General features: G+C 38.3%; 1 protein-coding gene, 2 long non-coding RNA genes and 2 pseudogenes across 3 annotated transcripts in view; 2 read left to right on the top strand and 3 right to left on the bottom strand.

The window, feature by feature from the left end:
* Positions 1 to 11,354: 11,354 nt before the first annotated feature.
* LOC144576480 (uncharacterized) lies at positions 11,355 to 13,827 on the bottom strand. Its single transcript, XR_013528372.1, has 2 exons — positions 13,621 to 13,827; positions 11,355 to 12,190 (listed from the first exon to the last, which is right to left on the bottom strand). It is a non-coding gene; the product is annotated as an uncharacterized LOC144576480 (long non-coding RNA).
* An 8,222-nt stretch (positions 13,828 to 22,049) lies between these two features.
* Positions 22,050 to 23,016, top strand: LOC144580006 (olfactory receptor 3A3-like; annotated as a pseudogene).
* Positions 23,017 to 30,746: 7,730 nt separating this feature from the next.
* LOC144579947 (olfactory receptor 1E5-like) lies at positions 30,747 to 33,210 on the bottom strand (annotated as a pseudogene).
* A 5,606-nt stretch (positions 33,211 to 38,816) lies between these two features.
* LOC144580053 (spermatogenesis-associated protein 22-like) lies at positions 38,817 to 66,619 on the bottom strand. Its single transcript, XM_078355016.1, has 11 exons — positions 66,392 to 66,619; positions 65,951 to 66,130; positions 65,611 to 65,908; positions 63,691 to 63,762; positions 61,869 to 61,994; positions 59,615 to 59,675; positions 59,391 to 59,486; positions 48,303 to 48,651; positions 45,675 to 45,804; positions 42,338 to 42,435; positions 38,817 to 39,064 (listed from the first exon to the last, which is right to left on the bottom strand). Exons 1-11 carry the CDS (start codon positions 66,617 to 66,619, stop codon positions 38,873 to 38,875), a joined length of 1,830 nt encoding a protein of 609 aa, XP_078211142.1. The 3' UTR covers positions 38,817 to 38,872.
* Positions 66,620 to 70,651: 4,032 nt separating this feature from the next.
* LOC144579866 (uncharacterized) overlaps positions 70,652 to 72,089 on the top strand; it is a 20,127-nt gene continuing 18,689 nt past the window's right edge. The window contains exon 1 of the long non-coding RNA XR_013528370.1: positions 70,652 to 70,877. This is a non-coding gene — a long non-coding RNA (uncharacterized LOC144579866). The remainder of the gene's footprint in view (positions 70,878 to 72,089) is intronic.

Raw genomic sequence — 72,089 nt, 5'->3', positions numbered from 1 at the left:
TATAACCAAGAGCTTCTAAGCCAACTACTTCCTTTGTGAAGACAGAGGAACAAAGTTATGCATAAGGTTGTTCCAGACGAACTGTTTCTGAACTACTCCGTCATTTCTCACATGCATAAAATTGGTCACGTTTCAACATTTCTCTAACCCTCAGCTTCCCCATACATAAAAGTTATTAAGTTGCCAATGTGAAAACACATCACGTGCATTAAGTATGTAGCCTGGTCATGCTTGATAAATATTAGGCTATACAGTCCTATTATATGTGTAATAAACTGAACAAGTGATGGGAAAGCAGAAAGCACAAAAGCATGCAATAAGTATGAGCTAAATGAATAAATGAAGAAAGCCAGGATGAGTGAGGGACAACGGAACAGCACAATGTCTTCAAGTTCTTCCAACTTGGTGTTCTCTTTTTAAAGGTTTTATGCCTTTTTAGCTTCTACCAGTGAAAGGGGGTGTCGTTTAGACAATGGGGGGCAGGGAGGCACTAATGAATAAAAAATAGAAACAATCAGTTTATAATTTTTTAAAGGAAAGAATTGTCTAATGGAGTTTTTTCTCTTATATTCAGAGAACTGTTGACACTACATTTATATTTGAATCCTTTCTCTGAAGCTGGCTCTGTGTTTGGCCTTTAGAAAAAAAAAAAGAGGTATCCTGAATGCCCCTTCCCCATCTGTTCATAGAGACAATGGTCAGTAACTCCCTGGGTCGTGCACTAAGGTTGGCTACACAGTGGACGATGCACTAGACCTCTGAAAAGAAGATGCTTTATAAATGCTGAGCAGCAGTTTTACAATCAGCAACTTCCTTCCAATTTAAAGGAGACACTGTGCTAGTTATATTTTATTCTGCAATGCCTTTGGTTTGGAAGGTACCAAATGGTTTGACACTGTTCTCGTGCCTCTAAAAGTATGTGGAAAGGGTCCAGTTAGAGATGGGAGTAAAAATGAAATAAATAGTAATCTGTGGCTATAGTATTTAATCTGAAAACCTTATATATCTGATGCATTGGCAAATTAAACAGTGAACTTCATGTCTCCAATATTGTCAATACTTTTTCTACAAACTAGAGTCTCGCTTGTGGAAAGAGGGAACAGTAAGAGTGAATGAGGTTGGTTCTCTGAGTCCTGAATTTGAAGTTTGAATGTAATGTGGGTTAAGGTGAAAAAGATTAGGGTGTCTCCTGCCAATCACACGCTTATAATAGAACCCACTTTTCCATAGAGCAAGAAAGTCCTTTGTGGAGGTAAATGAAACTGAAGGAAGGTAAAGTGGTGGGGAGGATGCCAGGGCTAACTGAAAATATGCTTCCTGACTCTCCTAGACTTGCTGCTGTAGAGCTCTACCTGTGTGTTTGATCCCATCTCAGAGCCTTCCAGATATAAGCCCTGAAGGCTGACAGCTCTGGATGAGCAGCAAATCCAAATTAATTCACAAGACTATGATGAAAAGTGTCACTATTTCACTGGTTGAGTCAGTTCTGTCATTGGACATAAAGCTGTAGCCAAAACTAAGAATGATGGCTTTAGTAGGAAGGACTGAGGAAGGGGACAGAGAACAAGGTTTTCTTTTATCTCTTTATTATTGCATAAAGCATAATGCTCTGTGGTGTGATCAGAGTGTCATAAAACACATGAGTTTTGGTCTTGGGCTCTTCAGGGTCAAGTCCTGATTCTAATAGTTACCAACCTAGTGAACTTATCCATATTTCATAAATGTTCTGACCTTAATGTCTTCATCTGAAAAATGAGAACAATTATATCTATTCCACAGAGTTAAGTCAGGTAATATGCTTAAAAACTTAGTACAGCACCTGGCACATCAGTAAGTATTCAATAAATGCTAGCAATTCAGTGACTATTATATTATTCAGAATCAGGAAAGAGAATATTAATGGAATCCTTCTAATGTTGAAGTACTTTTCTTTTCTTTCTTTCTTTTTTAGAGATGGCATCTAGCTCAGTCTCCCAGGCTAGAGTGCAGTGGCATGATCATAACTCATTGCAGCTTTAAACTCCTGGGCTCAAGTGATCCTCCCATGCAGTATCACAAGCAGCTAGAACTAGAGTCATGCACACCACACCCTGTTAACTTTAAATTTTGTGTACAAATCGTGTCTGGCTATGTTGCCCAGGCTGGTCTTAAACTCCTGGTCTGAAGCCATGCTCCTGTCTTGGTCTACCAAAATACTGGGATTACAGGGCTGAGCTACTGTGCATGGACTTTTCAAGTCAGATTTATTGAAATACAATTTTCATGGTGTAATATTTGCCCTTTTTATGTGTATAGTTCTTTGAATTTTGACAGATGCTTACAATCATGCAGTCACTCCAATAATCAAGATATAAGACATTTCTAAAACCTCAAATAGCTGTATCGTGACCTTTATTTTTATTATAATGTGGTTATTACTAAAGTCTGTAATTTATTCAGCTTTCTTTAGTTTTCATCCTAGTGTCTTTTCTGTGATTCAGAATCCCATCCAAGATGCCACATTGCATTCACTCATCATATCTTCTTAGGCTCCTTTTGGCTGTGACAGTTTCTCAGACTTGTTTAATGAACTGGACAGTTTTGAGTATTAATCGGGTATTTTACAAAGTGTCCTCCATTAGGATTTGTCTGATATTTTCTTCATGACTAGACTGGGATCATAGTTTTTTAGCAGAAAGACTATAGAGGTCAAGTGGTTCTCATTACTTTGTATCAGGAGTACCTTCAACCCGTATGATTTATCAGTTACCTTAATCACATGGATGACGCAGTGTTTGTCAGCTTTCTTCACTGTACAGTCCTTCTGCGCCTGCCCTTTCCATGCTGTGCTCTTGGATGAAAGTCACACTTAAGCCGTAGGGAGCAATGCTCCACTTTCTTAAAAGAGGAATATCTAAGTAAGTTATTTGGAATTCTTTTACATGAAAGATTTATCTTCTCCTTCCTATTTATTTACTTATTCAATGATTTATTTATATCTGTATGAACTCATGGATATTTATTTTATTCTTTGTGTTATCTTCTAATACCGTTTTATCTATATGATTGCCCAAATTGTTCCAGTTTAGGCCATTGAGAACTCTTCAGTTGGCTCTTGTGTCCCTTTGACATATGTCCATCATTGTGGATTTTTCCTTTGAGCACTGCTTTCTGCAGTCAAATGCTCTACCCCTGAGCTATAACCCCTACTATCCTCCTATTTTCTGTCATTACAAGATGCTACAGGTTCATCCTGTATATCTCCCTTCCTGGTTCAAAAATCAGCCAATTCTCCAAGAAGCCTTGGTATATTTCACTGTAGAATGGTATTAGAAACCACAATCAAGTGGATTATCATGCCTGGCTAATTTTCTGTATTTTTAGTAGAGATGAGGTTTTGCCATGTTGGCCAAGCTGGTCTTGAACTTCTGGCCTCAAGTGATCCTCCCCATTTGGAACAAAGAACAATTTTGTATGATTTACCTAAATCCTTTTTGTTTTTTTCCTGAACCATTTGAAAATAAGTTATAGACATCATGACATTTTATCCCTAAGTACTTTGGATATGATATTGGTCAAATGGTACAGTTTGAGGTATACAGGATGAATAAGTTGTGGATATCAAGCGTACAGCATAGTGACTATAGTTAATAACGCCGTATTCTATACTTGAAATTTGCTAACAGAATAGATCTTAATTGTTCTCACCACACACACACATACACACATATACACACACATACACACAGAGTATGTGAGGTGATGAGTAAATTAATTTCATAATATATACATACATCAAAACATCATGTTATACAGACTATAGTTAATTATGATGCATTTGAAAACTACCAGTAGATTCTAAGTGTTCTCACCACAAAAAAAATGATAAATTTGTGAGGTGACACATATGTTAATTAGCTTAATTTAGCCATCCCACAATGTATACATATTTTAAAATATGTACATCATAAATATATATGTTTTTAAATTCACCAATTAAACATCAATTTTAAAAATCTCATTGCGTATCTTAAATATATACAAATTTTATTTTGTCAATTATACCTCAAGAAGGGGAAAAGAAAAAAACCCAGGTTCTAATCAATATTTATGCATTTTCTAGGCCAGACACGGTGTCTCTCTCCTGTAATCCCAACACTTTGGGAGGCCGAGGTGGGTGGATCTCTTGAACCCAGGTGTTTGAGGCCAGCCTGGGCAACATGGCAAACCCTCTCTACTAAAAATACAAAACATTAGTTGGGCATGGTGGCATGCACCTGTAATCCCAGCTAACCAGGAGGCTAAGGCAAAAGAATCACTTGAATCTGGGGGCAGAGGTTGCAGTGAGCTGAGATCATGCCACTGCCCTCCAGCCTGGGTGACACAGCAAGACTCTGCCTCAAAATAAAAATAAAAATAATTATGCATTTTCTTGATTGTTTTTTGTATTTAATCCCCTAATTTTCATTTTTCCCCCCAAATATTGAGTTTTCTTTCCAAGTACAGGTCAGTTGCCTCATAGATACCCCACATTCTGGATTTATCTTGCAATTATCTTGAGGCTAAGTAAGGTTTTTCTTGACCTCAGCATTATTGACATTTTGGACTATGTAATCCTTTGTCGTGGGGAAGTGGTCCTGTGCATCGTAGAATATTTAGCAGCATCCTCAACATCTGTCCACCAGATGCAAGTAACAACTTCCCAGTAATGACAATCAAAACTGTCTGAAACATCAACAAGTGTCGCATGGGGAATAATCGCCTCCAGTTGAAAATCAGTGATCTAGACACTTTTGTCAAGAATATGAGGTGAAGCCTGGGTATGGTGGCTCATACCTCTAATCCTGGTACTTTGGGAGGCCAAGGTGGGAGGATTGCTTAAGGCCAGGAGTTTGAGACTAGCCTGGGTAACATAGCTAGACCCCATCTCTACAGAAAATAAGTTGGCCCAGGCTAATGGTACATGCCTGTAGTCCCAGGAGCTTGGGAGTCTGCAATGGGAGGACCACCTGAGCCTAGGAGGTTGAGGCTGTAGTGAGCTGTGATCAAGCCACTGCACTTAAACCTGGATGATAGGGAGACCCTGTCTCAAAACAAAACAAAATAAAACAAAAAGAATATGAGGTGATGTTATGTACTTGTTAAAGTATCACATCAGGAGGCATGTAATGTCAGGTTTATGGAACTGATAATAGTGATGCTATGTAAAATAACGCTTCAGTTAGTAACCAGCAAACCTCTTCATTGTGATGAACTATTCATTGTGGTTGTACTCTGAGTCTGCATGCTTATCTTGTTCCGTAGCAATTTTCCACTCAATGTGTTTAAATCCACTTATGATTTGATGATTCTCCCTTGGGTCCATATACTAGGAGATGCAAAATTATGACGTCCTAATTCTTTCCTCAAATACATGACAGCTGAAATTTTTCTGTAAAGAAGAGTTTTACCTTTAATTCTATTCCTTTCTCTTCCTTTTTCTTCACTATGGATGCATAGATTTAAAATATTAATTGAGTTGGAATTCTTTATCATCCATTTTTTAAAAATGCTCTAATTGTCCTAAATTTGGCTAGCAGAAGTCCATTCACATGACATATTATGTCATTTGTTATGAATATGTAAAATATTTATCTGGTTCAAATCAAAACTAAAAAGATATAGCTAGAGGCTGGATGCGGTGGATTATGCCTGTAATCCTAGGACTTTGTGAGGCCAAGATGGGAGGATTGTTTGAGGCCAGGAGTTCAAGACCAGCCTGGTCAACATAGTTCGACCCCATCTCTTAAAAAAATTCTTTTAAAAAAGATTAAAAAATAAAAAAATATAGCTAGAGAAGTCCTGCCCATCTCCTTTACCTTTCTCTATAGGTAACCATTTTTATTAGCTTCTTGGTTATCTTTTGTGTTTCTTTTTGCAAAAGTAAGTAAAATTGTAAATCAACTACACATTTTATCTCGCCATTTTCTGACCACCAAGGTAGCATATGATGTGCACTTTTTGCCCCTTGCCTTCCATGTAACAGTGTATCATGAAATCACCATCAGTTCATGCAGATCATCTTTGCTCTTCTGGTAGCTGCAGAGTGCTCCATTGTGTATATGTACCCCATTCATTCAACCAGTCTTCCATGAACAGGCATTTGGGTTGTTTCCAATAGTTTACTACCACAAATAATACCGCAATGAATAGCATGGTGAGTCTGCTGTTTTGAATCTGTGGATGTATGTCCCCAGGGTAAATTCCTAGAAGGGGTGTTGTGAGGTCAAAGGGTAAATGCATATGGAGTTTTGTTATCCTGCCAAATTTGCTTCAACAGCCGTTATACCATTCTGTCTTCCCACCAGGAGGCAATAACTGTGGTGTTCGCTTTCCTACAACCTTACCTGTAGAACTTGCAAACTTTTGAATTTTTGCCAATCTGTTAGATGAGAGATGGTATCTCACAGTAGGTTTAATTTGGATTTCCCATATAATGAACAAGCATCTTTTCTTATGCTTGTGGGCCATTTGTTTCATGTGATTTTTAAAAACACACCTCTCTGTTCTCATAATTTCCTGGCTAGCACCTTAGATTTGACTGCTTTATTTTATATCTGGATTTCTGAAATAGTCCTCTAGCTGGTTTAAATAATCCTGAACACAGTAAACACAATAACCAAAAATCTCTTAAAACACCCTTCAAGACACACACTCTCCCACTTCTGTTTTTTAAAAAACCTTCAATGATTCCCTTTTAACTACAGAATACTTTTAACCTCATTAGTCTGGAATTCAAGATTTTGTTTTCAACCACTTCTCCAAACTTCTCTGCCTATTTCCTTATTCCTTCTGCAAAATTAGTATACTCAGTGTCTTAAAATCCACAGCAGAAATTCATCCGTCCAAGCCTTTTTTTCTGCTATTGTCCAAATACAAAGACCCCCTATAGTGCAGTTCTCTCTTATCTGTGTAAATTCTATTTAAACTCTAATTTTCACCTCAGCTCCCATCTTCTTGAAAGCCTTTCTTGAATACGTCAGTGCCTAGAGGTTCTCTTTTTTAAAAAAATTCTTTTGGTGCCTATATTTGTCCCCTTATTTGGCACTGAATTTATATAGTCTTTCTCCTTTTTTTGCAATTCCTTAAAATGTAAAATTTGCACATGTTTTATCCCAAGGGTGGAGACTAAGCCATTTCAATGGGCAAATACTAATAAATTTTCATTATCTCTTTCTAAGTCAAAACAAGGGCACATGAAACACTATATTTATTGATGAGGTAGAAAAGTAAGAAGATCTTATGTAATTTGATGAAAATCAATCATCAGGTCAGTGGTGAGGTCAATATGGGCTCTGGAGTTTAGGTTACAGTTAAGTGTCATAGCTATTGGTACCATCCCTAAATTAAACAAACAAACAAAAGCTGCCTCAAAACATTGGGTAAAAGTTACTCCATTCACTTCTATGCTCACTTAGTGAAGAAATATAATTTTAAGCTCTTAGATTTATCTTAGTTGAAATTTCCATTCAAGATACTGGTTAGAAAGAGAATTGACATCAAATATTCTTGGGAAAAAATGGTTTTATATAAAATGTTATCTATTTGTTTACAACTTGATAAAGAAGAGAAATCAAATCTCATAATAAAAAAATCCTTATTTTATCTCAAAATATCTAATTCAATATTTTCCTCCAGACAAAATAATTGTTTTTGGTCATGAGTTTAGTTTTCTGCCCACTTTTTGGAAATCTTTCCTTGGAATGACAGATGGCTAGCTCCACCCATAAACCAGATGAGATTCCAGAAACCTCTGGAATTTGAGGGTTTTTTTTATTAGGTATAAGAGACAGATATTAATATTCACTAAATAGCTGGAAAGGAATACAAAACCAAAAAAAAAAAAAAAACAGGATTTTCAACAGCTGATTATTATATAATGTAGATAAAATGTCTCACAATGACTGATTTCACTTTTCTCGGACTCCCCTAGAGATCATCTAGATCTGCCCCAGAGATGAATCTACTTTATTAAAATGGAATAAAGTTAAATTCTCTCCAAAGGATGATGTTTCTTCTCTCTGGAAGAATCTTAGGGAAAGCTATAGCACATTATTCAGGCTTTTCAAGTTTGTATTTATGTTTTTAAAATTATAAAATGTAATAAACCATGGTCTGTTCAAAGCCTCCTTATAGTTCTAATAGTTCATGAAAAATCATTTATTTATTTATTTTGAGAAAGGGTCTTGCTCCATTGCCCAGGTTGGAGTGCAGTGGCATGAATACAGTTCACTGCAGCCTTGACCTCCCAGGCTCAGGTGATTCTCCCACCTTAGCCTCCTGAGTAGCTGGGACCACAGGCACATGCCACCACAATTGGCTAGTTTTTTGTATTTTGTAGTAGAGACAGGGTTTCACCATGTTTCCCAGACTGATCTCAAACTCCTGGGCTCAAGTGATCTGCCCACCTTGGCCTTCCAAAGTGCTAGAATTATAGTTGTGAGCTATTGCACCTGGCCAAAATAATTTATTTTTGTATTGTAGGATTTCTTTTTTTCTTCTTGGCTGAAAAGTTTGATTAGAGAAAACAAGAAAATCTGAGTCCCTGTGTATCCTAAGCCATTCATCTCTGCCATGAATTTGGTCAATTCTCAAATTCAGTTCAACAAACATTCATACATTAATTGTGCATTTATTATGTCCAGGCATTCTGCTAGTTCAGAGCATGTCAGTCAAAGAGCATGTTCTCAGGTAGTTCAGTGTCCAGGCAGAAAGGCGTGTACATACCAAGTATTACACTAGTCACCTGTGAAAGGTGTCATCACTGGCCTAACAAATAAAGGGAAACTAGACAAGGGAGAATTTTTTCTACTGGAGAGAGCAACAAAGGGTTCAGAAATAAGGTGATAATTGAGTTCAGCCAAGTCAATCCAAGAATACATGAGGCCCGATACATAGAGATATTATAAATTAAGGGAAATTTTAGAATTTAAAATGAGCATTTAGAGCTATTTAGAGTGCTCTTGTCACCCTTTCTGATGGTGTCACTGCACTTAGACCTGTGTCTACTCTGGCAGGTTGCCATTTACAAGATTTCATTCTAGGTATTTCACTTGGGACAGATCCTGGTATCTGTTATAGCAAGATCACAGCCATATCACCTTTGAAATTCTCACCACCAAGGTGAGCACTCGGCATACTGTAGACAACGTTTCTTAAGTAATGAATGGACTGAAGAGCTTAATAGCGCTTTGTAAAGTAAATAAAACTTTCTAATCTATCTCTTTTCACAAGTTGAATCTTTTGAATTTTGAGTCCCCAGAGGGTGAGTGTCTGCTGTGGACTCCATTTCCAGTGGCTTCCCCCTGGTCTCATCTTTAGCTGGGTCAACTAAGTGGAGGATGAGCCCAGTGCAGCCCCTAGTGATCACGGTTGCCTTGTCACTATTCCCACCTCCATGCCAAGATCCTCACTGATCCTGAGAAAGTTCACACATATTCGTACATTCCATCTCAAGGTGTCTTGAAGCTTGAAGGAACTTCCCAGGGAAGGAACTTGAACCTGGAAGTTCCTTCCCTGGGTGGACTTGCCCCACTGTCATCACTGAGCAGAGCCAAGACAGCGCAATCCTCAGGTTTTAGATTACACACAACCCCACTCCAAGATGCACAAAGATGCTAGTATGGGTACATAACACACAACAGCAAAGATGCCAGAGAAGACCACAGAAATTAGCTAGGATGTGAAACAATGGGAAAATACATCTGAAATGGGCAAACAGTGAAATCAAGATAGTCAAAACATTCATCATTGCACTGTACAAAATCACCTTCTATGACTTCATGAGACAGAAACTGGAATTTGCTTATAGTTTTTTACTTCGGTACTTTTATTATTCATGCCTAGGCTTAATTTTTGCTTCCCATGTAATTAGCATTTTAACCTTAAATATCTGACTCTAAATTTATCTTATTAAGTGTTTATTAACTTTACTATGAGATTTGATCATCCAGTAATATAAGCATCATTTTATAGTGGAAGATAATGGGGGAATGGTATTTAAGCTTCCAGAAACTGTGTTTCGTAGTTACAGATACTATAGAAAGTGCATGTTTTCCATTTAAGGCAGAGAGTGGTGGTGATAGCCACAATATAAATTATAATTCATGTATAATATTTAAGTATTAATTTTAAATTAGTGCAACTAATGTAATTCATGTCTAATATTTAAGTATTAATTTCAAATTAGTGCAACTAATGTAACTCATGTATAATATTTAAGTATTAATTTTAAATTAGTGCAACTAATGTAATTCATGTATAATATTTAAGTATTAATTTCAAATTAGTGCAACTAATGTAATTCATGTATAATATTTAAGTATTAATTTCAAATTAGTGCAACTAATGTAATTCATGTATAATATTTAAGTATTAATTTCATATTAGCTCAACTATCCTCAGTGAAGAAATATAATTTAAAACCCCTAGATTTATCTTAGTAGTTAAAATTACTGGTTAGAAAGAGAAATAATTGACATCAAATATTCTTGGAACAAAATGATATAATAATTCATGTATAATATTTAAGTATTAATTTCAAATTAGCTCCAAGAGAAGATTTAAAATAATCCTAGCACAAAGAAATGATAAATCTATGAGGTGATATCAGTTACCCTGACTTGATCATCACATATCATATGCATATATCAAAGTATCACATGTATCCCATACATATGTAAAACTATTATGTATCAGTAAAAAATTTTAAGAAAATCCATTGGTTAAGACAAATAAAAAGTCTACTTCATTCTGGCACAATCTTACCCCTAGCAACTTCATGAGTATTCTATAGAACAGAATTGGCCTCACTAGGCAGCTTGTCAGAAACACAAATTCTCAGGCTCATTTTACACCGGTGAATCAGAATCTGCATTTCAACAAATTCCCCAGGTGATTTGTGCCCATACTGAAGTGTTAGAAGCATTAGTCAACCAATCCCAGGGCTTCCTGGAAGTTCCATGAAGATAAATTATTCCATGAACTTTTTAGTTGAGTTTCCTTTCAAAGATCCCACATACTAATTATTTTCTATATGTTGCCTAAATGGACAATAACAAGCAATCCTGGAATTCAGTAACCTCCCTACTTTTCACCTTATAGTCAATGTAATGGTGCCATGTGTTACGAACTGTCTCCACTATCTCTGCCAAGCATGTGAGAAGGGAAGAAAGAAGGAGCTACTGACTTGAATTAAGGAGTTTTATGTGAGAGTGACAAGTGCTTTGCATTGCATGGTGGAGATTTCAATTCCGTTGTCACCATGATGTGAGGACATACTTGCTTTTGAAGTATTTTATTCTCTAAGAGTTGTCTTAGGCTCCAAGCAACAGTCATTTTTATTTTTATTTTTGAGATGGAGTCTGGCTCTGTTACCTAGGCTGGACTGTGGTGGTGCGATCTTGGTTCACTGCAAACTCCACCTCCCAGGTTCAAGTGGCTCTTCTGCCTCAGCCTCCCAAGTAGTTGTGATTAGAGGCACGTGCCACCATGCCCAACTAATTTTTGTATTTTTAATAGAGACAGTGTTTCTATGTTGGATAGGCTGATCTTGAACCTTTGACCTCAGGTGACCCACCTCAGCCTCCCAAAGTGCTGGGATTACAGGCATGAGCCACCATGCCTGGCCCAACAGAGTCATTTTTATAAAGGAAAACCCCATCCCTCTACCCACAAAATTTTGTGTTTTGCACTCCAAGTGAGTTAGAGGAATTAGGCATATCTTTGCTTGAGTTTATTCACTGTTGATCTTCCAAATTTGTTACCTTGAGAAGCTAAGGAGAGGCTGAGTCTTAGGCACCTGAAATGTGGTTGCTGGTCAGCCCCCACCAACTCACTGACAACCAGAGGAAAAGGCGCCATAGCCTCCTTTTCTAAACTTGAGTTTTATAAAGACAAGAAACCCATTCATTGCTTCAAAAGCAAGTTACTTCCTCACCGTGATCCTGTTTGTATTGAAGAGAGCCTACTTAATGGATGTTGATGGTAACGCCGATGCTGGCAGCAATGACAGGAGTGCCTGTTAGGGCAGTGACAGGATGAAGATGTGTGGAAAAGAACTCAGCTATTTCAACTCTCTAGGTGGCAAAGGAAGAGGACATAACCAAGCTACATCCCAGACATCCTTCTTCACAAGGGACACATTCTTCATAGTCTGGGTCTTGAACTTCACCTACACAGAGAGAGAAATGAAAAACACAATTCATTTCCATTGAGTGGAGACATGTCACTTGCTATAAAAATATGTTGGTGTGCCACTTATTTTAAAGTAAATCATAGAGCAATTACAAAGCCCAAAACCATCCTCAAGGATATATGTAGTTTCTACTTTTTAATCTCCTTCTATTAATTGAATAGACTGTATCAGCTTGATTGGGTACAAAGAGAACCAGGGTGGACCATATGCTAGGCAGCTAGTTTTGAAGTCAAGCTAGTAGATGTTATTTATTAAAGAAATCAGTTCTGCTTCTGGGAAAATGGAATTGGGTATGTAAATGAACAGGTTCTCTTTCTCTTTTTATCTGTCCTACTAAACACTTAAAAAAAAGTTTAAAATCTTTTACTACATTCATAAACATTAAAAAGAAACAGAATTGAGTGTCTTAATTATTCTAAAAATGTCTTAGGGCTCTCTTCAGCAACAGACCAGGCATAATTTTTATACAGAGCAGAGCAATAACAGTCTGTGGCATTCTTACATAGAACAGAGCTGAAACTATGTGTTGTATTTTAATTTCCTTCTTCCCATAAAAGATAAGAAATTGGGCAATAACAATAACATATAGGATTCGCAGACCAAATATTTTCAAGTGGTTTTAGGCCAGTTCTCACTGGCTTCTCAAAGCTGCCTGTAGCTCTGCTCTTTTTTGGATGGATGAAGATACCAAGGCATGGGCAAATTAGATGAGTTTTTCCCAGGGTTTCATGTCTAGCAATTGGGAAGGAGAAAACTTGACCCAGACTTTTGGATTCTAATCATATTTTCTCTCCCCTATATCCTGTCCACAATCTCTCCACCTCCAAGTTTCTTTTCTTTTTCTTTCTTTCTTTCTTTCTTTTTTTTTTTTGAGATGGAATCTTGTTCTCTCACCCTCTCACCCAGGCTGGAGTGCAGTGGTGCAATCTTGGATCACTGCAACCTCCCCCTCCTGGGTTCAAGCCATTCTCCTGACTCAGCCTCCTGTGTAGCTGGGATTACAGGCATGCAACACCACACTCAGATAATTTTTTATGCTTAGTAGAGACAGGGTTTTGCCATGTTGCCCAGGCTGATCTTGAATTCCTGACCTCAAGTGATCCAACTGTCTTGGTCTCTCAAAAGTTCTGGGATTATAGGCATGAACCACTGCACCTGGCCAATTTTCTATACATTTAAGTGCTTTCCTACTACCTTGGATTGTGTCTGGGGAAACCCAGAGAAAGGTTATATGAACAGAGAGAGAAAGGGGAAGCTACCTCTCTCCCCACCTGGGTATGGAGTCACCCAAAATCATCCCAAGTGCCAACATGCAAGCCAGGAAAGCAATTCGTCTCCAGGACATCCAGGACACAGTCCCGCCTCCCATGTTCTGGTCCTGGGCAGGGACGCCAGAACAGGCTTACCTCGTCCACACTCCAACTTCTGGCACGTGTGGTTGGTGGGTGCTATGAAGTAAACCCTCGTGCATCTTGTGCAGACATGTGCGCTGTGGCAAAGCTCACACTTGTTTGGGCAGGGCAGGCAGGTGTTCCCCCCAGTGGGGTAGTGGCCATCTGGGCAGCTATTTCGACACTCTCCCTGGTACAGGAAGTGCTCTCGGCCATAGTTGTCTGACCAGTTACAGGGATGAGGAAAAGAGGAAAAATGTACAAAGTTAGCCATGAAGTTATTATAATGTAAGATATTATATTTTAAAATGATGTGACTCAGTGCTTTTGTTCCTAGGGGATGAGGGGTATAAGATGGATCTAATGAAAAATTCAATAGCTACATCCTTGTAGTTGAAAAGTTTTCCTTGCAGGGAATCATTTTCCAATATTTTATATATTTCTGTGAACAGCAACTACTATCTGGCATGTGATATGAAAACCATGCTCTGTGAATAACTACAATTCAAAACGTGTTTAGCCTTCCCAAGAGCTCCTTTTGGTATCTGTGAAAGCTCTTAGACTTGGGGGATACAGAGATCCCATGAGAATAAACACATGCATAATCATTGACACGTTTTATGAAAGTGCAATCTTTTAAAATAATTTTGAATTGTTTTCAGTCACATACTTGAGTTAACTATCTAAGGTTTGAATTTCTGCAGAGCTGCCAATGCCCACAATGACAGCTTTATTGAAGCAATAGACCAAGCACACCTTTTTTTAACTCCTCTACATGCATTCCTGAGGGTTCCTGACTTCTGTCAACATTGGATTCTATAAGGAAAGAATCCACAGTGCCCACAGCCTAACAGACCATGGGAATTTGTTCCTGGAGGGAATGAAAAAGTCTAACCAGTTACAAAGCATCACAATTAGTTACAAAGGATTCTAATCAGTTACAAATGCAAAAACAACAATAAGATTAATAGTGATGCATCTAGAGGTCTCCTATTCCCACCCTCCTGGAGCTTTTGTGCTGAGTGGGCTCAGGGTATCCATCTTCTCTGAATCAGATTTCCCATATGTCCCTGCCCTGAAGAGCAGTTGATCTGTGTTACTCAGAATAACCAGGGTCTAGGGTTCATTCTTCATGTGATCTACCACATGGAAATCCAAAAACCATTGACCTTCAAGATGCAAGGCTGCTGAATTTGTGGATAAAGATAGCACTAATCCCATGTTCCAAGTGCAGAAACTGAAAGTCAGTATAATGTTAAATTGACTCACGTGAAATTGCCGATATTTGACTATTTTTTACCTGTAAGCATGGCAACTTTCAGGTCATTTATCATAACATTTCTTATTTATTCAAAGCCATGGTTGAAATACAGTTCTTTTTTTTGAGACAGGGTCTCACTCTGTTGCTCAGGCTGGAGTGTGGTGGCATGATCTCAGCTCACTGCAACCTCTTCCTCTGGGGCTCAAGCGATCCTCCCACCTTAGTCTTTCAAGTATCTAGGACTACAGGTGTGTGTCACCATGCCCAAATATTTTTTTTTTTCGTATATTTTGTAGAGAGAGGGTTTCACCATGTTGTCCAGGCTGGTCTTGAACTCCTGAACTCGAGTGATCTGCCTAATTTGGCCTCCCAAAGTGCTGGGATTACAGGTGTGAGCCACCAGGCCTGGCCTGAAATGCAATTTTTAAAACACGCTTTTGGATTATGGACTCTTAAGCTATCTTTTTTGCTGATTATGATTTCACACCAGAAATCATACTGGTTCCTGTAGGACCAAGAAAATAAAAAGGGCTTCCACGGAGGTGGTGAGAGAATATATTCTGCTGTTTCCAAGTTAGACATAGAAGACATCATCCTCTAAGGAAAAAAGAGGGTTTTTCCCCTATAAATCATGCACTTGGTGATTTTATAGCTATCAGTCAACATTGTGGAGCACAAAACTGATCTGGTGGAACCTGGAATCTCTGGAGATCACAAGGTCAACCTTCCAAGTTATGTTCTCAGCCATCTTAGGAAAACTTAGCAAATGCCATTTCCATCCACCATGACACATTCAGAACAAAATCTTTTTTTCAGAGTTCCCCAATTTCTCCCATGTAGGTAGGAAGATGTGAGGGAGAGCAGTGAGGAAGTCTACCTCTTCTCTATCCCCTATGCCTTCACATGACATCAACTCAGGATCCAGATGCTTAGGGGGAGTATGAGCTTCTAAATATGCATTTGTAAAATGATTGAATGAGTGAAATTAAATTTGGCAATATTACATTTTCCCCTCTACACAACTGGATAGTCAATCTTAAAAATTAGCAATGATGAGCCTAGATTTAGAAGAAAATGTTATTCAATCTCATTTTTATTGTTTAAACATGGCTTTATTGAGGGGCCTCTTTGGGTGTTATAATTTGTTTAAAGAACAAGAATATGAAGGGGTCTCAGTGTTTAAAATACATAGACCTGCAAAGGGAGGTCACTTAGATGCCTTGGCCATGATCAGCTTTTCCCACAGGTTTGGTCCAAGACTATGTCAAGATTTGGTCAAATTTCGAGTAGCCCTGCTCAGTTAGTTATGGATGATAATTTGAACAGCTCAGAAATTTAAATACCATGCCTAAATTTTTGGCTACTTGCCCAGGGTCTTCACCTTTAAATTATTATAATAGTATGTAGATGAAGATATTTCCAGTGGTAGAAGGGCTTATACTTTTGTTAGGCACCAAAAACCTTCCTGTGAAAATAGGAGACAAGAGTTCAAATGGGATAATAGGTGATAAGAGTTTGGATTGGCTTTTGTTTATTCTGGACAGTAATTCCCCTTCATGAGAGCATTTCTTGGCAGCTGATTCTGTTAGGTGAGTAGGTAGACCAGCATGAAGATATTGGATGTCCATAGAAGAAAAGGAAAGGTGAGGGTTGAAGGCATGAGGCCAAAGGACTGCTGGAAAGGATAAAAGAAAAGTGGACAGACTCTGAAAATAGATTTGATGAAGTTGACTACCACATTTTGCTTACTGTCACTGTTGTGTAATTGATGGAACTTAGGTTTGGGTCCAGTTTGGAACTGAATAAACCTGGAATAGAATTGGAGTGAATCCTCAGCAATATAGCTGGAGATGTACACTTCCAATAGGCATCATACATAAACCTTAATAAAGTCACAATTAAACAAAAAATTGAATCTCTACAAACTGGTGAGAGGGACTTATGAAGGTTGATGGGACCCTCCAGCTGGAGGATTTCTAGCCTTTTATTAAAGCTTCCATTTATGGATATGAAACTTCTTCAACTAAAACATCCATCTTCTCTACTCACTACAGCTGGAAGGGATGCTGCTTCTCTGATCTGGGGTAGGATTTCTACCATGCATTTCATCTTCATCTATTATTTTCTTGTTGTGTAACATATGAGGACAAACCTTGTTGTTAGACTGTAACTCCTTGAAGGTATCATGCTATCATCGATTTCATTTTCCGTGACATTCAATGCATAGTAACTTGTACATAGAAGGGATGCAATAAATGTTTAAGATGATGCATTAAACACAATTTCAAATAGAAAGTACAGTAGAAATGTCAGAGCATTTATAGGTAGATTGGTCCAAGTAGCTGTAGGATGCTTAGAAGACTAGACATTTGTTTGGTATCTAAACTTCTTTCTAATTTTGTGCTATGTATAGAGATGTGAAACAGATTTTAGATGTCATCTTGTCCTTTTTCTCTCTATTTTTTTTTAACACATAAGAAGAGGCATAAAGAGGTGAAATGACTGGTTTAGTACCTTCTCATCAGTCAGTAACAAAGCTGGGACTTGAACCCACATTTTCTGACTGCTGGTCTTAACATTCCTTCCTCTGAACAATTCATTCATTCATTCAGTTATTTATTGTGCACCTTCCATATACCAGACACTGTGCTAGTGCTCAAAATACAGCAGAAACAAGGTAGAAACCATGGCATGCTCTTATGGAGCATAGACACTTATGGACCAAATGGACGCCAAATGTGTTGAGGCTCATGAAGAGGGAAGGGCAGTGCTCCCAGGGTGCTCATGTGAAGGCCTACTCTAGGCAAGGAGGTTAGGGCAGCCCTCACTGAGGAAATGATGTTGAAACTAAGATGGAATAGGAAGACATCAGCCAGACAACAAGTGAAAACATTGCAAATAAAGTCTTAGGAGCAAGAGAAACTCAAATGCCCAAAAAAGTAAGCAGCTATACAGTAATGATAATAACAATAAGAATAGTTAATATTCCCTGAGTGCTCACCATGTGGCTAGCCCTGTTCTAAATGCTTTATTGTTTTATTTCATTTCAAGTCATTTAATTTTCATAAAAACTCTTAAGGAAGTAAGCATTATCATCAGCTTATGGATGAGGAAGGAAACAGAATAAGACAGTCTAGAGGTAAAATATGACAGATATTTGTCACATTTTGACAAAGAAAGCCCAAAACAATAATTTTTAATTTATACAAAGAAATGTGTTATCTTCTGATCTCCTGCAAATGCATGGCACTCTTAATGTATTCTTCATTTTTCTTGGTTTATTGCAAGGAATAATAAAGATTGATAATTCTCTTCTACCAGAAAAATGATGAAATGATGATGCTGGTAACTGACAGCCTCAGGATCAGTGAGACAGCTGGAAATGGTGGGGACTGGGAACAGATGGAGAGCAGCGTCTTTTGGACCCCAGGCAATGAGTTGGGAAATGCAGGTCCAGTGCTGCCAGATCTTTTGAGGCTCATGTGCACTCCAGCCTGGGCAACAAAAGTGAAACTCCATATCAAAAAAAAAAAAAATTTTTATTGCTCTCTAATATATGGTCTTTTAATTTCTTGCATTGGCTAAAGCTTCCAGAGTACTGCTAAATAATAATTGGTAATGAATATACTTGTCTCATTAGTGACTTGAATGAGAATGCTTTTAACGTTTTTTCATTAAACATAATGTTGGCTTTGGAGTTTAGTTCATTTTATATACTTATTTTTATTATTATTATTATTTGAGACAGTCTCACTCTGTCACCCAGGCTGGAGTGCAGGGGCACAATCTTGGCTACTGCAACCTCTGCCTCCTGGGTTCAAGCAATTCTCCTAGCTTAGCCTCATGCCAAGTAGCTGGGATTACCGGCATGCACCATCATGCCTGGCTAATATTGCATTTTTACAAAATTTAAAATACAAAAATTTTGTCGTGTGTGTGTGTGTGTGTGTGTGTGTGTGTAAGGATCAAATCAGGGTTATTGGAATATTATTTTGAAATATACAATAAAATGTTGTTAACTATAGTCTCCATACTCTGCTATCAATTTCTAGAATTGTTCCTATTATTTCACTGTTTTTGTATCCATTAACCAATTTCTCTTTATCCGCCCCTGCTCCCCTCACCCTTCCCAACCTCTAATCACCACCATTCTATTCTCTACCAGAATTTCTCAATTTTCTATTGGGCCATGTTTATTTTCTCCCTGTCAATTATTATTTTACATGTTTATACTTTTTTGCTTTTATTCATAAGTAGGTCACTTACAGGCTTGTCAATTTCATTTTACCAAAAACAATCTGTTCTCAATTTGCATTATTTCTTTTGTTTGTCTGTTTTCTAATTTATTACTATGTAATTCCTTTAGGTTTTCTTAAAGGTCTTTTGTTTTCTTCTTCTAAATTCATGAATTGGTTAACCCTTTTCATTTAATTTTTTGCTTATTAACACGAACATATCTTTTGACTTACAGCTGTAGGACAACTCAGAAAATCAGCATATCTACACTATCTTACGTGTTCTTTCTTCTCCTCTCAACTTTATTAGATGTGTCATTTCTACATTGTCATTGCTCATACATTTATATTTTCTTCTGAAACCACAATCCCCATACATGTCTTACAGTAAAAAATATTCAGTGCTTATTATCAATTATCATTTTCTTTTTCCTTCCTCTTCTCTTTGTTGGCTGAAGTTTATCCTCTGGAAGATTATTCTATTGGGCTCATAGAAAAACTCTTTTTGAGTTTTTGAGTGTCTAAAAACGTTAGGCTGTTGCTTGCATATTTGAGTTACAGTTTGTCTCAATAAAAAATTCTCTGGTCACATTTTCCATCCATGAAGATTTTATAGGCAGCTTTCTAGCTTCTTCTAGCCTTGAATACATCTATAGAGAAATCTGAGATAAGTGTCTTCTCGGTCCATTGTAAGTAAGTTGACCTCTGCTGATGTACCTAAAGGATCCATTACTTTTTAATTTCAATAACCTTATGAGGATTATCTCAGAATGGAACCTTTGTTTCCATGTCTCCTTGTACATGTTGTGACTTTTCAGTCTCTAGAAGGCAGGCTTTGGCTATTTCTGAAAAGTTTTCTTTTGTCTAATTGTTGGCCCCTCCGTGCCTATTTTTTCCTGAGTTCTGTTATCTCACATTTTATCTCCATCTAGTATCTTGAAACTCTTCCCTGAGGTCTTGTATCTCTGTATTGGGTTCTTGTTATACAGAGGTGAATGATTTATTTCATGTTTTAAATTCACACTTGTTTTCTGTTTTTCAGTTATTCAGCAGCTCCATAGCACCATTTTTCTTCTTAGCATTTGTTTGTCCTGGTTTCTCTCCTCTCCCCTCTCCATTTTTTTCTTGAGTATCTTTAACTAGATCTTGTGTTGGTTCTCTTTTGAAGTCTAAATGAATTGAAAGGTTTCTGAGCCAGTGTTTCGTAAGAGGGTTTTGTTGGGGACAGGTGCATGTCTTGACTCATGGGTATTTTGAGTACCTTTTCCCTTGACTTTTCTAGTTCAATGCTGACAGACAGCTGAGGAACTGCTGACCATGGCATTTTCTTGCTTTTACAATCTCACATGAACACTACACAATCAGCTTGTCTGGGTGGCTTCTCACTCAGTCCTGCCTCCTCTGCTTCTCAGATTCAATCTGAGACCAAAGGAGACCATGCCACAACCATTCCCACTTTTATGAACAAGGGGTTTTTAAGAATATTTTGGTGACCAACCCCCAAAACAGTCATATCAACCACACTACTGCAGCACTTTGATTTCTGGGATCTGATTTTCTTAACCACTCCTGGCCCTGAATTTCACTGCCCTGGTTCAGGCAATCATTATGCTTCCCTTTCTGTTAGAGTTTTCATATCCAACTGCCTCCCATCTTCTGATTTTAGATACAAGGGTATGACATTGCTCTTCAGGAAGCTCTAGCCCTACTTGTCTCTGGTCAATAAAGACATTGATATTTGTTTGATGTGGCATAATTCAATATGGCTTTCCAAGTACATGCCTTCTTCATTTGAAGACATAGTCTTAGAGGCATTGGTGAGTCTACCATGCCTGAATGAAGGACAAGTAGAAGACGAGTGACTGTGCAAAGTAGAACCCTTACCACACATGGTGGCAGCCAACCCACATGCCATGATTACAACTTTGGTTTTAGAGAGGAGTAGCAGACAATATGCTCAGAAAAAATAATTTTAAATTAAGTTGTTAGTCAAAGTCCATGGTAAGCATTTAAGTAACAATAATACCACTAGCAATTTATTGAACGAGGAGTGTTGGATTGACACTTCAGAGTGTGGTCCCTCACTGAGAAGAAATGTGCTCAGCTGGTCTTTCTGACATCCAGAATCATGGATATCTTCTATCTGATTCTTGCCATACCTTCCCTTGATCTTCACTAATTTCCAGAAGCCTTGAAACCTGGGCAACAGTTTCAATATTTTCTAGTTTATCTGAAAATCTCATAAATTTTTATATTTTGAAGTCTGCTTATTGGTCTCAGATTCTATGCCATCGACTTTTTAGATTCCACATATAAATGAAATTGTAAAGTATTTGTCTTTCTGTCTAGTTTATTTCACTTAGCATAATGTCATCCAGTTTGTATAAAAGGATATATTTTAACATTCTCACCACAAAAATGAGTTGGCGAAGGGCTGGATATGTTAACTATCTTAATCCCACTACATTCAAAGAAAAGTCCTTTGCCTTTTTTAAACAAATTTCATTGTGTATATTTAAGGTTCACCAAGTGAAGTTATAATATACATGTAAATAGTAAAATGATTACCACAGTGAAACAAATTAACATATCCATTATTTCACACAGTTACCCATTTTCCCTCCTCTGGCAAGAGCAGCTGTAATCTACTCATCTACAAATATCTTGAATACAATACACTTTATTAACTCTAATCCTCATGTTGTAAATTAGATCTTTTATCTTAATTTATTTTCCCAGGTATTCTGACCTTTTCCACTAATAGAGGTTGAGAGGGACAAGGTGGTGGTGGCATTGGGCATCTCAACCAAGAGCAAGGTAAAGACACTGAGGTGATGGTGGAGGTCAATGAGGGAGGGACGGCCTGGGGACCCACCATGGGGCTTTCAACATAAATGGTTTAAAATGTTAATGTGAACTGAGTGGACTGGTGCCTCTCCTGCTGAGACATGTCCTTACAGAAACTCATAGAGCAAGAAGCTGGGATAAACAGGACAGCTGTTGCTGAGTTCATTCTGCTGGGCCTCGTGCAAACTGAAAAGATGCAGTCTGTGCTCTTTGTGCTCTTCCTCTTTGCCTACCTGGTCACAATTGGGGGCAACCTCAGCATCCTGGCAGCCATCTTGGTGAAGCCCAAACTCCACACATCCATGTACTTATTCCTGGGGAACCTATCAGCACTGGATGTTGGATGTATCACTGTCACTGTTCCCTCAATGTTGGATCATCTCTTGTCCCACAAGCGTACAATTTCCTATGACGCCTGCCTCTCCTAGCTCTTCTTCTTCTACCTTCTGGTGGGGACGGACTGCTTCCTGCTGACTGCCATGGCCTATAACTGATTCCTGGCCATCTGCCAGCCCCTCACCTACAGCACGTGCATGAGTCAGACAGTCCAGAGGATGTTGGTGGCTGCGTCCTGGACTTGTGCCTTCAGCAATGCACTGACCCACACTGTTGCCTTAACTACCATCAACTTCTGTGGCCCCAGCGTGATCAGTCACTTCTACCGTGACCTCCCACAGCTCTTCCAGCTCTCCTGCTCCAGCACCCAACTCAATCAGCTGTTGCTCTTTGCAGCAGTAGCCTTCATGGCTGTGGTGCCCTTGGTCCTCATCAGTGTGTCCTATGCCCATGTGGTAGCTGGTGTGCTGCAAATCTGCTCTGCTGAGGGCAGGAAGAAGGCCTTCTCCCTATGTGGCTCCCACCTCACTGTGGTGGGCATCTTCTATGGGACTGGCCTCTTCAGCTACATGAGACTGGGTTCGGTGGAATCTTCAGACAAGGATAAGGGGGTTGGAGTTTTCATGACTGTGATCAACCCCATGCTGAACCCACTTATCTACAGCCTCAGAAAAAACTGATGTTCAGGATGCTCTGTGCCAGGTACTGGTGGTGAAGCAATCACTGACCTGAGAGATGACCTTTTTTCCTGCCTTTTCTGGACTGAGGAAAATTTCCCCAGAAGACAGCAACCAACAAACTTTGTTTATAACCATTCTTTCTGTCTCCTGATGCCTGAGGAGTGGTGTTCTGTGTTTGGCCTGCAAGGAAACCCTACATAACTCATTCATTTATTTATTCAACAAATATGTATTCAATTTCTTCTATGATCCAGACAGTCTTCTAGGGCATTGGTGAACAAAATGGACAAAAGTCTCTTCACTCAAGCAAATCACATGCTATAAAGGTAGGCCAAATAAATAAATAAGCATCATCTATAGTATACCACATGGTGATATGCTCTGTAGAGAAAAGCTAGTAAGACAGGAAAACATGGAGTCAGGTTCTACCAACCATGCCTCCTGGGCAACTTGCTACCTAGTCTTGGGCTGTGCCCACTTTCTTGGTAGAGTTGAAATATTAGCAGCAGTTTATGCCTGGGCAGCAAAGCCCTACAGGAAAGGGCTGCTTAATCCCAGCCTAAATAACCAAGAATATCACTGCCAAGTTTCCTTTCAGAGGGATGTGAGACTCCCTGCAGATTAGACTGTGGAAAGGTATTTTGAATGATGGGCCCAGTGCCAAGAATTATTTCTTACTACTGTTCACCTTACACATCCAATAAAATCAGTTCCATCTCTTTAATACCACAAGAGGATCCCATAGGATGATCAGGGTCCAGAGGAGGAAAGAGCTGCTAAATAAAACTATGTTAATAGGTACATGAAATTGCAATAACCTAGCTTGTGCTAGCCTGACTGACTCGATTTGTTTCTCCCTCCCTGACTCTGGTGATCAGGTGCATTACTGGGTCATGCCACCCTCAAAGCTCTGAACGATTAAGAGTGGTTCACACTGTTGACAGCACCTGTAACCACTGCACTCAAAGCTCTGAACCATTGAGAGTGGTTCACACTGTTCGCAGCACCTGTAACCACTGCACTCAAAGCTCTGAACCATTGAGAGTGGTTCTCACTATTCATAGCACCTGTAACCACTGCACTCAAAGCTCTGAACCATTGAGAGTGGTTCTCACTATTCACAGCACCTGTAACCACTGCACTCAAAGCTCTGAACCATTGAGAGTGGTTCACATTGTTCACAGCACCTGTAACCACTGCACTCCAAGCTCTGAACCATTAAGAGTGGTTCTCGATATAAACTTGCTGGAGACAGATCCAAGATGGCCAATTAGTAGCAGCTCAGGATTGCAGCTCCCAGTGAAAGAGCAGAGGCTGAGTGGAGGCCACATTTCCAGACAAATTTTTGTTGCCCACAGACCAGGAGATTCCCAGGTGGAGGAGCCCCATGGGTCACCAGTGCAGCTGTTTTGGCTGGCCCAGTGGGTTTCTGCACAAAATACATGGGTCTGGGCACCATTTTAGCTGCTGATTGGAGCTTGTGAGAGTCAGAGTCGGCCATTCAACTGATAAAAAAGGGGACCAAAACAGGGAGCCAGGCCAGGAAATTCCCAGGCAAAAAAGTGTCATGAATCTCAGAGCAGCTGTTTCAGCCAGCTCAGTGGGTCACCACATGGGAAATCACACAGATCCTGGTGCCTTTTCAACAGGAGACTGGAACACCTGGGAGACAGAGTTGCCTCTTCAACTGAAAAAAAAGGGGGGTCTGAAGCAGGGAGCCAGGTGATCAGCCTCGGCTGGTCCCACCCCCACAAAAAAACAGCAATCTGAAATGCTGTGGGTTGAGAGTTTCACAGCAAGCATAGCTGAACCCGGGATGGTCCAGCTCTGTGGCGGAGGGGCATCTGCCATTACTGAGGCAGTCCACCACTACCGAGGTAGTCCATCATTGCTGAGGCAGCCCGCCATTGCTGAGGCGGCCCTCCATTACAGAGAGAGTCCACCATTATAGAGGTGGGCCTCCATTGCTGAGGCCGTTCTAACTATACCCATATAAACAGGACTGCAGGGAAGTTCACAAAGCAGCTGGGCAGAGCTTACAGCAGCTCAGCAAAGCCTCTGCAGCCAGACTGTGACTAGGCTGCCTCCTCGCTGGGCAGGGCAGCCCTGGAAAAAAAAAGGCAGCAGCACAACAGAAACTCATAAATAAAGCCCTAACTCCCCAGAAGAGAGCAACTGGGGGAAAAAACAGAGTTTATGAGTTCTGCTTCAGCAGACTTAAATGTACCTGCCCAGCAGCTCTGAATGAACAATGGAGCTCAAAGCTCAGCACTTGAGCTCCTAGAAAGGACACACTGTCTCCTCAAGCAGCTTCCTGACCCCCATATATCCAAAGAGTCACCTCAAAAAGGAGAGCTCAGACTGACAAAGATAGCAGAAGAAGAAACAGACAGCAACCCTTACTGTTCTGCAGCTGCTGCAGGTGATCCTCAGGCAAACAGGGTCTGGAGTGTACTTCAGCAGTCCTACAGCAGAGGAACCAGACTGTTAGAAGAAAAACTAAGAAACAGAAAGAAATAACTTCATCATCAACAAACTGGACTTCCACTCAGAGACCCAATATGAAAGTCAACAACTGCAAAGATGACAGGTGGATAAATCCACAAAGATGGGAAGAAACCAGTGAAAAAGGATGAAAACACCCAAAACAAGAACGCCTCTCCTCCTCCAAGAGATCATAACTCCTCACCAGCAAGGGAACAAGGCTGGATGGAGAATGAGTGTGATGAATTGACAGAAACAGCCTTCAGAAGGTAGGTAATAAAAAACTTCTCTGAGCTAAAAGAACATGTACTAACCCAATGCAAAAATCTAAGAACTTTGAAAAAATATTTCACAAAATTCTAACCAGAATAAAGAGCTTAGAGAGGAATATAAGTGAATTAATGGAGCTGAAAAACACAACATGAGAACTTCACAAAGCATATAACAGTTTCAACAGCCGAATTGACCAAGCAGAAGAAAGGACATCAGAGGTCAAAGATCAACTCAATGCAACAAAATAAGAAGGCAAGATTAGAGAAAAAAGGGTAAAAAGGAAGAAACAAAGTCTCCAAGAAATATGGGACTATGTGAAAAGACCTAATCTATGTTTTATAGGTGTACCTGAATGTGATGAAGAGAATAAATCCAAGCTGTAAAATACTCTTAAGGACATTATCCAGCAAAACTTCCCCAACATAGCAAGGCAGGCCAATATTCAAGTCCAGGCAATACAGAGAACACCATAAAGATATTCCTCAAGAAGAGCAACCCCAAGGCACATAGTCGTCAGATTCACCAGGGTTGAAATGAAGGAGAAAATGCTAAGGGGAGCCAGAGAGAAAGGTCAGATTACCCACAAAGGGAAGCCTATCAGACTGACAGCAGATCTCTCAGCAGAAACCCTACAAGCCAGAAGAGAGTGGGGGCCAATATTTAACATCCTTAAAGAAAAGAACTTTCAACCCAGAATTTCATATCCAGCCAAACTAAGCTTCTAAGTGAAGGAGAAATAAAATCCTTTACAAACAAGCAATTACTCAGAGATTTCATCACCACCAGGCCTGTTTTACAAGAGCTCCTGAAAGAAGCACTAAACATAGAAAGGAACAACCAGTACCAGCCACTCCAAAAACATATCAAGTGGTAAAAATTACCAACACAATGAAGAAACTGCATCAACTAATGGGCAAAACAGCCAGCTAGCATCAAAATGGCAGGATCAAATTCACACATAACAATATTAACCTTAAATGTAAATGGGCTAAATGCCCCAATCAAAAGACACAGACTGGCAAATTGGATAAAAAGTCAAAACCCATCAGTACTCTGTATCCAGGAAACCCATCTCACATGCAAGGATACACAAAGGCTCAAAATGAAGGGATAGAGGAAGATATACCAAGAAAATGGAGAGCAAAAAAAAAAAAAAAAGCAGGAGTTGCAATTCTTATCTTTGATAAAATAGACTTTAAATCAACGAAGATCAAAAGAGACAGAGAAGGACATTACATAATTTTAAAAGGATCAATGCAACAAGAAGAGCTAACTATACTAAATATATACGTACCCAATACAGGAGTACCCAGATACATAAAGCAAGTTCTTAAGGACTTACAAAGAGACTTAAACTCCCACACAATAATAGTGAGAGACTCCAGTACCCCATTGTCAATATTGGACAGATCAATGAGATAGAAAATTAACAAGGATATCCAGGACTTGAACTCAGACCTAGACCAAGCAAACCTAATAGACATTTACAGAACTCTTCACCCCAAATCCACAGAATATACATTCTTCTCAGCACCACATCACACCTACTCTAAAATTGACCACATAATTGGAAGTAAATCACTCCTCAGCAAATGCAAGAGAACGGAAATCATAACAAACAGTCTCTCAGACCACAGTGTAATCAAGTTAGAGCTCAGAATTCATAAACTAACTTAGAACTGCACAGCTTCATGGAAACTGAAAAACTGGCTCTTTAATGTTGACTGGATAAACAATGAAATGAAGGCAGAAATAAAGATGTTCTTTGAAACCAATGAGAACAAAGACACAACATACCAGAATCTCTGGGAAACATTTAAAGCAGTCTATAGAGGAAAATATATAGCAATAAATGCCCACATGAGAAGCAAGGAAAGATCTAAAATCGACATCCTATCATAAAAATTGAAAGAGCTAGAGAAGCAAGATCAAAAAAAACTCAAAACCTAGCAGAAGACAAGAAATAACTAAGATCAGAGCAGAACTGAAGGAGATAGAGACACACACAAAAAAACTTAAAAAACTATAAATCCAGGTGCTGGTTTTTCCAAAAGATCAACAATATAGACAGACCACTAGCCAGATTAATTTAAAAAAAAAGAGAGAATAATCAAATAGATGCAATAAAAATGATAAAGGGGTATCACCGAAGATTCCACAGAAATATAAACCATCATCAGAGATTACTACAAACAACTTTATGCTCATAAACTAGTAAACCTGGAAGAAATGGATAAATTCCTGAACACTTGCATCCTCCCAAGCCTAAACCAGGAAGAAGTTGAAAGCCTAAATAGACCAGTAACAAGGGCAGAAGTTGAGGCATGAATTAAGAGCCTACCACTCAAAAAAGCCCAGGTCTAGATGGGTTCACAGCTGAATTTTACCAGATGTACAAAGAGGAGCTGGTATCACTCCTTCTGAAACTATTCCAAACAATACAAAAGAGGGAATCCTTCTTAAAACATTTTATGAGACCAACATCATCCTGATACCAAAACCCAGCAGAGACTCAACAAAAAAAGAAAACTTCAGGTCAATATCCATGATGAACATAGATGCAAAAATCTTCAATAAAATACTGGCAAGCCAATTGCAGCAGCAGATCAAAAAGCTTATCTATCACGAGAAAGTAGGCCTCATCTCGGGGATGCAAGGCTGGTTTAACATACGCAAATCTATAAACATAATCCACCACATAAACAGAACCAAAAACAAAAACCACATGATTATCTCAATAGATGCAGAGAAGGCTTTTAACAAAATTCAATAGCCCTTATGCTAAAAATTCTCAATAAACTAGGTATCAATGGAGTGTATCTCAAAATAATAAAAGCTATTTATGACAAACCCACAGCCAATATCATACTAAATGAGAAAAAGCGAAGCATACCCTTTGAAATATGACACCAGACAAGAATACCCTCTCTCACCACTCCTATTCAATATAGTATTGAAAGTTCTAGCCAGAGCAGTCAGGCAAGAAAAAGAAATAAAGGGTATTCAATTAGGAAAAGAGGAAGTCAAATTGTCTCTATTTGCAGATGACATGATTGTATATATAAAAGACCCCATCATCTCGGCCCAAAATCTCCTGAAACTGATAAGCAACTTCAGCAAAGCCTCAGGATACGAAATCAATGTGCAGAACTCACAAGCATTCCTATACACCAACAACAGACAAACAGAGAGCCAAATCAAGAATGAACTGCCATTCACAATTGCTACAAAGAGAAGAAAATACCTAGAATACAACTAACAAAGGATGTAAAGAACCTCTTCAAGGAGAACTATAAACCACTGTTCAATGAAATAAGAGAGGACAAAAACAGATGGAAAAACATTCCATGCTCATGGTTAGGAAGAATCAATATTGTGAAAATGGCCATACTGCCCAAAGTTAATTTATAGATTCAACACTATCCCCATCAACCTACCTATGACCCTTTTCACAGAACTGGAAAAAACCACCTTAAACTTTATATGGAACCAAAAGAGAGCCTGCATAGCCGAGTCAATTCTAAGCAAAAAGAACAAAGCTGGAGGCATCACGCTACCTGAGTTTAAACTATACTACAAGTCTACAGTAATCAAAACAGCATGGTACTGGCACCAAAACAGAGACACAGACCAATGGAACAGAACAGAGGAGTCAGAGGCAATGCCACACATCTACAATCATCTGATATTTGACAAACCTGACAAAAACAAGCAATGGGGAAAGGATTCCCCGTTTAATGATTCTGGGAAACAGGCTAGCTGTGTGCAGAAAGCAGAAACTGGACCCCTTCCTGACAGCTTACACTAAAATTAACTCCAGATGGATTAAAGACTTAAACATAAGACCTGGCACCATAAAAACTCTAAAAGGAAACCTAGGCAAAACCATCCAGGACATAGGCACAGGCAAGGACTTCATGACTAAAACACCAAAAGCATTGGCAACAAAAGCCAAAATAGACAAATGGGATCTAATTAAACTCTAGAGCTTCTGTACAGCAAAAGAAACAATTATTACAGTGAACTGGCAACCAACAGAACTGGAAAAAATTTTTGCAATCTACTCATAACACAATGGGCTAATATCTAGAATCTACAAAAAACTAAAACAGATTTATAAGAAAAAAAACAAATCCATTCAAAAGTGGGTGAAGGATATGAACAGACACTTTTTGAAAGAATACATTTATGAGGCCAAGAAACATATGAAAAAAATGCTCATCACTGGTCAGTAGAGCAATGCAAATCAAAACTACATTGAGATACCATCTCACACCAGTTAGACTGGTGATCATTAAAAAATCTAAAGAAAACAGATGCTGGATATGAAGATTGACCCAAAATTGATTAAAGACTTAAATGTAAGACCCAATACAGTACAACTACTGGAAGACAACATAGGGAAAAAATTTCAGCACCTTACTTTGGGCAAAGATTTTATGGATAAGACCTCAAAAACATAGCCAACAAAATAAAAAATAGACAAATTCACTTTGGGAGGCCGAGACAGGTGGATCACGAGGTCAAGTGATCAAGACCATCCTGGTCAACATGGTGAAACCCCGTCTCTATTAAAAATACAAAAAATTAGCTGGGCACCATGGCGTGTGCCTGTAGTCCCAGCTACTTAGGAGGCTGAGGCAGGAGAATTACCTGAATCCAGGAGGCAGAGGTTGTGGTGAGCCGAGATAGCGCCATTGCACTCCAGCCTGGGTAACAAAAGCGAAACTCTGTCTCAAAAAAAAAAAAAATAGACAAATTGGATTATGTCAAACTAAAAAGCTTCTTCACAGCAAAGAAAAGCATCAACAAAGTGAAGAGAAAATCTGCAGAATAGGAGAACATCTTTGCAAACTATTCATTTGGTAAGATTTTAATATCCAAGATACAAAAGGAATTTAACTCAACAACAACAACAAGAAGTACTAAGTAAATAATGGGCAAAGGATCTGAATAAACATTTATCAAAAAAAAAAAAAAAAAAAAAAACATACGAATGGCCAACATTACTAATTATCAGGGAAATTCAAATCAAAACCAAAATGAGACCTCATCCCACCCCAGTTAATACTGTATCATCAAGAAGACTAAAAATAAAAAATGTTGTCAAAGTTGTGAAGGGCAATTCTTATATACCGTTGTTAGTGGGAATGTAAGTTAGTATGGCCATTATGAAATGTGGTATGGAAGTTCTCAAAAAAGCTAAAAATAGAACACTACTAAATGATCCAGCAATCCCACTACTGGGTATGTATGCAAAAGAAAGAAAATTGGTATGTCCAAGAGACATCCGTACTCCTATTACTATTTATGTTACCCACCAAAGAATTAACCTAAGTGGCCAGCAGCAGATAAAGAAAATATGGTGTATATATACAGAATGGAATACTATTCAGTCATTAAAGTCTTCAATTTTGTCATTCATGGCAACATCGGTGAGCCTGAAGGATATTTTGTTAAATAAGTCAGGCACAGAAAAATGAATACCACATATTCTCACTCATGTGTGGAAACTTAAAAAGTTGCCAGTATAGAAGTATAGAGTAGAATATGGGCCACTAGAGGCTGAGAAGGGGACGAAGTGGGGTTATAGAAGTTAGTTAATGAATAACATATTACAGGACAGGAGGAATAAGTTCTAGTGTTCTATAGCACTGTAGGATGACCCTGGTAAACAACTTATTGCATTTTTCAAATAACTAGAAGAGAGAACTTTGAATGTTCTCAATACTAAGAAAAGTTTGAGGTGATAGAAATGCTACTTTTCCTGATCTGATCATTGTACATTGTGTATATGTATCAAAATATCACACTGTGCCCAATAAATATGTAGGATTATTATGCATCAATTTTAAAAAATTAAAATAACTGATATAAATGAATTCTGAACAATGAGTGAGGTTCTTAAGCAGTCTTTGGTCCCCTTACCCATGCTTGAGAAGTCCTTTTTAGAGCCTCAGGTGTGACTTAATTCTCAGATACAGATAAACTAAACTATGGTAGCAAAGCAAATAGAAAGTTTGTTTTAGGTTTGGGTCAAGTAAGAAAAAAAGACATACAGATATAAAAATTAAGAAGAAAGCAAGGTTAGAAGACAGACTGATGTGAACACTTGCTCAGGAAAATGAGTAAAAAGTTTTATTTAAAATTTGAAGTTTTCTTTAGCAAAGAAGGGGACTGAGATGTTCGGGTCTTATTATTGACAAGAGAGGACAGACTATTATTTAAAACAGACCTACAGGGTTTAATTATGCACGATAAATTAGTGGCTTAACAGTGAAGACAGAACTTTCAAAGATTTTAAATTATACCTCCTTAGGGTCACTTGGGATTAACAAAAAGGAAAATCTTCCTAGCAGATTACTGAGAACAACTTCCTAGTTCAACTATATATTCTCCCACATCTGTTTACTTATTCAGAAATTATGTAATGTTACATTTAAACAAAAAATTCCGCATGGAGAAAAAAGAGAACTGAAATAATATTGAAATATTAATGTTGATATATTCATCAGATAAAATTATGTAAGACTCCCAAGTATTCTATCATGGAAGGGATTTTTCCTTTTACCATTGACTCTTTCCAGGGCTCCCTTCATGTCTCTGTTACTCAGGCTATAGATGAAGGGGTTCAACATGGGGGCCACCACAGTGTACATCATAGCCATGACAGTCTACTTTAGAGTAGAATTATTAATTGATGGGCATAAGAAGAGACCAATAACAGTCCCATAGAACAGTGACAGCACAGAGAGGTGGGAGCCACAAGTAGAGACGGCCTTGCAGATACCCTTAGAAGAAGGGACCTTGAGAATGGAGAAGACAATTCATGCCTAGGACCTAATGATAAGTAGAAATAGGATGACAAGAATGAAGCCTCCCATGATTAATATCACCAATTCATTAACTCGAGTGTCAGACTAGGCCAGCTTCAGCAGAGAAGACATATCACAGAAAAAGTGGAGGATCACATTGTCTGCACAAAAACACAACCTGGCCATGAGTAAAGTGTGCAACATGGCATGGGAGGTGGTCAGCACCCAGGACAGCACCACCAGGGAGAGACACAGCATGGGGCTCATGATGGTGGCATAGTGTAGGGGGAAGCAGATGGCCACATAGTGGTCATAGGTCATGGCCACAAGGAGGAAGCTCTCTAGATCCAAAAAATACAAGAAGAAGTACATCTGGATCAGGCAGCCTGCATAGGGGATGGATGGGTCTTGGATCTGCATGTTCTGCAGCAATTTGGGCATTGTGACAGAGGAAAAGCAGAGGTCTGAGAAGGACAAGTTGCTGAGAAACAAATACATAGGCATGTGGAGATGGGAGTCTAGTCGAATGAGGATGATAATGATGATGAGGTTCCCCAGGAGGGTGGTAAGATACGTGGCCAAAAACAGGGCATAGAACAGTTTTGCTACTCTGGCTGGATGGGCAGGCCCAGGAGGAGGAACTCTGAGGTGCTGGTTTGATTTCATCCCATCATGCTGTCTTCGGGTCCCTTAAAAACCTGAGTAAAAATAAACATGTTTCTATAATACAGGTCATTAGGTGTTCTTCAGTCATTGGTTTCCCCATTATTATCCCTAACAACCATCTCTATAATCAGAAATGTGCCACATCAAAAAATGCATGATTCTTTTCACTATGATTGATCTCACCTTTCATAATGTGTAACACAACTGACTCCTTTCCTTCTAAAACACTCCGATCTTTTAGCCTCTGTGCGATCACACTAGTTGCCTGACACATACAGATCATTCCTTCTTAACAACTGTGATTGGTTTCTTCTCTAATAGTACCTTATATATCGGTGTTTTCTGGGGATTTTTCTAAACTATTCTAATTTTACAGACTGAGCCCTGAAAGAGTTCACCTGTCCCCATGACATTGATTATCATCTACACCTTATGGGTAAACGTATCACCATTAGTATTTTGTAACCAGTTGCTTCCTGATTATCTCCCAGCTTAACAGATCCCAAGCTATTCTCAGCTTAACAGATCCCAAGGGCAACTCATGATCTCACCCTGCCACTCTCCCAATCCACTCACTCCTCCAGTCTCTCATATCTCAGTTAAAGAAATCCAGGCTCAAGTCAGAAACCTGGGAGTTTTCTTTCATTCATTTATTTCTCTCAAGCCCAACATCTTATCCTAGCAAGTCATGTAGAGTCTGTATTTCATTCTCTTTCTAATCCACCCACTGCTTTTCCCAACTGCCACAATCCAAAACAGGCTGACATCCTGATCCCCCATCTGGACTACTGCAATGGTCTCATCTCCCTGCTCCTGTGCTCACTAGCCTTCAATCCATTCACACTGTGGAATTCTAAGATAAAAATTGAACCATCATTCTCCTGCTCAGAGTCCTTATGGATTCTCATTATTTTTAAGATATAGGCAAAATTTCTTTCAAGGACACAAATATTTCATTATCTGACCCATGCCTACCTCCACCGCCTCATCTGGTCCCACAATGAAGCTGCATCAGCATTCTTCAACATTCTCCAGAAATGCTGACCTTGTAAGGCACAATTTCTTGCCTCCAGATGTTCACACTTGCTGTTCTGTGTAACATCTTCTTCCCTCTTACTTGGCACACTCCTGCTTCATGTATATTACATGTCACTGGCTCAGCTAAATCTTCCTTGGTCTCCCCAGGTGAGACCTGCTTCTGTGTTTCCACAACATCCAGTACTCACCCAGCAGCATTCAATGCCCTTGATTGCTTGTTTATAGCTCAGTTTCCTACCAAACTGTAAACTCCATACAGGTAGGCTGTAAAACCAGCCCAATACTCAAAACTATCCTAAGAACATCATACAACTGGGGAAATGAAGACCCTCAGGTTGTAGGGACACTAAGGTACCAGCTTATTTACCCTCCTTTGTGACCGCAGCAAGGTCAGCACCTGGGATGGTGCCTGGATATGGCCAATGTTTCACTAATATTTGTTGGCTGTCCTTCAGGCTGAGACATACATTCCTCCAACTTTAAAGCGGCCAACTCCCATTGTAGTTAAACTCCTATTAAATCCTTCCAGAATAAGAATTCACTAGCCTTAACCATTCGGTGCTAATTTTGACGCTTTATTACAGAATTCTGAGATAAACTTCAGACCTATGGAAAATGTTAGACCATCCAACTACACTACTCTTTATTTTAAAAAGACAGCCCAGGCCGGGCACAGTGGCTTATGCCTGTACTCCCAGCACTTTGAGAGGCCAAGGTGGGTGGATCCTGAAGTCAGGAGTTCAAGACCAGGCTGACCAACATAGTGAAACCCTGCCTCTACTAAAACTACAAAAAAAAAAAAAATAGCCAGGCATGGTGGTGAATTTCTATAATCCCAGCTACTCAGGAGGCTGAGGCAGGAGAATCACTTGAATCCAGGAAGCAGAGGTTGCAGTGAGCCAAGATTGCACCACTGCACTCCAGCCTGGGCGGCAGACTCTGTCTCAAAAAAAAAAAAAAAAAACCCATTATGCATGTTTACAGTGTCATTTTGGTTTCAGTGTCAATGTCTATGTGGTTCAGTTATGTTGACATGAAGAAATGTATCTGAATGTTTGTATAATTTGGAGATAAAGGGAATGAATATACCTACCCTTGTGACCTCGCTGTACATCCTCTCCAGATATCCATACCTTAAAATGCCTCTGAGCTAAGAAAGCTGAAGGGTGTTAAGGTATGTGAGAAGTTCCTTCCTGAACGGGATGTAGCTGAGTCTAACTGCTGGGATTTTCACCCTGCCAATGCTTAATCTAGCCACATTAATAGTTTTTCACATTTGGACATAATGTGCTAGTACTGTAGCAGGAAAATGGCATCAAGTGAAGTTTCCTATGCTTGTTTTCTCAGAAGTCTGCCTCCTTGGGAAATGAGTGGGACCAAACGCTGCTGTCAAGGATCTTATTAGAAATTTCAAACCAGAGAGACATCACTTGTGAATACTGCTGCTGATCGGGAATATGAATTTCAGCAGCTCCCTCAATAATGCCTCTCATCTTCTTCACCTGGTAAATCTGTTTCTCAGTCTGGACTGCATAGAAGAATCACAAAGGTCGCTGCTTCTAAAATTTTAATTTACATACAAACCACCTGGTGGTCTTGTTAAATGCTGATTTGATTCAATGGGCCTGGTGTAAGGCCTAATTAACATTTTGAAAGTTAAAATTGTACATTTGGTGATGCCAATTCTGCTGTTCTGCGGACCACAGTGAGTAGTAAGGACATATAATACATTTTTAAAAAACAGATTACAGCACCATCCCCAGATATATGTAATCAGAATCTCAGGAAGGGGGCCTTAAGTAAGCTCCCTAAGTAATTCAAATACATAGCCGAGGGATTGAAATCTGTACTAAATGCCTATCTCACAGATATGTCATTATGTTGAAATGATACAATCCTGTAAGAGAGTACATTGCATAGTATTAATGGACACTATCATTAATGAAAAGATACTAAGTTGTGAACATTAAATCAAAGAATTTCTGGAATGTAGGAAAGTCTTGAAAGGCAGAGAGGTGAAAGGCAGAAAAGGAAAGTTATCATATCTGAAAAACTATCCTATAGAACATCATACAACTGGGGAAATGAAGACCCTCAGGTTGTAGGGACAGTAAGGTACCAGCTTATTTACCCTCCTGCCCAACTTACTGTGTCTGAGGTTAACTCCAGGGCCCTGATCCAACATTCTCCACCCCTTTGTTGGTGGCATATGATGTAATCGCCTTTAGAGTCATCACCTGTGTCTGTAGCCACCCTCCTCACTTCTCCCTTCCTACCTATCCCTGGCCCTAGGAGACTGTGCATCCCAGAAGAGTCCAGATCCTGGAAGAACTCATTACAAACAAAGCAATTACACAGGGCCTCTCTAGAACAAATTATCTTAGAGTCTTGCAACAGTGACTGATTACAGTTGCTGATCACATCTTACTACACTTTGGGGAATCATGAGAATGGAGAGCTCAGGGATGGGTGCTTAATCATTGCATGCTTAGGGAATGGAGAGTACACCTGTGAGGCTGAGGCCTACATCTTGAGAAGTGAATAAAAATGGTTGGAGAAGTTGTAAAAGTAAGCAGGGACCAGTCCATAAATGTCCTAAAATATCTGAAGGGTGTTAAGAGTTTAAGCTTTATCCTGTAGACAACAAGCCATTAGCCGTCTTTGAATAGAGGACAACTGTGGAAGGACATATGTTTTGGAAATATTTCCAGGTGGCAGAATCTCTCACTATACAAATAGGCCCTGCAAATAGGCCCTAGGAGAGAGACAAACTGTAACCAACAAGGATCAGACTTTCATGACTCAACCATATACAGATACAGAGAAAGGACAGGAGTAAGAGAAAATATGAACTCTCAGATCACATTCAATTCTTCCTTGGGCCAATATGGAAAAGCAAATCCAGATCTGCAGCCCTTTGAGTTACTTCTAGCTCCTTACCTCTCTAGGAAAACCTTAATAACCAGATACCATCATTATCCTAACCACTCTCCACGTGTCAAGTTACCTCCTCCTCCTAGCTTTTCCTTATCCTACAATTGATCAGAAGACCACAACTGACATTTACAACTCCTTCTTCCACACCTAGTCCATGTTCCCTTTTTCTTAACTGCAGCTAGATTCACCCTTCCTTCCTTGTGAGCCTGCATCCTCAGTGTTATTGCTTTTCTTGGGTTGTCGTAATAGTGTTTCATTAAACTTTGCTGACAACCAAAAGAATCCTCTGCATAACAGATATGGTCTTCTCTTTCCTCATTATGCAGAGAAACACAATTTTCCATTGTTAACTGGGATTGAAGTACCACAGGCAGTAGAATAACCCCCTTTCTGCCTATTGATTCGGAAACATAAAGAAACAAAATTGCCAAATGGCAGTCTCAACTTTCAGTAGAATAAAAACAACGAAGCACTTCTGGTAAAAGCATTCCTCCCTTTAGAATCGTAACAGACACTTCCTGTGCACAACTTCAGATTCTCTCAGCCATCCTCTTATTCCAGCCACAGCTGCAGTAACCAATTCTGCATAAACTTTGACCAGCTTCACATAGATTCAGTCTGACAGTATTACCTCAGGTCTAGTCCATCTGCTTCTTGTGTCCTGCCATATGGTTTCTCTGACCCCATGGGGTGGAATATAATGGAAAACCAGCCCAGTACTCATACATACCCAACCAGGAAGTGGAAGAGAGTTGTTGCTGTGTTGGTCACCCCTTAAGTACAGGTGCTGGGAGCTTATGCATATATGCTTTAGGTCCTCCTAGTGGCTGCCAACTCATTAAGCCATCCTAGTAACGGGTCTTCCTCCTTCCCTACTTAACACCCCCGCTATAGCTTACTTCATGTGAACTAAAATTCTCAAATAAACTACTTACAAATAAGACTTTTTCTCTGTCTCTACTTTTTGGGTAACTAAAGCTATGACAGAAAGTAAGATCTGTGAATTAACAGAGCCCAAAATTGTGGGGGCAGGAAGCAAAAGTTCTGTGGGTACATTAGTTGATCTAATAATGAGGAATGTCAGCACTGCTACCATTCCCTGATATCCAGACTCATGAATCATGGCTATGGGAGAAACATATAGGAGAAATATTTGGGCTCCTGGTTCAAAGCACACCTACCTTTCTGGTACCCCTAATTTTTGTTACTTTGTGAACTGCTTTGTCTCTAGCATTTGCAACAATGCCTGGCACAAAGCAGATTTTCATTAAATATTTGAATTAAATGAACCACACAGACTAGCAGTTCTAGAACAATGCTTAGTAACAGTACTGACAATATGCAGACTTGTCTTTTTCCTGATAGTGCAAATACCTCTACTATTTCCCTCTTAAGACTGATGCTGGCTTTTAAGCTTACTCAGATGTGTTATTATCCCATATTAAATAAACATGATCTATTCCTGTTATAGTGAGCATTGTTATCTAGGATGGTTGTGAAATTTTAGCAAATATATCATTTTAATAAAAACATTAAAATTATGCTTCAAAAACTCCACATTTAAAAGGATTCAAATACTTTAATGCAACAAATGAAATACAGGAAAACAGTAGCTATAAAACTACAGAGATGGTAAATTAAGCAATAACAGAAAACTGCTATAATTTATGCTATTTAAACTTCCTTTATCCCTACTTAAGATTCATTTGTTACATTAACATAATACTGCATCTCAACATCTGCAATTTTGACAAATGCCTGTAAAGTTTTTTGTTCAGAAACAGATGCCAGTCCGACTGAAACACATTTGAAAATGTTCTTTTTCTGGTCATATTTGCCAACACATCTATGAACTCGGCCTCTAATCAGTCTTGGAAGTTCACGATCCTGTTTTTCAAAAAATAAATATAAAAAATTAATTTCTTCCTTTGAATTTCAATTTTTTAAAATATTGATACAATCAACTAAACATGTATCACCTCAAAATGCTATAATTCTTTCATGTGAGTCAGGGCCCCAATGTTGACAAGACTATGACAGTTATTTGCATATTGGTGCCCTGTAGCAGAGGAGAGACCCTCACTTGGTAGGGCTTTTACATGCTAGCAAGTTGTTGCTTCTTCAGAGACTGAATAATTCCCAGGGTAACAACACATGAATTACCAACTCTTATGTCAGATTCTCCGAGTTCCACTTTCAGTAGGCAGCAGACTAGGTGATTCCAAACAGCTCATCAGATAACAGCAATTAGAATAACTGGATGAAATGTTTTGTTAAAAATCTCCCAGCTGGGCATAGTGGCGGATTCCTGTACTCCCAGGACTTTGGGAGGCCGAGGTGAGTGGATCATAATGTCAAGAGATCAAGACCATCCTGGCCAACATGGTGAAACCCCATCTCTACTAAAAACACAAAAATTAGCTGGGCATGGTGGCACACACCTCTGGTCCCTGCTACTCGGGAGGCTGAGGTGGAAGAATCTCTTGAACCCAGGAGGTGGAGGTTGCAGTGAGCCAAGATTGTGCCACTGCACTCCAGCCTGGCAACAGAACAAGACTATGTCTCAAAAAAGAAATCTCCTTGTGGCCAGGCATGGTGGCTTACACTTACAATTCCAGCACTTTGGAAGGCCAAGATGGGTGGATCATGAGGTCAGGAGATCAAGACCATCCTGGCCAACCTGGTGAAACCCCATCTCTACTAAAAATATAAAAATTAGCTAGGTGTAGTGGTGCCCACCTGTAATCCCAGCTACTCTGGAGGCTGAGGCAAGAGAATCACTTGAACCCAGGAGGCAAAGGCTGCAGTGAGGCAAGATTGTGCCACTGCACTCCAGCCTGGCAACAGAACAAGACTCCATTTCAAAAAAAAGTCCTCATAAACATCAGAGAGATATCAAAACAGTGAGGAATTACAGAGACCCACTCCCCATCTAGAAGAGTATGGGAGTCTCAGATGAAACCTGATTTGGGGGGTGCTTTCTCCCTGAGATATCTGCAGATTACAGAAAGCCAGTTGAGATTCTAAGAAACTGAGCAGAGCTTTCAGACTTGTATACATGGGAAACAAGTCTGAGGCCCCCAAAAAAAGAGATTCTAGTAACCACGCCAACTTTGACCCAAGGCTTACCATTGGTACTCAATAGTGCTATGTCTTTAGAGACAAGTGAATCAGAAAAAGATTAGCAATCTCCAAATCCTCTCAATTATGAACAAAATTAAAGCCTTTTGAATTGCTTTCATTAAATAGTCACAAAAAGCACTAATTATAAGGGAAAAGATTAAAATGAAAAACTTCTGTTTGTCAAAAGCCATCATTAAATGTGAAAAAGTGAACCACGTGTATGAGAAAATATTTGCAATGCACATTATGGACAGAAAACTTATTCCCAGAATAGTTAAAAAAAATTTCTAGAATCAGTAAGAAAAAGACAAATAACTCAATAGAAAAAACAGCAAGATGCCCAAACAGACTTTACAAAAGAAGATATCTAAATAGCACATGAAAAGGTAATAATTCTCATTACTCCCCAGAGAATTATAAAGAAATAACACTCAACTTACTCACCAGAATGATTATAATAAAAAAGACTGACAATACTAAGTGTTGGTAAGAATACAGAGGAACCACAACTCTCTTACATTGCCTGTGAGTATTTAAATTGACAAAATCCTCTGAAAAATTATTTGGCAATAACTACCATATTTGAATATACACATGATCTATGACCCAGCAATTTTACGTCTCGGTATATATCAAACAAAAATGCATGCAAATGCATAAAAGACATAGATAAGAATGTCCATAGAACATTACATGTAACAGCAAAAATCCAGAAACCCAAATCCCCACCAACAGTGATATAGAAAGCTGTGGTATATTCATGCAACACAATATTATACTTAGCAATATAAATGAGTGAACTGCAGCTACACACAACATGGATGAATTTTACAAACTTTGTCAAGTAAAAAAAATCAAATATTTTAAAAGATGTACTGTATGATATTATTTCTATAAAGTTCAAAAACAGAATTGATGACATTAAAAGCCAGGCTAGTGGTGACTTGTAGGTAGAAGACAAGAGGTAGTAAATAGGAAGAGGCACAAAGGGGTTTGGGGGTGATGGCAATATTCTATTTCTTAACCCGGGTAGCATTCACTTTGTGATACTTCCTAGAACTGTAAAGTTATGATTTTTATTCTTTTCTGTAAATGTTATACTTCAATAGCAAAGTTTTTTTAAATCAGACTAGATAAAAATAATACTCATTCAAAATATTATAGGAATTGACATGACAATTATTCCTTGATCACCTGCTATGTGTCATGCACTGTATATTCATGTTTCATCATTTAATCTCCATAACAACCTTTTAAAATAGGAATTTGTTTCCCCATTTTATAATTTTTTTTTCAAATCTGAAATTCAAATAATTTAAGCAGGTTACTTAAGGTCATAAAACTAGTAAATGCTGGAGTAAATGCTAGAATCCAAGTCTGATTTCAGAATTGAGGACAATTTCAGAACTAAGGTTAAACTTTTACAAAGTATGTAGTTCTATACAGCCTCAATGTATATAGGTGTGCAGCCTCCTTTGCAATTTCCAGACTTCTGTCAGCAACCCAACTACTTTCAGTTCCCTAAGCAAGTGAAACTCTCTCTTGGCTTCATGTCTTTGCATATGCTGCTTCCTCACGTTAGACTACATCCTTCTTTCCCTCCCCAACACATTTGGCTGAGTTGATTCTTACTAGTCCTTAAAGATCTAGGATAAGTTACCACCTTCTTTAAAAATCTTTCCCTGATCTGTCACACCTTTTCTACCTACTTCTTCAGCACCCTGCACATACCTAGTTCCACCACGCCATTCACCATACCACCGTGTAACATTTCTGTACCATTCTACCTGGGATTACAAACTTTTTGGGAGCCATTTACAATTTATACCCCACTTTATATCCCTCATATCCAGCACAGTACCTGGCACATAGAAGGCTCTTCATATTATACAAATAAACAACTTTCATATCAGAACTAACACCAAACTGTTGAAAGTACTAAATTGTTAACAGAATTTTTATTTCAACTGAATTGTAGCCTGCACTTTTATATTTTGTTGACATAGGCTTTGCGAAGACTACTTTAAAAATACTCACAATTTCATAAAATACACAAGGCAGAGTATTTTTCCCATCCCTCAGAAGAAAAGTCTTTGAATAATATAGGCCAGGTGTAACAGCCGAATCAAGAACAGCTAAGCAATATTGAAATGGGGGAAAAATAAATGTTGGTAAATTGCAAATAAAATTTAACAAAGTTGATGTTTAAATAACTATTCATATCATTTATAGTTTGTATACAGTAATAATAAAGAAGACATTTTAAGAAGGGAAGATATTTCTCAGGCAGTTTTATATGAAGGAAAACAAAATTTCTGACTCTCTCCAACTTAGGAACAGATCATATGCCAAGCTCATACAATTGATAATAAACAGCCATCTGAAACTTTTTCCTTAAAATGTGCAGTATAGAGTGGTTAAATCCCCAGAACAGTCTACAAGATTATAATAATAAAATGCACAGGTATAACAAATAAGCATCATAATGTAATGAAAAAAGAAACATTGAATTAGAATCAGGAGTCAGGTGTTGAAGTCCCAGGTCCTTCAACTTACTAATATTTTGTGACTTTGAGCAAACTGAGTTTTTAATTTATTTTCATTATACACATTTAAGGTATACAACATATTTTCATATATATTCATATATGTATATATATAAAATCAGTCCTACAGCAAGCAAATTAACATACCCACCACTGTCCATAGTTATGCTTTTTGTGTGTGGTAAGAGCACCTGAAAATACTCTCTTAGCAAACTTTTAATATACAGTACAGTAATATTAACTATAGACTCCTCTGCGCATTAAGTCTCTAGGCTTATTCATCCTACATAACTGCAAGTTTGTACCCTTTGACCTACATCTCCCTATTCCCTCCTCCTTGAGTAAATTGTTTAACCACTTTCAAATCTGTTTCTTCACCTATAAAATGCAAATTGTAATTCATGTTTATCTCAAGAAACTATTATCAAATGACAGCATTATTCATCTATTTAATAACCATCTACTGAGTTATTTTGAGGCTGTCCTCCATTTCTTCTAAAAAAGACCCAGTTATCCTTTAGAAAAATTCCATTTTTAGCCACATGATTTGGATAGGATTTGTCCCCATCCTCAGATCCAGGAGTGAACTGTGAGTGACTTAATCCAATCAGCATATTTTATTACTCAACTACACAGTTCAGGGTTTCTGTACTGGGTGTGTTACATTCAGAAATGATTATATGCAAAGACTCATTTGTAAGTCTCTAGGAAATAGCAACCAGAAGAAAAACCTAAGAATCTGATAGTGTGGCATAAGAATGCATAGTCTACAGAAATTTAATAATCAACTTGCTACCATAAGGGGAGCGTCAGAAGCTTCTGGAGAGACTATAGTGTGGAGCCTTAAGATGAAGCCAACACTATGACTGGCCAGAAAGATGGAGATAAATCACTGCACCATCTCTTGAGCAGCTAGATCAAGCTTTGCCTAAAGTCAAAAACCCAGCTGCTTTTCAGTTTCATGAATAATTCTCTATTATTGTTTAAAAACCACTAAAGTTGTTTTTTTTGGGGGGGGTGGGGGGACTTGCAAATGAAAAGGACTTCCTATATACTGTGCAGTGTGCTAGACATTAAAGTCTAACAAAAAGGAAGTATCTACCTTAGGTAAGTTTAGAGTCTAGCCTAGAACTCAGGATTATTAAAGCACTATGAAAGCTAATCAACAGGTATAAAAGCATGGAACCCCTTCATTTCCTGGTAAGAATGTCTACTGCTGTCTATATTGGGTATTGTGATATTTTTAAAAGGATTATTCTGGAGGAACCTGAACAATTCACCAAAGAGAACTTGGGGAAATGAATGGAATTAGCACATCCTTTTAATAGGCTCAGGTTATTTCTAATATTTCTATTCTGAAAATGAGTTGAAAGCCAAAGGCATTCTTCACATAAAAAAAACCAATTTAGTGGGAAGTCCAACAGGGTTTAAAATATATGAAATAGACGTTCTACCTCCGACAGTATATTAGTTCTGACAGAAAACAGACATGAAACAGAATACCATCTGCTATCGCAGTTATATAGCTACCCGTAAGAACTGAACAAAATAAGAGCTAAGACAAGCTTCAATGTAGAGTAGTAACAGCCACACCAACCAGCTCAGAAATATGCTTCAGGCAAAATGAGTAGGACTTGATGAAGAATCCCTGAAGTATATGGGAGTTCCAGAGGCCAGAGGCATGGAAAACTCCAAAAAGCCAAAAGTGAAAACTGAACAAAACCAGCCTGGCCAACACCTTGATTTTGGCACTGTGATATCCTGAGTATAGAACACAGTCGGCCCACATGGACTTCTGATCTACAAAACTTGAGTTAAGAAGCGGGTGTGGTTGTTAGCTGCTATGTTTCCATTAATTTGTTAAGCAGCAACTGAAAACTAATACAGTGTGTTTACTCAGAGTCTGAGTCTCTATTGAATCCAATGTCACTTCACATAATAAAGCTTTTTCCTTAATGGTAACGAGAGAAACTGGAATCATTTTTAGGTGAAAGTTACACATGTGAAATGAATGCACTGATGGAAATCTGAGACACTGATCACTGCTTGCTGAGGTCTGTCGGGCAGACGTTGACTCAGTGACTTAGTACAGTGATTTGAGTGGGCTAGGGATGGTCATCAGCTGCCTTTAGAGGGCAACTGCAGCTAACTGACCACTACTCCTTATATATCCACATTTATATTTATATTTATATTTATATTTATATTTATATTTATATTTATATATAAATATAAGGAGAAGGAGGCTGTATCTTTCCTGCTGCTGCTGTAACAAATTACCACAAACTTAGTGGCTGGCTTAAAACAACACAAAAGCATTATTTTAATGGTTATGGAGGTCGGAAGTCTATAATGAGTCATCAAAGCTGTGTTCCTTTTGGATGCTCTAGAGTAGCATCTGTTCCCTTAATTTTTCCAGCTTCTAGAAGATGCCTGCATTCTTTGGCTCATGGCCCCTTCCACCATCTTCAAAGCCAGCAAGGTAGCATCATTCAATCTCTCTGACTGACCTTGATGCTTTCTTGTATAAAGGACCCTTGTGATTACACTGAACCCACCCAAGTAATACAAGATAATCTTCCCATTTCAAGATCTCTAACTTAATTACATCTGCAAAGTCCCTTATGCCATAAAAGGTAGCATTCACAAATTTTGGTAATTATAATTATACCTACCACAGGGACTATTATTAAACTTCAGTTCTTTGAATATACTTTAGGGAGTAGCAAAAATCAGACTGTTTTATTTGAAAGAAAAAGGACTAATCAGACATTAAAACTTGTTGTTCAAATAGTATTACTGAAGTATTTTTGAAGTATTTTACTTACCTAATACTTCAAAAAGAAGTACAGTTTTCTGAACATGTTCATGCCAATACTTCATGCTTTCAATAACTGCAGAAATAATTCTTAAAGAATTGTCTTTTTCCTTAAACTGAACCTGATACAATGAGGTTTCCTTTTGAAAAAATAAAAAACAGCATTAGAAAAATATTTCTTTTTTTCATCATACTCATTTATCTTCTATGTAAAAATTCTAAGTCCTTATAATGGACAAATGTGTAAAAAGAACTACTGAAAATTTTAGTTACCTCCCTAAATTAATGCCATCATTACTCTATTGGAGGAGGAGAAACCAGGGTGCACTTGGAGACAACTAATCAAGAGGAGAATTATTTATATGGGCACTTGTTCACTCATTCATTCACCAAATATTTTAAAGCATCATATGCCAGATCCTGTGTAAAGCCATTCCTTTCTCTAATGCACTCACACTCTAGGGAAGGAGCCAGACACATTCATTCATTCATTTACTTGTTTCAGAAGTGTTTATTGGGCACCTCCTACCTGACAAACATAGCTATTAAGGAAGCATTCATGGACAAAACAAACAAGGTATCCACTCTCAAAGATTTTATAGTCTAGTGGAGAATTTATAAAATAAATAACATATAACAGAATGTCAGGAAATGTACTTTTTTAAGAAAAAAACACAAGGTAAAGGGAGAGAGAGAGAGAGAGATGGGGGTTATTATTTTAAGTGGGTTGTTGAATGAGGACAGAGGGAACAGCAAGTACAAAGGCCCTGAGAATGCAAAGTTCTTAGCATTTTTTAAGATCAACTAAGAATAAAGTGTGTTAAGATACCAATTTTCAAAGGTAGGGGGACACTCTCCTTTGTGAGGGTGAGGGTTGTGAAGAATACATAATGAAACTTTTCTTCAAAATACAAGTAGTTTCCTCCCTTTTCCCCCTCTTAACCAAGATCCTAACATGCCTCCTGTTGAAGATTATGGCCACAGTAAACCCCTGTTACTATGGTGATTATGTCATACAATTCTTGAGTGCAAGGAAACAAAGTTGAGAACCACTGTGAAACCTGCTTTATTTGTCTTTTTTCCAACAGAAAACAAAACACGCAAAAATAGATTTTACCCCAATGGCTTACGCTTTTTCAGACATACAGGCAGAACAAAAACTAACAACAGTAAGAAGCTCTTAGCAATCTTAGGCTGAAAGGACAAGAGGAGAAAATAAAAGTATCAAGCCCAGGAAAGCTATACTCATGAAAAGGCTGCATTATGCACTGACACAGCCACTGCTGGTGATAGAATATTTAAGACTGGAGAAAGTGAGAAAACTCAATCTTTCCTCCCACCCTTTGATGTCATACCAGTGACTCCTACTGGATGACCTCTAGCAAAAGCCAGAAGTAAAGAATCTCAGGATGATGTACTTTGTAGGACAATTCAGCCTTCCAGAATGGAGAAGGGCAGGTGAAGAATCAAGTGGGCCAAGAGGTCAGGGAGCAGAGATGAGGAATAACCAGCACAAATAATATATAAATAAAATTTACAAAGAATATTTAGAGCACTGAGCGTAGAGAGGAAGTACAGTTGACATACAGCTTTAGGGAATAATATAAACCAAAGCACAGAATGTATGCTATGTTTAGAGAATTGTGGTAAGTCCAAAGTGGCTGGAGCATTGGACAATTAGTAAAATATGAAATATGAGGCTACAAAGGTAGAATAGGACAAGATCATAAAGCAAAGGTCATAATACGTTGATCATAAAAAGAACTATGGACTGCAGTGCAAATCTAACCTGCCGTCTGTTAGTGTAAATGTTTGCTGGAGGACAGCCACGCACATTCATTTACATATTGTTTATGGATGCTTACAAGCTACAGTGGCAGAGTTGAGTAGAATTGAGTAGCTGCAACAGAGACAGTATAAACCATAAAGCCAAAAAATACTTACTAACTGGCCCTTTAAAGAAAATGTTTGCTCACCTCTGTTGAAAAATACTTAGAATGACATATGAAGAGCCTGGGTAACTTTATCAACAGTAGATAAACTATCATTATCTTTAAAATGAGTATAAAGTGAAAGTCAAAAATCCAGTAGAAAACTCTAAAGTCTGAAAGGAAGAGGAGCAGCCGCTCATATCCTCTAAAAAAATATTCTGGAAACTAACATTCACCCATTTCAATGGAACTAAATATTTATGCTAATCAAGTAATGTATGTCATGGAACTGATTTCAGATGCTCTTATCCCTGTAAATTTCTAAATATTTACCTCACATTTTAAAAAATGTGAATAGGTCATTAATTGATGTTTATTTATTTATTTATTTATTTATTTTTGAGACAGAGTTTCACTCTTGTGACCCAGGCTGGAGTGCAATGGTGCAAATCTCGGCTCACCGCAACCTCCGCCTCCTGGGTTCAGGCAATTCTCCTGCCTCAGCCTCCTGAGTAGCTGGGATTACAGGCACGCACCACCATGCCCAGCTAATATTTTTTTTTTTGTATTTTTAGTAGAGACGGGTTCTCACCATGTTGACCAAGATGGTCTCGATCTCTTGACCTCATGATCCACCCGCCTCGGCCTCCCAAAGTGCTGGGATTACAGGCTTGAGCCATCGCGCCCGGCCTAATTGGTATTTAAACATTTATCTTCAGAGTGTTTTCTCCTGGAAAATCATCCAACAGTTGTTTCTTATATTGATTTTGTTGAAAATTGGGCTTAAATGTCTGTAATGCACTGTTTTTGTCTAGCCCTCTCATTGTGGAACCAGATATTTTTGATGAATGTGTTGGTCTAGGTAGCTCAGTTTCTTTGTTGCGAGATAAGTTAGAAGGTTCAGGCATTCTTAACTGTTTTTGTTGCTGAGCTCCCAAACTCATTGGACAGGAATTTTTTCCGTCATTTGCCACTAAGTTTGTTTGTTTACACTGAGGCCTAAAATCATTTTCATTCCAAGTTTTCAAGTTGGTAGTTTTGTTGCCATCTTTGTAGCTGTAATAGTGGGGAAAAAAAGAGGATTTGTTTCTATAAGCTTTCTTAATTACAAAAAAAAAATTAACTTATATGGCAATTTATTATTTAGAAAGCACTTTATAACTACTAACTACTTAGAAATTCCAAATACATCACAACAACCCTACAATATATTATCTCTCTTTCTAGATGAGAACACTGATCCTTAATGAGGAATTAACTTGCCCAAAGTCATACAGCAAACTACTCACAAGTCTAGAGCCCGGGAAATACAAGATCTCCCAACTCAGAGTAAGATTTTGAGGACATTTGCATACTTCTTTATATATTCAAAATTTTAAAATTTTCTACAAAGTAAAATTTTAAGAAGTTAAACTGTGGCTTATCAATGATTTTAAATCACAAGGAGAATACATACAGGCAGGATGGATAGCTATTAATACTTGATTAGAAATTTTGTGCTTTTACTATGTAGCTTAAAAGCCCTATAATGAATTAAGTGCAGGATTTGCCAGCAACATTAAGTGTGTTGTATCAGCTGACCAGAACATTATGTTAGATGCAAATGAGGCCAAAATCAAAAGCATAATTTCTGAGCAGGTTAGTTAGGAGTTCCACAGGAAATAAAACTAGTCCAAGTCACAAATTCTTTTTCTGTTTGTTTTCTCTCAGAGACAGGGTCTCGCTCTGTCACCCGGGCTGGAGTGTAATGGCGAGAACACAGCTCACTCTAGCTTCAATCTCCCAGGCTCAAGTGATCCTCTCGCCTCAGCCTCCTGAGTAGCTGGAACAGGTGAGTGCCACTATGCCCAGCTAATTTTTGTTATTTTTTCATAGAGACAGCGTTTCACCATATTGCCCAAGCTGGTCTCAAACTCCTGGGCTCAACTGATCCACCTCCTTGGCCTCCCAAAGTGCTGGGACTACAGGTATAAGCCACCATTTCCAGCCCACAAATTCTTAATTCTCAATAATTTTCCTGGAAATACAAATATCACAAGAGGGCGACCAATACAACCCACCCTTTATTTAGGTAAATAATCCAAGAGAGGTCCAGGTATACTACTGAGCAGGAACAAATTCAAATTTTATGAGGCCTGAAGCTTGTATAATTTAGGAAACACTGTTAATTGGGTACAAAGTTAGTATATAATAATAAGAAAGCAAAATTATAACAATTTAAGTTATAAACACCACAAACATCACAATACTTAGAAAAAAATATTATTAGAATTATTATTAAATTAACTGCCTGATACCCCTTTATAGGAAGTTTTCCTACATTAATCACTTCTTCATATGACAATTTTATAATATTTTTTGGATTCATGATCTCATTATGTTGCCCATGTCAGTCTCAAACTCATGGGCATAAGTGATTCTCCTGGCTCAACCTCTGGAACAGCTGGCACTACAGACATGTACCACCACACCCAACAATTTTGTAATTTTATTTTCAATAAAGAGAAGAGAAACAGTTTCATCTTTCCTCTGTCTCACAGTTATAAAAATTACGTTTATTATTCATGGTCTAGAAAAATTTATTTCAGCTTTACAACTCTCTATTGGTAACAGCACATTAGTAGTAATATCAAAGATCACTGATCACAGATCATAACAGATATAATAATAATGAAAAAGTTTGAAATATTGCAAGAAATACCAAAACGTGACATAGAATCATGAAGTGAGCACATGCTGTTGGAAAAATAGCATCTTGCTCGATGCAGGGTTACCACAAACCTTCAACTTGTAAAAATGCAAATCTGTGAAGTGCAATAAAGTGCAATATAATGAGATAAGCCTACATAAAGAGGATTTGACTGGATTAGAGATCCAACTGTATGCTGTCTACAATCAACTCAGTTTAGATTCACAAGACACATAAAAGCTTAGAATAAAGGGATGGAGGGCCGGGCGCGGTGGCTCAAGCCTGTAATCCCAGCACTTTGGGAGGCCGAGGTGGATGGATCACGAGGTCAAGAGATCAAGACCATCTTGGTCAACATGGTGAAACCCTGTCTCTACTAAAAATACAAAAAATTTAGCTGGGCATGGTGGCGCGCGCCTGTAATCCCAGCTACTCAGGAGGCTGAGGCAGGAGAATTGCCTGAACTCAGGAGGCGGAGGTTGCGGTGAGCCGAGATCGCGCCACTGCACTCCAGCCTGGGTAACAAGAGCGAAACTCCATCTCAAAAAAAAAAAAAAAAAAAGGGATGGAAAAAGATATTCCATGCAAACGGCAACCAAGTAAACAGAGGTGGCTGAGTTTATGTCAGACAAAATAGACTTTAAGTTAAAAGTTGTCTCTAAAGACAAAGAAGGTTATTATATAATGAAAATGGGTAAATTCAATAGGAAGGTCTAAAAATTATAAATATATACACATCCAATATCGAAGCTCCTAAGTATATAAAGCAAATATTGACAACCCCCTCAAAAAAACTGACAGCAATGTAATAATAGAAACAAAGCTCAATACTCTACTTTTAATAATAGATAAATCATCCAGACAGAAAAATCAGTAAACAGTGACCTTGAATAACACTATGGATCAAATGGACCCAAAAGACATACATAGAATTTGCCACCCAACAGCAGAAGACTACACATTCTTCTCAAGCACAGATGGAAGTTTCTCCAGGATAACTCCCATGTTAGGTCACAAAATCAGACTTAACAAATTTAAGAAGATCAAAATCATACCAAGTATCTTTTCTGACCATAATGGTATAAAACTAGAAATGAAAAACAGCGAGAAAATGGAAAAATTCACAAATATAACAACACACCCTTGAACAACCATTGATCAAAGAGGGAATTAAAAGAGAAAATTTTTACATTGTCTTGAGACAGAAACAAAACACAACATACCAAAACTTATGGGAAAGCAAAAGCAGTGCTAAGGGAAGTTTATAGAAATAAATGCCAAAGTAGAAATAAAAAGATCTCAAATAAACATCCTACTTTTCACACCTAAAGGAATTAGAAAAAGAGTAACAAACTAAACCCAAAATAAGCAGATAAAGGAAATAAGAAGACTAGAGTAGAAATAAAATAGAGAATAGAAAAAAAAAAAAACAGTAAAACTAGGCTGGGCACGATGGCTCATGCTGCAATCCCAGCATTTGGGAGGCCGAGGCAGGTGGATCACCTGAGGTCAGGAGTTGGAGACCAGCCTGGCAAACATGGTGCAACCTCATCTCCAATAAAAAATACAAAAATTAGCCAGGCATTATGGTGGGTGCCTGTAATCCCACCTACTTGGGAGGCTGAGGCAGGGGAATCACTTGAACCTGGGAGGAGGAGGTTGCAGTGAGCCGAGATCGCACCACTGCACTATAGCCTCCAACAGAGTGAGACTCTCTGCCTCAAAAAAAAAAAGACAAAACTAAGAGCTTATTTTTTGAAAAGATAAAGTCAACAACCCCTTACATAGACTAAGAAGAAGAAAAGAGAAGCTTTAAATAAATTAAAGAGGAAAGATAAAATGGATTTCTCAGAAGTAAAAAAGATCATAAGGGGCTATTATGAACATTATATGACAACAAATTAGGTAACAGAGAAGAAACGGATAAATACCTAGAAACATGCAAACTACCAAGATTGAATCAAGAAGATGTAGAAAGCCTAAACAGACCAATAAGAAGAAGATTACAGAAGTAATCAAAAACCTCTCAACAAAGAGAAGCCCAGGACCAGATGACTTCACAGTGGATTCTATCAAACATTCAAAGATAAATTAATACCAATCTTTCTTAATTCTTCCATAAAATAAGAGGGAGTACTTCTAAATTCATTTTATGAGGCTAGCATCACTATGATATCAAAATCAAACAAAGACACTGCTAGAAAACTACAGACCAATATCACTAAAAAACATAGATGCAAAAACCCTCAATAAAATACTAGCAAGGAAAATCCAACAGCACATCAAAAAAACTACCTAATGAGTACTCTGCTCACTACATAGGTGAGGTGACAGGTTCCATACTTTAAACCTCAGCATTAACAATACTCCCATAAGCCATGAGCGATGGCTCAAGCCTGTAATCCCAGCACTTTGGGAGGCCGAGGTGGGTGGATCATGAGGTCAAGAGATCGAGACCATTCTGGTCAACATGGTGAAACCCCATCTCTACTAAAAATACAAAAAATTACTGGGCACGGTGGTGCGTGCCTGTAATCCCAGCTACTCAGGAGGCTGAAGCAGGAGAACTGCCTGAACCCAGGAGGCAGAGATTGCAGTGAGCTGAGATCACGCCAATGCACTCCAGCCTGGGTAACAAGAGCAAAACTGCATCTCAAAAAAAAAAAAAAAAAAAACTCCCATGTAACAAATCTGCACATGTGTTCCCTATATTTAAAGCAAAAGTTGAAATCTATTTTAAAAAAATTACACACCATGATTGACTGAGATTTATTTCTAGGATGCAGAGTGGTTTAATATCGCAAATTAATAATGTTATACACCACAGTAGCAGAATAAAAATAGATGCAGAAAAGGCATCTGACAAAGTTCAACATCCATTTAGTTTACTCTCAAAACAGTAAGCACAGAAGGAACATACTCCAACACACTAGAGGTCATTTTCAAAATTCCCACAGCTAACATCACAATGGGGAAAAACTGGAAGTTTTTTCTTGAAGATATAGTACAAGGCAAGGATGCCACTCTCACCACTTCTATTACTGGCTGGGCATTCTAAATATGAAACTCCAAAATTTGAAATTCTCCAAAATTTGAAAGCTTTTGAGCAACAACATGAGGCTCTATAGAAATGCTCATTGAGGCATTTCAGATTTTGAATTTTCAGATTTAGGATACTCAACTGGTAGGTATTCTGCAAATATTCCAAACTCCAAAAAAATTGGAAACATTTCTGATTCCAAACATTTCAGGTAAGGAATTCTCAACTTTTCTTGAAAGTCCTAGCCAATCAATTAGCCAAGAAAAGGAAATAAAAGGAGTGCAAATTGGAAAGGATGAAGTAAATGTCTCTGTTTGCAGATGGCATGATCCTGTATGTAGAAAACCCTAAAAACTCCATTAAAAAGCTGTTAGAACTAAAAAACAAATTTAGTAAAGTTGCAGGATACAAAATTAACATACAAACATCAGGAGCATTTCTTTACATCAATAACAGATATCCCAAAAGAAAACCAAGAGAATGATCCCACCACAATAACATCAAAAAGAATAAAATACTTAGGAATAAATAGCCAACATGAAGAAAGAGCTATACACTAAGAAGTATAAAACACTGATTTTAAAAAAAGACACAGAAGAGAAAATAAATGAAAAATCCTGTGTCATGGATTTGAAGAATTAATATTGTTAAATATCCAAGCTACCCAAAATGATCTACAGATTCAATGCAATCTCTATCAAACTTTCAATGATATTTTTCACAGAAATAGAAAAAAAATCCTAAAATATTAAACCACAAAATACTTTGAATAGCCAAAACAATCTTGAGAAAGAAGAACAAAGCTGCAGCCATCACACTTCCTTATTTCAAATTATACCTGAAACCTACAGTAATTGCCACAGTATGGTACTGGTATTAAAATAGCCACATAGACTAACAGAACAGAGTAGAGAGCCCAGAAATAAACCCACACAGTTACATGTAATTGATTTTCAACAAAAGCGAGAAGAACACATAATGGAAAAAAGATAGTCTCTGCCACAAATGGTGTTGGAAAAACTGGGTATCTACAAGCAGAAGAATGGAAGTGGACCCTTATCTTACACCATATACAAAATTCAACTCAACATGGATTAAAGACTTAAATGCAGAAAGTGAAACCATAAAACACTTAGGAAAAAACATAGCGAACAAACTCCTTAACATGGGTCTTGCTAATGACTTTTTAAAATATGACACCAAAAACACAGTCAACAAAAGCAAATATCAACATGTGAGACCTCCATCAAACTAAAAAGCTTCTGTACAGTAAAGAAAATAATCGATAGAGTGAAAAGCCAGTCTACAGCATTGGAGAAAATTCTGGCAAACCACATATCTGATAAGGAGTTAATATCCAAAATATTTAAGGCATTCACAGAACTCAGTAACAAAAACAAGTAACACAATTTTAAAATGGGCAAAGAACCTAAATAGACACTTTTCTAAAGAAGACACACAGATGGCCGAAAGGTATATAAAAATGTGCTCAACAACACTAATCAGGAAAATGTGAATCAAAACTACAATGACATAGTATCAATTCACACTTGTCAGGATAGCTCTCATCAAAAATTGAAAAGATAACAAGCGTTAGCAAGGGTGTGGAGAAAGGCAATCCTTGTACACTCTTGATGGGAATGTAACTTGGTACAGCCATTATGAAAAACAGTATGGAAGTTATTCAAAAAAATTAAAAACAGAACTACTATATAATCTAACAATCCCACTTTTGGATATATATCCAAAGGAAATGAAATTAGTATCTCAAAGAGATATCTGCATTTTCAGATTCATTGCAGTATTATTCACAAGAGCCAAGAGAGCCAGGCGCAGTGACTTATGCCTGTTGTCCCAGCACTCTGGGAGGCCAAGGCAGGTGGATCACCTGAGGTCAGGAGTTCGAGACCAGCCTGGCTGACATGGTGAAACCCTATCTATACTAAAAATACAAAATTAGTTGGGCATAGTGGTGCATGCCTATAATCCCAGCTACTCAGGAGGCTGAGATAGGAGAATCACTTGAACCCGGGAGGTGGAGGTTGCGGTGAGCCGAGATCACATCATCGCACTTACATTGTCTTGTCGCCATTGCTTGGGCAAAAAGAGCGAAACTTCACCTCAAAAAAAAAAAAAAATCCAAGATATATAAACAATCTAAGTGACAGATAAATGGACTAAAAAGTATGTCATGAAGAAATAACAATACTATTTAGACATTAAAAGGAATAAAATCCTGCCATTTGTGACAACATGGATGAACCTAGAGGATGTATGCTAAGTGAAATAAGTCAGACACAAAAATAAAAATACTGTATGTGCCTACTTATATGTGAGATCTTTACAAATCAGACTCATAGAAGTAGACAGGAGAATAATGGTTTCCAGAGGGGAAGAGGTGAGAGAAATAAGATGATGTCAGTCAAAGGGTACAAAGTTATATAGGATGAATACAATCTAGAGATCTAATGTATACCATGAGGACTACAGTTAATAATACTGTGCTATACAGATGAAATTCGCTTAGAGAGTAGATCTTAAGTGTTCACACTACAAGAAAAAAATGGTAATTATGTGAAGGGATGGATATGTTAACTGGCTTGACTGAAATAATCAGGTCACTATGTTTATGCATATTAAAATATCAGGTTGTACAACTTAAATACATATAGTTTTAATTTAAAAAAAAAAAAAACTTTTTTTGAAACAGGGTCTCACTCTGTCTCCCAGTCTAGAGAGCAGTGGCAGGATTTCAGCTCACTGTAAACTCCACCTCCCAAGTTCCAGTGATTCTCCTGCCTCAGCCTTCCGAGTAGCTGGGATTACAGGCACGCACCACCACACCCGGCTAATTTTTGTATGTTTTCATAGAGACAGGGTTTCACCAGGCTGGTTGGCCAGGCTGGTCTCAAACTCTCAATCTCAAGCCATCTGCCCACCTCAGTCTCCCAAAGTGCTTGGATTACAAGTGTGAGCCACTGTACTCAGCCCTAATTAAAAATTTTTAACATAATAGAAGTACAATAAATATTCAACTGCAATCAGAACTATAACAAGGATGAGAGTGTCAAGAGAGTGTTCTAGAGGCAAATAAGAGTCCAGAAACATATTTCTCATATCTTTGGCCATCTTGAGCAAGTTGAAGGAGATTTAAAAGATTAAAAATTTAGTTATATGGGTATTGGGGGTCTGCCACCTCCTTTTATGAATTACTGACAAGTTATATACCATTTTAGATTATTAAACTTTTACAATAGATCTGTGTAACAATAATGGCTGAAAGATACGCTGTGCAATAAGAAAACAATACTGGGTGAATCAGCGCAATAGGCATTCTAAGTATTCCACCACATACAAACATGTTAAATATATTTGTGTATTTGTAAAATCCTTAATCAATGGTTTTCTTGGTGGTAATAGACAAGACAGCACAAACTTACATAAATACATCAAAACTGTATGTTTTATCCACAATATATACTAAGCACTGAAGGAAACTTAGCTGTCATCTAGTTCAACTTTTTTCCCATGGATAAAGATGTAAGACTCAAAAAAGGTGAAATGGCTTTTTTTCTGTTGAAAAATAAATAAATGGTTAACTCTGGATCAGTGCAACTATGAATAATTTTCTTTTTACCGTTTTTTCTAGAATTATTCTATTATTTCTATAATGAAAATAGTAAGTTACTTTAGAAAAAAAACTATACCCCAATATTCCTTTAAAATGTATGCATTTACCTGATCCTGTTTACCAGTTTGTGTTCAGTTCTCAGCTTCTAAAGCCTTCATCTCACTGAGCACAATAGCTTATGCCTGTAATCCCAGCACTTTGGGAGGCTGAGGTGAGGGAATCACTTGAGCCCAGGAGTCCAAGACCAACCTGGGGAACATAGCGAGATCTCATGTCTACTAAAAATTTAAAAATTATCCAGGCATGGTGGTGCACACCTATAGTCAGTCCCAGCTATTCAGGAGGCTGAGGTGGGAGGATTGCTTAAGCCCAGGAGTTCAAGGTTGCCATCATGCCACTGCATGGCAGCCTGGGCAACAGGGCAAGATCCAGTCTCAAAAAAAAAAAAAAGATTAAAAATTTTTAAATTTTAAAAGTTCTCATATCACCTCAAGTGCTCAACTGAGATTTCTTAACTACTAAGTAAGTGCAAGCTCAATTTCTCCTCAGAGTCTAAAGCCAATTGTAGGAGCTTTGGATACAATTTTACTAATTTACGATTTTACTAATCTACCCATCTTTACTAATCTTACTAATTGCCTATATCCTAATTCTGTGAATGAAATCTATATTGACAATGTGTCTAACATTGGAGTGTACTTTGTTCTTGAAAATTCCATGTCCCAAGGGAGTCTAGACTAGGCTGCTAGAAAAAAATACAGGATGCCCAGTTAAATTTGAATGTCAAATAAGCAACATATTTTTGATATAAGAATGTCCCAAATATTGGCTATAACATAATAATGTACCAAATATTGGCTATAACACATACTAAAAAATTAATGATTACCTGAAATTCAAATTTAACTGGGAATCCTCTATTTTTATTTGCTAAATCTGGTGATGCTAGCCTGCTCTCTAAACCTGAGGATTAAATCTTTAACTGGTTCAAAAGATCTTCAATAGATTACCAACCGCCTGTATGGATTTTTAAATGTTCTCTCTTCCCGGATTTTCTGTTGTATTCCAACAGTCTGACAGATCATGTATTAATTCAAATTGTAATATCCAATACTGGCTACCTGTCCAGATTAAAATCTTTTACCTAGTTTTCTGTCTAGAGCTTGTGAAAATGGATTTTCTTCTAGCACCTGAAGTTGGAACAATGTCTAAGAACCATCCCAAACCACTGAACAGGTCCAGTTTTAATGCCTTATTGTGAAGAAACTAATGGACTGGTCCTGGGGAAAGTAGCATGAATAATAAAATCAAAACTCTTTTTTTTTTTTTTTTGAGACAGAATCTCGCTCTGTCAACCTGGCTGGAGTGCGGTGGCACTATCTTGGCTCACTGCAACCTCCGCCTCCCCAGTTCAAGTGATTCTCCTGCCTCAGCCTCCCGAGTAGTTAGGACTACAGGTGTGTGCCACCATGCCCAACTAATTTTTGTATTTTTAGTAGAGACAGGGTTTCACCATGTTGGCCAGGATGGTCTCGATCTCTTAACCTTGTAATCCACCCACCTCAGCCTCCCAAAGTGCTGGGATTACAGGCATGAAATAAAGATATTATTTCAATGTATTTATTAACAACTATATAAGAAGTTCCTTCTTTAAAAAAATACAGCATCTTTATCTAATAAAAATAAGAATAGTATTAACTTCATATGGTTGTTGCAAGGATTACTGAAATAATATATCAAAGCACTTAACAATGACTGACATATGTATTTGGTGGTGTTTTCCCAGCACTTTGTTTCCAAAGTTATTTCCTTCAATATTGCCATTTATCCAAGGCTATTAAAGTCCAACCAAAAAAATCCATATTTTTTTCTATCAATTTTTTTCATGCTATTTAAACATTAAACTTTGGTCCATATGGCAAGAACCCTCATCATCTTTTGACCATCTTATTCACTCCTTGAGCCCCTACTGTTGCAGATGCATATGCATCTCAGCCTCCATTTTTCTTTCTTCTTCCATTCTGTTTACCTCGAAGCTGACTGTCTTACAGGATAAGAATGAGCACTCTCACTGGTTCTCGATTCCTACATATAACCAATACTAAGATATGATTCCTATGTATTGTCAATTAAACCATTAATAACCCATAAGCAAAATCATAAATTCATGGCAATAAAGATTGCCAGAAATTTCATTATCACATTAAGAATCTTTTGAAGCATAATCACTGTCAAATTTACATATTTTTATAGTTTTCCATGCATGTTCTTAAGTTCTTTTATAAAACATGATTAATACTGATATAGTTACTATTTATAGAAATTAAATGTCATTCTATTTAAGAAATGAAGAAGTAAAGGAAAAAGAAAAGATGATGAGAAAGACAGGAAAATGAGAAGGAACAGAAGAACAAAGAAATTTTAAGTAGACTCACCTCCAACCACTCTGGCTTCTTTCAGATTTTGATTGAACAGAGTTAAAGACAGAATCCTGACTTCTCAGAGGATGAGAAACTGAAGGTGGTATTTGCCTTTCAAGGAAATATGTCTTGTTAAATATTAATGGTTTGCTTTCAAATTGAGAAACTAAGATATACATAGAAGAATAACATCAGTCAGTAACAGACACACATCCATTGGTTTATATTTTTCTACATACCCAGTGTCCATTGTTTTTATTACAGGAGCCAACACTGGATTCATAGCTTCCCAGGCCCAATCTCAAAAGATATAAGTAACATAGATAAAAGTAAGATAGGTTGTATTTTTCAAAATAATAACTTCATACTTATTTAATTTGGGGGGTTTAAAAACTTGAAGGAGAAAAGAACTTGCATATACAAACTTCTTCAACAGTACTTTGTTGGAAAATTTGTCACAGCCTGCCTTATTAATTTTTATAGATGTCTTTCTTATCTATTATATTTTAAGCAAAAATAATTTAATCTGTATCTTTTCTACAATCAGTTCTAGTATAGTAACTGAAACTTTGTAACATGAATTTCATTTAATCCAATGTTTCTTGAACTTTTTAAATCCCACCAACAGAAAGAAATACATCATAACTCAGAACATATATACACATGGTGTGTATGTGAAACAGAGACAGAGAGATAGAGAAAGGAGGAAAAAGAATATAAAACTTCACCATCAAATCTTATCCTTAATATGTGTGATACACTGACAGTCATGTGTCACTTAATGACAGGGATACATTCTAAGAAATGCATTGTTAGGTGATTTTGTTGTTGTGCAATCATCAGAGAGCATGCTTATGAAAACCTGGAGAGTATAGCTTGCTACACACCTAGGGTGTAGTTATAGCCTATTGCTCCTAGGCTGCAAACCTGTGCAACATGTTACTTCACTCAATACAGGCAACTGTAATATAATAGTATTTGTGTATCTACACATATCTAAACATAGAAAAGATACAGTAAAAATATAATACAAAAGATAAAAACCAATACACTCAAGAGGGCACTTACCATAAATGAAGCTTGCAGGACTTAAAGTTGCTTTGGGTGAGTTAGTGATTAAGGGGTGAGTGAATATGAAGGCCTAGGACATTACTATACACGACTGTAGACTAAACACACCATATATTTAGGCTATACTAATTTATAAAAAACATAATAAAGTGTGCTATGACATCATCACAGCTACTATGTCACTAGGAGATAGAAATATCAGCTCCATTATAATTGTTACGGCACCACCATCACACAGGGAGTCCATCACTGACCAAAACATTGTTATGCAATGCATGGCTGTGTTTTCTATCCTACTCTACTTTATTCTCTTCTATTTCTTCTTTTTAAAGATCAATTATATCCCAGCCCAACTAATGGATCAAAACAAAAATTTTTTAAGAAAACAAAAATAAAACACTGATGTAGTCCTCTCTCTTGTCCAATACAGGAAAATTACTATTTCTGACAAATAGTAACGCTGGTCAGAGCCTGAAGCACTTCAGAAGGACACACATCATGAGATACAGAGGACAGCCTACCAATGACCTCTGAAAACTAGAACTAAAAGGTTATGTAAACTCCCAGCAAGGGCAACTTAGTTCATGTGCCAGTTGAAGCTATAAAGAAGCCCACTGGACAAAGGTGTGTCTTAGTCCATTTGAACTACTACAACAAAAAATACTTTAGAATGGGTAATTTATAAATATGATACATTTATTTCTCAGTTTTGGATGCTGGGAAGTCAAGGCCTTTTACTGTGTCCTCACATGACAAAAGGATCACACGGCTCCCTCACACCTTTTATAAAGTCACTAATCTTATTCAAGAGGGCAGAGCCTTAAGTACCTCCTAAAGGCCCCACATCTTAATGCTATCACACCAGCAGTTAAGTTTCAATGCATGAATTTGGGGAGCGGGGAGGATACACTGAGACCACGGAGTAAACAACCAACAAATGAATGAGGCAAAATGCCCTAAGAAGAGAAAAAGATGATGGCCAGTTACCAGGTATTTCCAGGCGTTTGCACTTCCTAAAATCTATCTATTTTTTTTCCATTTCTCCTGTGTTCCCATGTACACTTATCCCCACTCTTGAGACAGTTCATGTGTTTCCATTCTTTACCACCAAATGTGTAAGCTATATTATCCACATGTATTTTGAGAATGAAAAAATATTTTTTACAATATATGTTATTACTTTATTAGAACAAAGGTTCCAAATCTAAGATACTCCATTTAAATGCTAAGCCACCATTGTAGATAAGGAAACTCAAACTCCTGACCTGGAATGTTCAGAAAGAGCCATGTAATTTCCATATTTGGATAATGGAAAGAAGGAAAAATAAACTCTCTGTTTTCATTATAATAAAATAGAAAATACAATTTTATATAATCCTAGTTGGTATTTTGTGAAAATTTTTACCTTATTAATTTTCTTACCTGCAGGTAGAGGAGGAAAATCAAAATTGTCAGGAGTACTGATACGTGGATCATCTTTAAGTGGATTGGAAGTTAATGGCTGTTGGTTCCTCTTTTTCTGATTGAACAATGGAACAGGCAAACAGCCTAAATTGAATGTACCAATAAATTAGTATATAATAGACACATAAGCAGATCTAGTTGCAAAATAACTAGCATATAATATACATTCTAAATTTGCCTACTTCTATATGCTAATATACTTTTACATTTCTCTATCTTTGGATTTTTATTCTTTTTAAGATCCTGAATAGCCTCATTTGTCTCTTCAAAAACCTTTTCTTATTCTACCCTAACACTGTTTTAATTCCTCACATACGGAATTAATTCCCATCTCCTCCCTCATCCCCCAACCTTTCCAAATCCTTATCCATGTCCTGTGCTTGCCTATTACCATATTCACTGCAGGGGACCTCTGGAGTACAATGGAGGTGAGGAAGAACCAAGCTCTGAACCATGCTTTGAACAACAGTGCCATATCCTTTTGGGCCTTGGTTCTCAAAGCTTCATTGGATGAAGATTCATCTGGAATGATTAATATGCAAATTCCTAGACTCCACTCTCACAGATTTTATTTCAATAGTTAGCCTGGAACTCAAAACTCTGCAATTTTAACAAGTACCCCAGATGTCTGTAATTATATTTCTTTGTGGATCATTTTGAGAATTCCTTAGAGAAAGTAATAATATCTGGTCCAAATAAGAATAAATACTACTACCAATTCCTCCAGATAGCAGATCTAGGACCTCAAGTCAGGCTAAAAGTCACAAAATATAAATTTTAAAACTTAGGGAACTTGAAGGGGAAAGAAGTTCAAAATGCTTGTGCATTGCTATAAAGCAAGTCAGTAGAAGAATCTAGATAGGACCCAAGATTCTTAAATATCAGTTCAGATCTCTTGCCACTGTACCATTCTCTAACTGGTCATCATCAATTGTATTACAGGCAAATACAGACTCTCTGAAAACTCTCTGATTGAAGGCTGAGAGAAAGATGGGCTCTGGCATCAGACTGCCTGGTTCTGAATTACGACTTCAAAGTAGGTTTGAATTACAACTTCAGAGTATGACCTTGGGCAATTTCCCTAAACTCTTTGTGTCATTATGACATATACTGACAGCATAATGATTAGAGCATGGACTAGGAGCTGGATTCCTAGGTTCAAATGCTGATTCTGCTACATCACAGATTACTTATTCAACCTCTTTCAGCCTTGTTTTTCTCATCTGAAGAACAGAAATGATTATAATAACCTATCTCAGGGGATTGGTGTAAGGAATAAATAAATATATATAATTAATGTCTTGAATACAGTTAATCCACCATAAATAACAGTTACTATTATCTTCGTTATGCATCATCATTCCCCTGGTTCTCATCATCCTTGCCCTCTGTCTTTACACTAATGAACTGGGAAAGCAAAAGTGATAGGAGAAGCTATAAGACAGAAGTGCTTCTGAAAACAATTTTGGCAAGTCAGTCACAAATACAAACAAAAACAGATCTATTTCTTTGTTTCCAGTTTAAAAGCATAGAATAACTCAAGCACATCGAATTTGTAGGAAAAACACCAAAATAAATCCAAGAAGTTTGATTTTACTCCCATATCTACCACTAAATGTTTTGTCTTGAGTAAGTTATTTTACTTTCTTGGGCCTCAAAAGTAAAGAGGGTAGACTAACTGTTCAATCTATTTTAAAGTTATTTCCAAAACGTTACACCTATAAACTATACAAGCTTTACATGATATACAGAAAATTGTAAAATAAAAGTTGTTCAATACCTGCTGTACTTCGAGCTGAATTTTCTTTAGATTTTGCTTTATTTCCTTCAGTATTAAAATCTATAATTTTCCCTTCAGCATTCCAAATTTATGACATGGTCCCACTAAACCTGCAAAGAAATTTATAACTCATTTTGTCTCACCACAAAACCAAATCCTCAGCCCAGTAATTACTAAAATTAGGGTTTTAAACCACTTTCAAACCTGACCATGTAAATACTTTAGGGAGTCCCTTGCTTTCAGGAGTTTACAACATAATCCACTTCTCCAACCCTGTTCAAATTAAGTTATGACTAGAGCAGCTGTAACCTTGCTTCTGAAACATATGCAGATTTTTTCACACAGTATATGTAATTTATTTTAGAATCCAACACCCACAAAGAGAATTCTGAACCAGAACTACAAAGAGGAAAATGGACAACAGCATTGGCAAATATATATGCTTCCAAGACCAGGAAGGAAACACAGTATTTAGCCACTGGGAACATACTCCATGCCCCACTTTAGGACACTGTGCAGGTTTTCTGCCTTGGCATCAGTTTGAACTGCCTGGATTATATAATACCAAAGACTAAGTCCTCCTGAGATCAGGACTTCAAGACCAGCCTGGCCAACATGTGAAACCCCGTCTCTACTAAAAACACAAAATTAGCCAGGCGAGGTGGTGGGCACCTATAATCCCAGTACTTTGGGAGGCTGAGGCAGGCAGATCATCTAAGGTCAGGAGCTCACAACCAGCCTGAGCAACATGGTCAAACTCCATCTCTACTAAAAATACAATTTTTTTTTAAATTTAAAAACATATACAAAAATCAGCCAGGCATGGTGGTGGGCACCTGCAGTCCCAGCCATTCAGGAGGCCGAGGCAGGAGAATTGCTTGAATCTGGGAGACGGGACAGAGGTTGCAGTGGGCCAAGATCCCACCCTGGGCGGTAAGAGCCAGACTCTGGCTCAAAAAAAAAAAAAAAAAAAAAGACTAGCTCCTCCTTCATATCCAGAATAATTGTAATGATAAGTTGTGAGTCCATTTCCACAACTTCAACAAGTCAAACAAGTTTTTCCTTAGTTTTCTTCTTTTACAATACAAGTTCTCTTATAATTTTGCATGTTTAGCCCCTAATACATTTCAACCCCAATCTAATTCAACAAACACTTCCCATCGCATGAAGAGGCAAGATACAAACCCAAACCAGGTAACTTCTGTTCCAAATTCATGACCCAATGGGACAGACAGACACATACACAACAAAGCAACATGCGAGTCAGGCCGAGGTATGCATTTTCAACTATCGTGTGTAAAAAGAAAACTTGGGAAACACAAGGTCAGGTGCTGCCTCTGCTTTGTTCCAACATCTTGGGCTTGAAGCTGGGCCAAAACAGACCTTTTAGAAAATATTTTTGTGCTATCCTAGGAGCCAGGAAAGAGATTCCGCCACTTTCTCTACCAGCACAACTCACATCCTATATTTAGAGGGACTTACAAAGGCTAAGATGTTTTTTAGTATCAAACAAACAATAAGCAGCAGCAAAAATTTTCTTTTTTCTTTTTGAGATGGAGTCTCCCTCTGTCACCAAGGCTGGAGTGCAATGGCGTGATGTCGGCTCACTGCAACTTCTGCCTCCCAGGTTCAAGTGATTCTCCTGCCTCAGCCTCCCGAGTAGCTGGGATTACAGGCGCACGCCACCATGCCCAGCTAATTTTTGTATTTTAGTAGAGATGGGGTTTCACCATGTTGGCCAGGCTGGTCTCGAACTCCTGATCTCATGATCTGCCTACCTTGGCCTCCCAAGTGCTACGATTACAGGTGTGAGCCACCGCCCCGGCCAACAAAAATGTTTTCAAGTGTAACATTCTCCCCACAGGGACACTGATCCTGAGGGCAGGGACTCCAAGATGAGCAGGGACCCCCAAATCCCACTCATCTTGAGGGCAGAGGCCCCCAACCCTGGCTTCTGAATGGACCTAAGCGGCCTTAGTAAGAGGGTTGGTGGCCCTGGTGTGCAGAAGTTTGCAGACTGAGCATGAGAGCGCGCACGCACGCCCCCCACAAACGCCGCGGCCTCAAACGGCGGCCCGTTTTGGCTCCTGGCAGGGGCGTGAGAGAGGAGGCTCCAGTCAGAGCGGAGACGCTCTTCCAAAGGCCTCTCCCGACCCGCCCACGGATGGGGCAGTTTGGTATCTGCGGTCAATGCCTCGTCTTTCCCTTCTAGACCCTCCTGCCAACCCAACACACAACTTCAGCCCTCAGTTTCCCTCGCCTCAGACAACGGTCGTCCAGGCAGCCCGCTCAGTAGCCGCCGCCCTTCCCGCCCGCGAAGAAAGTGGGGCCATCCGCCGAAGGTAAGCGCCGTGCAGTGCGTAGGCGCCGCGGCCCGCACATGCGCAGAGGCCGCCTCCTCGGAGCAATGGCTTCTCCGGGCCCGCCTGGCCTCCTTTGGCTGGGGGAGATAACGTTAACGAACCTCCTTGGCGATCTCACACTGTGAAGTTCTCACACTGTTGGCGCAAGGTTGGCACCAACCCTTTAGAGTTTTGCCCAGAGAGGAGACGAGACTGTCCTGTGACTGGAGAGGCCGGGGGAGATCTCCTGCCCACCCGGCCTCAGCCCCAGCATCATCACAAAAGTGTGCCCTGCGTCTCCGCACCCCCTGGCTGTGTCTTAGGGCCCAGACATCCGTTTGTTAGATGCTGGTGGCCACCCACAGGGTGGTATCTGGCTGAATTTCTGGGTTGATCAGGGTCAGGGAATCTGAGTCCCCAGGAGGCTGGGGACAGAGCTGAAGCCCGGGATCGGGTGGCAGCCATGGAAGGTGGAGAGCGGTCAGCGAGGCAGGGTGCGGGGCTGCGGGAGCTTGCGGGACAGAAGGCGCCCGTGAACCGCAGAGACGGTCTGCGGGGGAAGCCACGTGGTGTGCGACCCTGGGCATTGAGCTGCAGGCCTCCTGGCAAAGACGACTGGATTCCTGGCCCTGTGAGGTTGGTTGTTTATTGAATGCCTTCTAGACCTACATTTACTTCCTCAGTAAAAGAGCAATAACAACAATCACCCTAAAAAAGTATTAAAAGATGAAAGAGACAATCTGGCACGCAGTAAATGTTAGCCCTTAATTAATATTAATAACAGTAGCTGCCATTGAGTAGGATCTTACTGTGGGCCAGGTACTGGATTCTAGCTCTGTCTGTGTTCAAAGACATGTTTTGTTGTAACCATGTCTTCTAACCATTTGAAGACGGTGGAAAGGAATCAGAGATGAAAAGAAGATTGTCAGTAAAACCCTAGGAATAGAAGACATAGACATTTCAGTAGTTTCTTTGAAAATTATCTCAAAAAGAGATAATTTATTAGGAAATAGGAAATAACATTAGATGTAGTCTGGGACCAGATAATAGCAGACCTTGAATGCCAGAGTAAGGAATAGCTTTCAAGAAATAGGGTCATCTTTTATTTTGGGAAGAAGAAGACTTGGAACAATAAAAATAAAACTTGTTATTTATCATGGTTCCAGAGAGGAGTTACCCAAAACATGAATGGAAGCTTCAGGGAAGCAGATTTTGACTTGACATCTACATACATATATACATACATTTACACCACATACCTACCCACCCCAAAAATAGATTTTTCATAAAAAAAAACCCGAAGCCAATTACATCTGTAAGGACTGCAGACATGAGCAATATAGAATCTTTGCTAACAGTTTACAAACTGATCTATTTTATCCTTGTCTTGTTTTTGTTATTTATTTCCACCTGGAAAGTTTGTCAGGATGGGCCACAGGGAAGAAGAAAATTGAAGTAGTAAAAGTAGTTTTGATTACATAACTATTGAACATCACATTATATATGAGCCATCTTATGTATAATTTTTAACAAAAAAACCGTTCTTATCCCAGAATCATACTATTTACAAAACAACCCACCTTAAATTTGTCTCCTACAAGGCCAGGCACGGTGGTTCACACCTGTAATCCCAGCACTTTGGGAGGCCTGTGGATCACCTGAGGTTGGGAGTTCGAGACCAGCCTGACCAACAGAGTGAAACCTCATCTCTACTAAAAATACAAAAAAATTAGTTGGGTGTGGTGCCACATGCCTGTAATCCCAGCTACTTGGGAGGTTGAGGCAGGAGAATCACCTGAACCCAGGAGGCAGAAGTTGTGGTGAGCCGAGATCACCCCATTGCACTCCAGCCTGGGCAACAAGAGTGAAACTGTCTAAAAAGAAAAAAAAATTCTCTTCTACTGGACAGCCACGACTGTGAAGTAAAACTTTGCTCTCCTTTTGTTTTGTTTTGTTTTTGAGATGGAGTTTTGCTCTTGTTGCCCAGATTGGAGTGCATGGTGCAATCTCGGCTCACTGCAACCTCCACCTCCGGGTTCAAGTGATGCTCCTGCCTCAGCCTCCTGAGTAGCTGGGATGACAGGCACTGCCACCACACCCAGTTAATTTTGTATTTTTAATAGAGACGGGGTTTCACCATGTTGGCCAGGCTGTCTTGAACTCCTGACCTCAGGAGGTCCACCCACCTTAGCCTCCCAAAATGCTGGGATGACAAGCCTGAGCCACCATGTCCAGCCTTCTTTTGTTTTAAACTACATTATTTTACCATAAAATTAGGCAACTCCATCCCACAAAACATTTGTAATGCTGGAAGTTATGCTTACTCTTTTGAGTACTTCAGAACATTATGTATTCAACTTAATAATGAGATAGTGACAACTAAAAAGGGTTTCACATTGTATACTATCAGTTCTCTGAACTCTCAAAAAAGAAGTGAACTCATAAAAATGTGTGGTTTTTGTGGGTCCCAAAAATCAAGTACGCTTTGGGAAACAGGGAGTTTAAAACCTTTTGGAAGTTAACTTGGTATAAGAGTATGAAAGGCCTCTGTTGCTCTAGTTTAAGGAAATGCTCTCCTTTTTCCTAATAAAGCTTCCCACAGAAGACAAACTGTGCACAATCAACAAGGTAAGTATGGGAAATAATTACTGCAATTCACTAACTCCCAAAAAAATTATTCATTCTGACATGTAAGGGAAACTTTATGAATGTGAAATGTGCCTCAAAGTGCTGATCTCTTAAAATTCCATAAAACAAGCTTCAGAATGCAAGTCATTTGTGCCAGATACAAGTAAATAACTGAAGCAGCATTTCTAGAGAGACTAGGCCAAAGACAGAACAAACAACGAATCCGCAGAAAAGAAACCAAGCACAGTAGAGTGTTAATAATTCACCATAGTTACTGCTCTTAAAACCAGAGCAACTAAACAACTGTCGTCTGTTTCCTTCTATGTGTGTTTTCATAATCTCTACACCATCTGAATGAAGTGTTCAGTGTACATGGATGCCGATAGACAGCCAAAGGCTACAGGAGCTTTTGTAAAAAATATTAGAACAGTAGTTTTCACGTGTTGATTTGATTTGGTGATTTTGCTTTCTCTATCTCTGCATTAAAGCTCTTAAAAGAAGACCATTCAATTTGGTTTATTAAATATTAGAAAGCATTCATATTTTATCTTTCTACTATGTATTTTTTTATATGCATGTTGGTTTCCCGAGCACTCTGTAATGGCTGTTTATATGAATTGGGAAAGAGTAAAACTAGAACTGAACCATGAAGAAGACCAACAATAACAGAGAGGCACCCCATTGTCCTGTGAAAAACACTAGACTTGGAATGAGAAACACGGGTCCCAGGTCTAGTTTCTCCTATGTCCCTGAAGAACCTTAATTGGGTTACTTAACCTCTCTTTTATTTACCCCGCAGTGTGGATCTCAATACCTAACCCACCCTACCTTATAAAATTGATGTATGAGTAAACTGAGTGGAAGAACATTATAAATTAAGATACTGTGCAATGGTAATAAATTACTCTTATTGTACCCTCTATCAAACCTGGCATTACTAGTACATGGTATTTCCAGTACTTGAACATATCTGTCTTTCTCGGTGATTAAGCATGAAGTCAAATGAGATTGGCTCAGAGTCATTTCTCCAAAGGGATGTAATCATCTTAGTATTCTGGATAATTTCCCCTAGTAAGATCCCCTTTTGAATAACACAGTTCAGTGGAGAGTCCGTGCTGACACTGAGTTAGGCTGTATCTGTAAGTTCACATGATGTGGTTAGTACCTGGAGGATGTCCCAAGAGATTTTCGGGAATCATAAAGACTTGAAAATTACTAACAGTTGTCTTTCTTTTGGTATTTAGGCAAAAAAAATGAGGAAGATTCATAAGGAAGTTAACAGAGAATTACCAAAAACTTCATGAGAAAGACATTAAGGGATGTTTCAGAGTAGTTTTTCAAGTGATCCCAGTGATCATTGAATTGGCCCATCTGTTTCTGACTGTGAAAAAGCATTCTGAAAGAACTGGTGTCAGTTGAAAAAGAAGTCTCTGAGGGTCAGCCTTTGGCTGCTTAGAGAGGTGAGATTCAGATGCCCTCAGATCATGAAAAGTGCTTGAACTCATTTCAGAGTAGAAGTGTTTTTAAATGCCAATGGAAATACCGAGTGGGCCACTTTTTTGAGATTAGAAATGTATAAAAAAGTTTTATTATTACAAGTAATTGTGAAAGCCTCACTGGATGACATTCTAGCTGAGGAAAAGAACAGAATTTTTGTATTAGTATGAAATGCTAATTTATTACTGTATTTAGATCTACTGGCCATCTGAGGGAGTTAGAAGTTAAACAGCTGTATCTCTAGTTGAACTTTGCATATTTTAAGCCAAATATGGAAGAGGGCAGGGCTAAAATAGGGAGTGTCCATAAACGGGGCTCAGAACTTGTAACAGAAAATTAAAAGATACTCCTCTCAAGGGAACTCTGTACTTTGCCCTTTGGTTAAAGTCTCATTTAGATTTAAATTTCTAAAGCGTCCTTAAGAAATTGAATTTCTTTTGATCTCTCTGAATTGCAGAGATCAGATAAAAAACTACTTGGTGAAATGATTTCTTGTCACGTTGCTGAAGAACCTATGAAAAAGGTTGCTATCTTTGGAGGAACCCATGGGAATGAGCTAACTGGAGTATTTCTGGTTAAGCATTGGCTAAAGAATGGTGCTGAAATTCAGAGAACAGGGCTGGAGGTAAAATCATTTATTACTAACCCAAGAGCAGTGAAGACGTGTACCAGATATATTGACTGTGACCTGCATCGCATTTTTGACCTTGAAAATCTTGGGTAAGACTAAATTTTGTATTGTGCATGTATGTATGTATTTGTGAGTGAAAAGTGGTGGGCATGTGAAAGAGAACACATGTATGTATATGCATATAATTCATGTCGGTACATGCAGTCACTATGTTGAATAAGATCACTTTCACTTTTAATTACACTGCATTGTGAATTACACAATATCTAAACTAAGCATTCACATGCTCTTTTATAAACTTTCTTAAGCACCGCATTAATGATTAAGTTTTCAAGTGTATACAGATGGAGACAATAAATAGAAAAGAGTTTTGTTTTTAAATCATCTCTTTAGAGAAAAAGATTTAATAATCCTTTGCATTGAGTTAGTGTTTGGCTGCTATACTCGTGTACATTATTGTTAGCTTCTTAGGAAATTCACTACTATCGTTTCAAGCAACTATGCTTATAATACGCATTCAGTTCTAGTTCCGAAAAATGTAATGTTTCAAGTAATATTTGTTGAAGGAAAGAGTGATTAAATACCTTTTGCCAAAAGATATCAGACTACCCTGTGATCCGAGGTAATAGATGTACTTAACCTCAGCAGTGGATTGTCTTAGGTGGGATGTCAGGGACGAGAACTAAAGACATTTCACCTGAATTTTCAGAGTTCAAATTTTGCTGGATGCAACATATTGCATACAATGTATGTCATCATAACATGCTAGGTTAGGTCCTTATTAATTATTTTTGCCTTTGATTACATCATAATAGCTACCACTGTGGATATAATATGCCTCCACAACTTGCTTTTTACCACTTCTTTCTTTTTTTTCCCCTTTTTCTTTATTTTATTTTATTTTATTTTATTTTTTTTTTTTTTTGAGACAGTTTCACTCTTGTTGTCCAGACTGGAGTGCAATGGTGCAATCTCATCTCACTGCAGTCTCTGCCTCCCCAGTTAAAGCGATTCTCCTGCCTCAGCCTCCCGAGTAGCTGGGATTACAGGTGCCTGCCACCATGTCCGGGTAATTTTTTATGTTTTTTATTAGAGACAGGGTTTTGCCATGTTGGCCAGGCTGGTCTCAAACTCCTGGCCTCGGGTGATCCACCCTACTCAGCTTCCCAAAGTGTTAGGATTATAGGCATGAGCCACCACACCCAGCCACTTTCTTTGACTAAAAAATATTGTGAAACATCTGTTTTTTCCAGGAAACTGTGCCAGGTACTGAGGGAATACAAAGCTCTATACAACATGGT

This window comes from Callithrix jacchus, chromosome 17 (genome assembly GCF_049354715.1).
Source record: "Callithrix jacchus isolate 240 chromosome 17, calJac240_pri, whole genome shotgun sequence".
NCBI classification, from domain to species: Eukaryota; Metazoa; Chordata; class Mammalia; order Primates; family Cebidae; genus Callithrix; species Callithrix jacchus.
The sequence above is the reverse complement of the archived record's forward strand: the minus strand, read 5'-3'. Positions and strand labels throughout refer to the sequence as shown.

What these genes read in the sequence shown, in the direction of transcription:
- LOC144580053 (XM_078355016.1), bottom strand. Translation starts at nt 66,619, where the DNA reads ATGCCCAGGGTCGCACACCACGTGGCTTCCCCCGCAGACCGTCTCTGC. An exon ending in CTGGACGACCGTTGTCTGAG is followed by an intron (nt 65,909 to 65,950) that starts GCGAGGGAAACT and finishes TTGGGTTGGCAG; the next exon opens with GAGGGTCTAGAAGGGAAAGA. An exon ending in AGAAGCCAGAGTGGTTGGAG is followed by an intron (nt 48,652 to 59,390) that starts GTGAGTCTACTT and finishes CCACTATTACAG; the next exon opens with CTACAAAGATGGCAACAAAA.